The 71295-nt window shown below is 35.2% G+C and overlaps 6 protein-coding genes across 7 annotated transcripts in view; 1 reads left to right on the top strand and 5 right to left on the bottom strand.

The window, feature by feature from the left end:
* Positions 1–1359, bottom strand: part of LOC142621923 (DEAD-box ATP-dependent RNA helicase 39-like) — a 12321-nt gene extending 10962 nt beyond the window's left edge. The window contains exons 1-2 of the mRNA XM_075795298.1: positions 750–1359; positions 1–26 (exon numbers count right to left, since the gene is read on the bottom strand). The exon at positions 1–26 is cut by the window's left edge and continues 70 nt beyond it. Coding sequence (XP_075651413.1) covers positions 1–26; positions 750–1289 — 566 coding nt within the window. The 5' untranslated portion in view covers positions 1290–1359. The remainder of the gene's footprint in view (positions 27–749) is intronic.
* Positions 1360–3431: 2072 nt separating this feature from the next.
* LOC142607751 (DEAD-box ATP-dependent RNA helicase 39-like) lies at positions 3432–5779 on the bottom strand. Its single transcript, XM_075779364.1, has 5 exons — positions 5200–5779; positions 4618–4692; positions 4299–4484; positions 4006–4146; positions 3432–3850 (listed from the first exon to the last, which is right to left on the bottom strand). The coding sequence occupies exons 1-5, from the start codon at positions 5680–5682 to the stop codon at positions 3665–3667; spliced, it is 1071 nt and encodes a 356-aa protein (XP_075635479.1). The 5' UTR covers positions 5683–5779; the 3' UTR covers positions 3432–3664.
* A 1833-nt stretch (positions 5780–7612) lies between these two features.
* On the bottom strand, positions 7613–11020 carry LOC142609386 (uncharacterized). 2 transcript variants are annotated; one of them, XM_075780973.1, is made up of 3 exons: positions 9993–11020; positions 8768–8932; positions 7613–7891 (listed from the first exon to the last, which is right to left on the bottom strand). In XM_075780973.1, exons 1-3 carry the CDS (start codon positions 10311–10313, stop codon positions 7859–7861), a joined length of 519 nt encoding a protein of 172 aa, XP_075637088.1. In that variant the 5' UTR covers positions 10314–11020; the 3' UTR covers positions 7613–7858. The 2 variants fall into 2 exon arrangements, with proteins under 2 accessions (XP_075637088.1, XP_075637081.1); XM_075780966.1 differs by having other exon boundaries at positions 7613–7944; positions 9993–11016.
* An 18776-nt stretch (positions 11021–29796) lies between these two features.
* LOC142606519 (uncharacterized) lies at positions 29797–32392 on the bottom strand. Its single transcript, XM_075777856.1, has 3 exons — positions 31810–32392; positions 30823–30987; positions 29797–29993 (listed from the first exon to the last, which is right to left on the bottom strand). Exons 1-3 carry the CDS (start codon positions 32140–32142, stop codon positions 29895–29897), a joined length of 597 nt encoding a protein of 198 aa, XP_075633971.1. The 5' UTR covers positions 32143–32392; the 3' UTR covers positions 29797–29894.
* Positions 32393–39713: 7321 nt separating this feature from the next.
* On the top strand, positions 39714–41539 carry LOC142622532 (uncharacterized). The gene is made up of 3 exons (XM_075796021.1): positions 39714–39790; positions 39913–40348; positions 41040–41539. Exons 1-3 carry the CDS (start codon positions 39734–39736, stop codon positions 41339–41341), a joined length of 795 nt encoding a protein of 264 aa, XP_075652136.1. The 5' UTR covers positions 39714–39733; the 3' UTR covers positions 41342–41539.
* A 1593-nt stretch (positions 41540–43132) lies between these two features.
* On the bottom strand, positions 43133–48560 carry LOC142643660 (polyadenylate-binding protein 3-like). Its single transcript, XM_075818361.1, has 7 exons — positions 48170–48560; positions 46226–47004; positions 46002–46079; positions 45810–45899; positions 44641–44934; positions 43865–44089; positions 43133–43720 (listed from the first exon to the last, which is right to left on the bottom strand). The coding sequence occupies exons 1-7, from the start codon at positions 48420–48422 to the stop codon at positions 43490–43492; spliced, it is 1950 nt and encodes a 649-aa protein (XP_075674476.1). The 5' UTR covers positions 48423–48560; the 3' UTR covers positions 43133–43489.
* Between the last annotated feature and the right edge of the window lie 22735 nt (positions 48561–71295).

Raw genomic sequence — 71295 nt, 5'->3', positions numbered from 1 at the left:
TACAATGCCTCATCCTGTCTCAGCAACTACAAAAACAAAATATTCGATAGCATTTATCTTATTAATTCTGACAGAACATTGGTTATTGTTGCCGGGATTATATTCAGCATTTTCAAACGTGGTGAACATTTAAGTAAAAAGAGAAGTGGATCGCCTAAAAAAGTTCATTTTGGTTCCAGATTGGAAAATTTTTTATCCACCCAATACATATATTAGATTTTGTGAGGTGGACATCAAAGAAATGGTTTCACATCACTCAGCAATGCACATTTTGGCAATCGAACCGCTCAAATGTATCAAACATGTACTCACAAGATTCCATTTTAACAATGTCGATGCAAAATTACAACACATACAACAAACACCAGCCCCCAAACTTCCATCTACCCACACAAAAATAAACATTATTAATAATAATAGTTTAGACAAACAACAAGCAACATCGTTGTTTGTCTCAAATTCCAAAATGTACTATTATTTTTTTAACAAGGAATAGACCTTTATTCCAAACCAAGAAAGCCCAAACTAAGTCAAATTAGGAATTTGAAACAATTTCTAACAACCTCCACCTTGACTCAAATTGTACAAAGCAAGAGTCACAAATTGAGAGGAAGTCTACAACACAACATAATTGAAAGCAAGCCCAAAGCCAATTTTTAATTGACCCACAAGGCAAAAAGTAAATAAAGATGGAACTTGGTTAAAAAAACATGCAAAAGTTTGAAATTAAAAAGAAAAGGAGTAGGTACCTGAACAAGGGGGAGCATGTAAGCGAAAGTTTTACCAGAGCCAGTGTGAGAACCCAAAACCACACTTTTCCCTTCCAAGACAGCAGGGATACCAATACACTGAATCTCAGTAGGAACTTCAATACCCATCTCCTTCACAACCCCCATAACCTCCTCAGTAAGACCCAAATCCTCAAAACGCTCAACCACTTTCTTCTTCTTGTTCTTGTTCTTAAACCCATCTTCAGTTTCAGTCTGGACAGCATTTAGTGGCCTTGGAGTTGTTGTAGTCAGTGGGGGTTGGGAGGCAGAGTCTTTGAGGTGTCTAGACCTCAGACGCTCCAGAAGCATGGAGTGCTTGATTTGGTCAGGTTCGGTAGCGGTGGTGGCGGTGGCGGTGCATAGAGGCCTAAACCCTAGTAAAACCCCAGAGGGTTTTGAGAGTTTGAGAAGTGGGAAGCGTTTGGCTGAGGAAGAAAGGCGAGAGAGAGTGAAGAGGTTTGGAGAAGATAGTGAAAGAGTGAGAAGGCTTCTTCTCGCTGCTGTTCCACTTCCTCCCATTTTCTATTTTCTTTCTCTTTCTCTTGCAGCACCACCCACGCTGCTTGTTTCTGTTTCTGTATCAACTATCAAATGGATGGATTGACGAGCTGATTTATATACTGACCCACTATTTTGGGTTTTTTTTTTTTTTTTTTTTAAGAACTTGAGCTACAATTTCGAATTATATACTCTATATTAAAAATAAAAAATAAAAAGTTTACTCTAATTTTGTATTTTGTTGCTCAATTGACATATCTTAGTTTGTTGCACATAAATAATAGGGTTCAAGTTCCTTTTTTTACTAGTTCTTAACTTGTTGCATGATTTTTTATTAGGTATTCCGCCTAAAGTTTATAGACCTTTACTTACCTTACATCTCATCTTCTCAAAGAACTCAATTCTTAAAAGTGCAACTTCAAATTTAGAAATGCATGCCTTGAGATTTAAATAGATATTAATCTTTCATCATTTGCACTTAAAAAGAAAAAGTTTGTTGAAGCCTTGATACTTAAACAAATATGCACAATTTCTAATAATCATCATTTGTGCTTATTTTACTTACAATTATTTTATATTGGAAGTAATCTTTTTAAATCTCAATCATTCTTGAAATATCCATCATATATAAAGTATTGAAGACTCCAAATATAACACAAAACTTTCATGTTGAGTTTATGCACACGCACACCCCACTAAAAAAAAAGAAAAAAAAGAAAGAACAGAGCATCATAACCTTAAAAAAAAAAAAGCTTTAGCCAATGTTTTGTCCTATGTAAAATGTTTTCAAGTATTTGGTTGCATTTCAAAAAATTCTCTATAAAACGCTTTTCAAGTGTTTAATTTGTGTTCCTGAAAATACTCTAGAAAACACATTTAACTTTAGAATATATGTAGTATTTAACTTTTATTTGTGAGTATTTTGTTATTTGTTCTCTTATTCACGGTGAAAGGAAGATAAACCATAATATAATATATAAAAAATCATGTGAAAAAATATGGATCAACTTATAACTGGATTGATCCAACCCATTTTTAAACTGAACCGGACAAGTCAAACCCAAACCCAATCGATCTAACCGGTTTGCCCCGTTCTAAAAAACGTGTGTAGTTTTAATCTCCGGCTACTGCAAAATGTATTGCTAAGCAAGCTGCCAGAGCTTTACTCCACAAGGGTCCCTTTGCGCTAAGAATTTTCGACAAAGCAGCCTCAATAGCTCACTATCATTTCGGCATCCTAATGCTGTTTCTGCTACTGCTACCAGGTCTGACGCCTCACCTTATAGTCACATTAAAATTTATCTTGTGCCATCCTAAGATTAAGATTGCCAGCTGCTTTTTTTGGCTAACGTAGGCATGCCAAAATCCACTAACATGCTACATCAGTGACATTTCCTAACGAAGAAGCTGCATGAATAGTGAATACAATAAAAAAGAAAAAGAACACCCTGCAAAGCAGTCACTATTTTCTTTGCAATCAACCAACAACTTGAAATTCTTTCCCTGTGTGCTTAATCCGAAATCTTAGACCGAGTCACATAGGGATGCATGAAAAGTGTAAACGAGGGCTATGTTAGTTTTGTTCCAGTATTCATTCTAAAATCTTAGACCAAGCCACCTAGTGCCATGTATTCAAAAGTGCAATGGCAGCAGATGGTAGTGTTTTCAGGATTCACTCAAAAATTCATCACGGAGACAAAATCTCACCATAATTTCACATTTGCCTTGGGTGCTAAAAAGACCCAATTGCTACCCATTGTCCAGCATCAAACAAGAGGATAAACCTAATGACAAATTTCAGACTACAATTAAGAACTAAGTAGAAAGAAAAACTGAGGTCCAATGAGATTCAACACCAAATCCAGAGACCTTTGCTAGTCATGAATAATGAAACAAAGTTAAAATGGCAAAATTTTAGTTTCACTTTGACTGTAAATCCCTAACAGTAAGAAGCCTAAAAAATGTCAACAATCAGATACACCTCCACAAATGCAACAGGACCAACAAACTTACTACAAGATTTAGCTCCACTCTACGGACGGTGACGCTCATAAAGCCCATCAAAAATGGGCACATAGCAACATATATATAGGAATACCTATCAGATTAAAATCCTCTTCATATGTTGAAATGACAAGGATCCATGTCATGATTAAGATTTAATTTTCAAGTATAAAAGGATGAACAGGTGCTGCATAATTGAAAATTTAATTCAATCAAATAACATGGCACTATATACACCTATAGATTGGTTAACTACAAATTTTTTTAATCATGAAATGGATTCTCTCAATTCTCAATTTCAAATCAAATGTTGAGGACCCTTTTCCATGTCTACTAGTGAGAATTGGGCTAGCTCTATTATCCTGTAGTAGTGAAAAAGAAGAAAAGTAATGTCACGATTCTGATGCGGTTATATTAATGGAATCAATAGCCTCAGCCACTTTCTTCTTCAGAACATCCAGAGACTCAGTGAGATGAAATACTTCTGTTTTGTCCATCTCTAGCAACATCGCAGCAATTTGTCCTGCATGACTATGCTCCAGTCGCTCCACAAAGGGAGATAGCTGTTTGCCTAGTATCTGTCATTTTGAATAACAGAATTTACACAATGCGAAAACAGCAGCCAAAGGTTACAAAATTTTGAAGCCTGAAACTTTCATAAAGAATCCAAGACCCTATAAACAGACAATCTAAATACCAAAATCATTAAGACAAGACTGAGGTTACACCATACCTTCGCTACTGTTGAAGTCACCAAAACAGTTTGAAAACCTTTGTCGTTGGATTTTGATGCATGGTTTTTTAATGGCCTTAGTATCTTTTGGATTTCAGGATCAAGGCCACAACCAAACATGGTGTCCACCTCATCTAAAACCTACAAAGAGATATTTGCCACCATTAAATATTTCAAGGTGACCAATGCAAGGACACAGGTACAAGCTTTACAGACCTGACAGGAATATCCATATCCAAGGTAGCAGGACAATCAAAATCCATATGTGATAATTACTGTCTTAGGATACTAACCAAGTATTTGATTTCATCAGGAACCACATTTCCCTCGTCAATGTGTTGAAGAACCTCTCCAGGGGTTCCAACTATCATGCCAATTGGAGCATTTGACAAATTTTTCTGGATTGTACCATTAACCTTTTCAGACTTTAGCTGTGCTGCCTGTGCAGAATCGCTGATAAACTTTGCCACCTGAAACACCTGTGAAGTCCATACAAATTTAATACTATGGGTGAAAAATCCTTGAGGTTCATTACTCATTAGTGCTGCAAATTCTAATAACTATGCTTCAGGAAGAAAAAAGAAGAGAGGAGGAGAAGAGATGGGTCCTGACCTCATCAGATAGCTCTTCTGTGGTGCATAGTACTACTGCTCGTGGATGCTTGGGCTTTGTCTCCTGACGCAGAAGCTATAAAAAAGAAAAAAATTAATTAGTTTAATTGAGTTACTCATATTTCCACTTAATACAAACATAATAATATTGTCAATTTGCCATATCAACGTAATTATATAGCAACTTAACAGCTTCAATTTTACATGGTTGTTTTGGGAGGGGAGGTAGGCCTTGAATAGTATTAATAATTTGACAGCCTAAACATTGCAGCAAAAACATAAGATGGCCTAAAATGCTAGCAATGAAGTGAAAAAAATATATTTATTTTAATAATCTTTATGAATCTAAGAGGTCAGGTCTTAGGGCAATGAAGTGAAAACCTTATGACCTTTTTAATCTTTATGAAACTAAACGAGCAACTACAACAAAAACAAAAACAAATCCCCAAAACAAAATCAAACATAATATTCCAAAATCCTACTAAACCCACAAAGCTATCATTAATTAAAGTCAGATTTTGAAAAAATGAAGGTAAGGAAATAATAGAAAGAAAGAGGAAGAGGAAATGCATAGAAAAGTTACTTGAACAAGCGGCAACAAGTAGGCTAAAGTCCTGCCAGACTTAGGCTGAGCACTAAACACCACACTCTTCCCTTCCAAAACAGCAGGAATCCCAACACACTGAATCTCAGAAGGAACAAAAACACCCATATGCCCAGCAGCCTCAGTCAACTCCTCACTCAGACCCAACTCAGTAAAGCTGCTCACTTCCTTGGTGGGTCCATCCTCATTTGCAGAATTTGATGATTCTGGTGATGGTATGGGTTTGGCTTTTGGGGTATCATTTGAAGAACCTTTGAGTCTTCTTTGCCTGAACTTCTCAAGAAGGATTGAGTCTCTGTTGTTGTTGTTGTTGTTGTTGTTGGGTTGTTCTGAATTGGATGCTTTGGTGGAAAGAGAGGTAAAACCAAGAAGAGCCCAAGTGGTTATGTGTGATTGTGGTTTGGAGATTGGAGAGAAGAGAGAGTATGAGAGGGTGAGAAGGGCTTTGGTTTTTCCTCTCATGTTGTTTCGCTGTTTTCTACTTACTTTCTGTTTCTGTTTGGCCTTCCGCCGCTTCAATCTGCTGCACCAACGAACGAATCGATTAAGTCGGTGCGCCCTGGTTTTACTTTAAGTTATAGTTTGGACAGTGTACTTTTCTTTTATTATTCCTTAATATATTTAAAACTAATTAGTTTTCAGCTTTATATGAGAAATGATCATATACCCTAATTTGTTAAATTCAATAGAATTTTTTGAGTAACTTGTTAAAGAAAATTTTGAGGATTGCATTATTGTTTTATTAGATTCCATTTGTAATCATTGTGATTTCATTGGATTTAATTGAAAAAATAGAAATTGGGAGAATTTTCTTATTTTTTAAACATAAATGAAGAAATTGGTTGGTTCAAAAAATAAGAGGAGAAATTCAAAATTGTGAACTTCTCCAAATATAAAGGGAAAAGTACTTTTTCTCCAAGTAATAACCTATATCTACAAATTTTGCCATCTTTGGAGGCTTCATAGATTTCCATGTCATAATTATTTTATTTATTAATTTTTTATTCTAAATTAGAACATGCTACTATTGAGAAGTTGAGTCTCTCTTTCCCTCTCTTTGTTTGCAGTCTTTGCTGCTGCAAGTCCGGCCCTTAAATTTATATGATTAGCCAAATTTAATATTGCATTCATATTTATAACATAACTAAAGCAAATAGAGAGCAATATGAAAATGGGGAAGAGAACTCAAAACACATAAAAATAGCAAGACATGTTTTCGAAGAGGTAGGCCCAAGTACTTAGGTGAAAAAAACTCTCAACAAACATCACCATCGAAAAATTTCACTAGATGAATAGTTGCAATATGAAAATGATTATAAATCCTCCAAGCCCATATATTACTAAGAACGTAAGCCTCTAAGTTTCAGCTTTACTGAGTCATTTCTTTAACTAGCTCCTTGGAGTCATCATCGTTAAGCTGCCAACGAAACCCACCAAACTCGTAGAATTTGGATTTCAAGGTCCAATGGTTTACATGCCTTCAATTAATTCTCAACACTCTGTTTTTGGTGATAGAGGTGAATGTTACAAATTTCTCTCAAAGGTGTATGCTATGGCTAGAGAAATGAAGGAGGAGAGTTAAAGATTTTCCCTAAGGCTCTAGCTTGCTTTCTCTACAAAGGGTTGAGATGAAAGTACTAAGTAAAACCAATGATAGACTTAAAAAAAAAAAAAAAAAAAAAAAAAAAAAAAAAAAAGGAAATATTGTTCGATATGTATGACCTTTATTAAAATGAGTGAATTTAGATACCACTTATTTTGCTGAAAACTGTAAACAATAAAAAAATAATTAAAAAATTACTATTCACAAAATTACTATTCATAAGCCTTAGCGCTGGTAAAAAAAAAAAAAAAAAAACTGAAACACATTTTGTGTCCAAAGGTGGACACAATAATCAGTACCCAAACCCAACCAAAAACTAGCAATGATATTAAACTTTATTTCTATTTCACAACTCTTTTCGCACAAATCTATATGTTTAAGGATTGGATGTAAACACGAAAATTTAGTGAATTCAAAACATTTTTTTTGGGTACTTTGAATACGTATAGGTAACATTGAGTTCAATAGAATCTTCTGAGTCAAAGAACTGATGCTATCTACCTCTTCTAGGTAGATATACAAGATTATGCAAAAATTCATACTTGGAAGTTAAATTTACATGCCACTTTAGTAGTTCTTACATAAACAATATCATAATTGAGATGCTCATGATAATTATAATGCGCAACATTACCACTAGGTCCTAGAGGTTTACAATCATGACAGCAATGGTTTTTATTATCCCACTCTTTTTTACTTTCGAATGTTTAGAATGTACAACCCAAAGCCTAATGCTGGGTACAGACGTACCCGGAGAGAGTGAGCAGCCCTGGAAGCAGAGGTGGTTAATTTCACATAGAGGACCATACTGATAAAATTTATGCGCAGAAGTTTGGAATTACAAAGTGAATACAACCGTGTAAGCAGAAAGCACAGTATCCAGTGCATCAATGAATATTTTCAAGAAAATATAGAAAAAAAAAAATACCATCAAAATAACTCCAATTGTATTTGAATACCATCATCTCACAAATGTAAAATCATCATTGATACATCTTATGGAATAAGTCAGAAGTATAAAATCACTTGTAATATTCAGGCTTCAAGACACCAATGTAAGGCAAGTTCCTATATAATTCCGCAAGGTCAAATCCATAACCCACAACAAAATAATCTGGACACTGCAAAAAGAAAATAGAAAATGATAACAACATGTTTATATTTATGACAGTTAATACCAAACAAAAGTCAACATAGTGCAGCAAAAATCAAATATTTTTCAAGAGCCTACAATTACAATTTACTTTATTGGTATGTTACATATACACCTAGAGGGTTTGAACTAACAACCTCACCCTTAATTATCTTGTAAGAGAAGAAATTATCAATTTGAGTATATGATCATCAGCTTCAAGAGGACATCTAAATACAGAAGTTTATTGTTTGATTACTGAAGTTCCACTAGGAAAATTATCAAGTATGCTGGTTAATGCGCACCACACGTTACATTTCATATAAGGCATAGATCATGTATAGATAAAATGCCAGTTTGTACTAAACTTGTAGTATCACTCAACATTCATACAGCATCAATTACAACATCTAAAATGCAACAAATAGCATGGGAGAACAACAGGTATTTTCAAAATACATGTTTTTGTCTTTGATTTGAAGAAGATTTCGACCCCCACTCACTATGTTTCCCTTTCTTTTTTTCTCTCATTTTCTTTGAATTGATTCTATCTTATTAAATGTCAACAGATTAGATTAGAGCCTTACAAGATAGATAGATTAAGTTGGAGAAAAAATGAGTATTAGGAACAAAAGGCATCAGTTGTGCCAAGAGCCTTGTAGCGGGTTGGTGAGTGAGTGAAGTTCTAAAGCAAAACCAAAGAAGTACTTAAAAGAGTCCTGGCAGTGAACCTTTATTGTGTCAAAAGAAATATATTGTTGATTTGAAGTGGCAGACACAAGCAAGCGGAAGTAATAGGATAGAGACGTTACCTCAAACCCCTTGTAAAACTTTCCTTGACCCAGTGGCTGAAAATGGACCTTTCTTCTTGCAGGTTTATCAAGGAAGGCACAAACTGATACAGAGGATGCTCCTTTTGATTCCAAATGAGAAATCAGACACGATACAGTGCTTCCCGTATCAACAATGTCCTCAACCTGACACAACACAACAAACATGTCCATCCAATTAATATTATATACCCTACACCATTACATACACCAGCTTCCATTCATTTGTCATCTTGATTTTGAACAAGGTAGTACCAACAACCTTATCGGCTTTTTATTTTTTAGAAACAAAATTGAATTTTAAAAACATGATTTAACACAACAACCAAAAAAAGAAGAAGAAGAAACTAGATTCCCAAATAATTTAAAAACACTATCAATTTAAACAATTATTGTTAAAATCATATTATTTTCCAAATTTTGCCCAAGGTTAAGATGCTATATTTTTCATAAATAGTTTTTTTTTAATGCCGCATTATTAAGAGTACCAACTATTGCAATAGTTTATAATTTTAATTTGAAAAATGTTTCGTCCATAATATTTTCTTAACAAATTTTAAGTAATCGGTTGTTATTATTAGGGCAAAAAAGTTTAATCTAATATTAAGTTCAAATTTGATCTAATAACAACTAATCACCTATAATTTGTTATTAAAATGTTATTAAAATTTTGTCAACGTAACAATTATCTTTTAATTTTGATCATTCATGTGAGGGTATGTAAGGGGTCCAGGACCCGCTCCACCCGCCGCCACCTGAACCGCGGTCGGTGACGGTTTTGTCCAACTAAACCCAACCCTCGTCGGTTCGAGATTCGATTTCACTTCTCTCAACCCGCCGGCCCTTTCTATGCCAGATCCGGTGGAGATCTCGAGTTATTCACTAGATCCGGTGGAGATCTCAAGATCTCCATCCAGATCGAGTGGAGATCTCGAGTTCTCCGCCCAGATCGGGTGGAGATCTAGAATTCTCCGTCCAGATCCGGTGGTGATCTCGTGATCTCCATCCAAATCCGGTGGTGGTCGATCATTTACAACTAATCTCTCGGTTTTGAGCGAAACAACTCGACCCGGGAAAAATCCGACTCGATCCGACCCGTAGGTAGAATCGGTTGGCGGCGGATCCGCCGATCTGCCACCCGATGGAATCGGGTCGGTTCCGGGGTTGGGCACAAATCCAACCAATGAGAGAGAGAGAAAAGAAGTACCAATATAACGTGCTTTCCCTTGACATCAACCTTCAAGTCAAGTGAGAGCTTGGGGGCCCCAGAGGAGATGGTACCGGAGCCGTAGGATTGGGCGCGAACGAAATCAATGGAGATGGGAAGGTCGATGCCTCTCACGAGGTCAGCCAAGAAGAGAAAAGCTCCGGTGGCCACGCCAACGAGGACAGGTGGTGGTGGTGGGTCTGAATTGGCGGCGCCACCGAAATCGGCGGAGATTTGAGAGGCCAGCTCGCTGACGCAGTGAGAGATTTGTTGTTGGTCCCACAGGACTCTCTCAATGTGAGACTGTAACTTCAAGGCCATTTTGCGTATGAACTGATGTGTTGTTGTCTAGTCTACTCTTGAGTTTTCGCTTCTTCAAAGGGTTTAAGAGTTTTGATATTTTTATAGGCATAATCTAGTATCCGTTTGGATACTCGGCGTTTTGGTTTTCTGTTTCAATTTTTTCTTTTTTTTTCTGTAAATTCTCATTACGTTTCATTGTAAATTTTTTTATTTTTTTATTTTATGGGTAACTGGAAGAAATATCATTCCACGCTGAAATTGGAATACAACATAGCCAAAGAAAGGAAAAATTACAGTAAGTCATCTCTAAAAATCTGCAAAATACAAGGGGGAGACATTCCTTTCCAAAGTTTGGTCTGAGATTTTTGCTTCTCTTGCTAAAGTGTGAGCTGCTCTATTGCCATCCCTTTTAGGTGATGGAAGAAACATTGATTGAGGGAGGTTGATGCCATCCTAATGTCCTCAAGGATGTGGCCCAACTCTCCACCAGCCTCACCAGAAGATAAGGCGAGGATGATAGACAAAGCATTAGACTCAAATATGGCTTGATTTATCTGCATTTCCAACGCAAAAAGGACCCTCCAGTGCAGCACATATGCTTTAGTAACTTCAGCATGAAGGCTCACGGGAAGGACCATGCTAAGAGCGCCAATAGAGGCCCCCGAGGGGTCCCTAATGATAACTCCAATGCAGGAGTTGCCTCCCTTGTCATCTGTTGCGCCATCAACATTGATCTTATGGAAACTTGGTGGTGGTGCAACCCAATGGCAGTGTGTAGTAGGATGAGAAGGGAGAGGGGCAAGACAATAAGCATTATAATCAAATAAGGCTCTTCTCGCTGACTCCCAAACCTGGGATGGTGGGATTGTTGCATCATTATGAATGGCTTGATTTATGTTTCTCCAGATTGAGCACGCAACCATGAAAAATAAGTCCAATTCATGAGCTTGCCTTCACCAATAAATTGGGCTGCAAGGTCCAAAATATCGGCACTAATGGCTGACAAATTCACTGGGTAGTCAAGCCAAGCAGCCCAAGTATGCTTAGTGTGGGAGCAAAGAAGGAGAGCATGTTGGGTGGATTCCATATCCTTGTCACAGAGTGGGCAAAAACTAGATGAGTTAAGCCTCTGCACCGAAGGTTAAGCATTGTTGGAAGGCCATTTCTGCATACACGCCATGCAAAGATCCGAACTTTTGGGGGGACATTGACGTGCCAAATTCTTTTCTAGGAAGGGGCTTGAGTGTGCTCAGTTGTGCTTTCGCTAATTCCATTTACTTCAACTACTCTCATTGCAATATAATAGGCACTCTTCACGGTGAAAGAGCCCTTTTGTTGCCTAACAAAATAAGCTAGTCTTTAGGGAGGTTATAGCTAATGGGAATCTTGAGAATGGACTCAACTTCAAAAGGCAAAAAAGATAGACCTCACCAACTTTGTTTTCCACCATTTAGTGTCCACATCTATGAGTGATAAGACCATTGAGAAGTTGTCAAAATCTTTTTGGGGTGAAATCACCTTATAGGTAGATGGTGTTGGGAGCCACCGATCTTTCCAAATGTGAATCCTTTTGCCATTCCCCACCCTCTATCTAATGCCTTCTTTTAGAACCCGCAAGCTATTATGGATGCTCCTCCAAGCATAACTAGGATTACTAACTATCTTTGAGCTTAGGATGTTGTCATGGGGGAAATATTTGGCTTTATAAACTCAAGCAACTAAGGAGTTAGGATTTGTGAGGATCCGCCACCCTTGTTTTGCTAGTAAGGCTAAGTTGAAGGCTTGGAGGTTCCGGAAGCCCATTCCACCATATAATTTGGACTTACACATCTTCTTCCAACTAACCCAAGCCATTTTTGACTCTTGATTCTTTTGGCCCCACCAAAAGTTCCTCATCATTCTTTCCAAGTCGTCACACATGGTTTTTGGGAGAAGGACATAGTGTACGTGGGCACCGCTTGTGCCACGGCTTTGATGAGAACTTTTCTGCCTCCAATGGAATGAAGCTTCTCCTTCCACCCTACTAGCTTTTTGCTCATTTTTTCCTTAATTTCAGCAAAGACTTGTGTTTTTGATTTCCCAATCAAAGAAGGGAGACTAAGGTACTTCTTATGCCAAGAGTATTGCATCGGGCCGAGGATCTCATCCTTAATGGCAAAGGAGGTGTTTGGGCTGAAGAAAATTGAAGACTTATTGGGGTTAATTTTTTGACCAGATGTAGCTTCATAGTCGCTGAGAATGTGCATAAGCTCCTTGCATTCTTGGGCGTTAGCCTTACAAAATAGAAGGTTGTCATCCGCAAAGAAAAGGTGCGTGATAGGAAGGTAGCCCCTGCAAATGGAGATTCCATTAAGAGCTTGGTTCTTACGGCTTGGTGGATCAGTGCCAAAAGGCCCTCGGCACAAAGTAAGAAAAGGCCCGGGGAGAATGGGTCACCTTGTCGAAGGCCCCTAGTAAAAGTAATGCAGCCATGGGTTTCCCCGTTGATAATGACAGAGTACGAGACTGTTGAAATACATTGCATGATGAGAGAGACCCATTTGCTGTTAAAGCCCAATTTTTCCATGACTCTCTTAATGAAGCCCCACTCAACTCTATCAAATACCTTGCTCATATTTAACTTGACGGACATAAAGCCATCATTTCCCTCTGTTTTGTGATTCAGATAATGCATGAGCTCAAAGGCGACTTGGACATTATCGGTTATAAGTCTATCCGTTGTGTAGGCACTTTGATTTTCGGCTATCATTTAAGGGAGAACAACTTTTAAGTGGTTTGCAAGGACTTTAGAGATGACTTTGTAAACAACGTTACATAAGCTAATGGGTCGAAACTCTGTCATTCTAGTGGGGTGCTTTGTTTTAGGAATTAAAACTATGTTGGTCTTATTAATTTCTGCCATGGACATATTTAAGTTTAGCACATTCAAGACCATGTTAGTGATGTCTCTACCCACTATACTCCAATATCCATGAAAGAAAATTGCAGACATATCTTCGGGGCCGGGGGATTTGGTGGAGGGCTCTCACGACTTCTTCACTGGTGAAAGTTTTTGTGAGCTCGACGTTCATATCATCTGAAACCCAAGATGGGATGGCATTGATGGTGTCCTCGGTTCTCCTTGGGGAGCTGGAGGTGTAGATCTTTGTGAAATAACCCAAAGCTGTATTAGCAATAATGTCTTTGTCATTACACCAACAACCCTCATCGTTCCACAATCCCAAAATAGTGTTTTTCATTCTTCTCTCCGAAGCTCTAGTGTGGAAGAACTTAGTATTTCTATCACCCTCTTTATACCAATGTATTTTGCTTCTCTGATGCCATAATGTCTCCTCACTATCTAGGAGTTCTTTTAGATTTTTCCTTAACTCATTGATTTATGCATTGTGTGAACCATCCTGGTCCTACTCTATGAGGGTGTGCGGCAATTTCCTTTTTTCCTAGATCCTTTTTGGGATGTTTCCAAAGACCTTTTTACTCCAATTGGATAATTCAGAAGCATAGATACTCAGGTTGGCAGCAATACCTTCCGAGGTGTTTGAGAGGCTACCACTGTTCTAGGCTGCCTCCACAATACCATGACAGTCATCACGTTTAGCCCACAAAGCTTCAAAATGAAAATGGCATTTCCGAGATGGGGAAGAAGCCCTTGAGCCAGAGATTCTTATGATGCAATGGTCGGAGGTGGAGTCGACAACATGGTGGACTCTACAATTATAGAACTTGTTAAGCCAATCTAATTTTGCAAAAGCCCGATCAAGGCGGAGGTAAATTCGGTCGCTGCCTTCACGCATGTTGCACCAAGTAAACTGGGGCCCTGAGAATCTGAGGTCTTGAAAACCACAATCATTCACCGCTTCCCGAAAGCCTTCCATTTGACAATCAAATAGTATTTTGTTAAAATCACCACAACAAAATTAAGGCAAAGAAAATTGGTTGTTGAGATAAGAGAGGAGTTTCTAGGATTCTTTTCTTTTATGAAATTCCGAATGGTCGTAAAACCCTGTAAATCTCCAAGTGAAGTTGCTTTCTTGCTCTATGATGGTGGCATCAATGTGGTGCTGGGAGTAGGATTTAATTTTGAGCTTGACATCTTTTGACCAGAGCAGAGCGAATCCCTCACTTTTTCCTTGACTCGAAACAATTAGGTCGTTAGAAAAGCCTATTTTCAAAATTTTCTCCATGCGTTTTTGTTTTACTTTGGTCTCCAATATGAAGACTATATAGGGAGTCCACTGCCGCACGTAGTCTCGCAGTGTATGAACTGTCCGAGGGTTCCCAATTCCCCGACAATTCTAGCATAAGGAATTCATTGTGCCCGGCGGTGCTGCCTAGCAGCCACCGCCAATATTGCAAGAGATGGTTCTGAGTTTTGGAGGTGCGTGTCGCACATCCTTTTTGTGGAGGGGCTCCTTCTATATCTTCAAGAAAGACTAACTTACCAGGCCTTTTTGAACCGGATAGGCTTGCTTTGTGTTGTGTTTGTTCACCTTGGGCTTGCTTTCCTTTTTCACGAGCAATTTTCTTCAAATTTCCTCTACCTTTGGGCTAGGCAGTATTTGGTAGGTTTGGTGGTGAGGTGGGCTTTTGCATAGGAGTAGGATCTTCATTGGTAGTCTTTAGTGGGCTAGTCATTTCTTGGGCTTCAGGAAAAGCATGAGATGGTAAGCCCACTCGTGTTGCTTTGACTCTAACAGCACTGCCTGAGGCTTCAGATACGTCCCTATCGTGTGAAGGGCGAGTTGACTGGGAAAGCTTGACAGGTGTACAAGGCCTGATACAGCCCTAGAATTCCACCGATTATGAGATTCCTTTTTCCTTTCTACTAGGTTCCTTGGGCTCCACAACGTCTCTACTTTGGAGACTTTCTTGAACTTTCGATCGCGCCATTGGTTCAAAGGTTGGGTCAGATGGGTTCCTTGTTGCCAGAGCAGTTCTTTCACTTGAGCGGCCTGATCTTTCATCGTCAAAGCCCTAGCTGTTTGAGGACTTTGGCATATCTATGTCACTTTTCTAGTTGTCATTTGCCCTCAACCATTCTCTGTATTGCTTTGGGGTGTCGGGGTTACAAGGTGGGCTTGGACAATGTTTTTCTTCGTGACCCAAATAGCCACATTGGAAGCAGAAGGAGGGTAGCCTCTCATATTTAAAAGAGACCCAGGTCTTGCCTCCATCAAGATTGACTATGTTGCCGCCATTGCGAAGTGGTTTATTGAGTGGGATGTCGACCTGAATTCTTAAAAATTGGGCTTGCTCCTTTAGCAACATGCGCTTATCTGTTTCTACGTATCTCCCCAATCTATTGCCCAGGTATCTTCCAACATCCTCAAAAAGGTTTTCAAAAGGGAGGCCCCAAATTTGAACCCAAAACAGGGTATGAGTGAATGTGATGTTTGAGACCGAGAGCCCCTTTTTCCACCTGTAGAGGAGAAGCAAGTTATTGTCAAAATTCCAAGGACCATTTTTTTGTACCCATTCCAGTTGGTATTCAGAGGAGAATTTGAATTGGAAGATGTTCTTTCCCACGTCCACAATTCTCAAGTTCGAGCCCATCTTCCAAGTAGATCTAAGAGTGCTTCTATTTGAGAGGAGTTTCCCAAATAAGCTTAGAGCACACTCCTCTATGAGGTCTGAGTTGTTCATTAAGGAGATTTGGATATCTTCTTCTTCGTCTTTTGTGAGGCAAAGTTGTTGTAAATCTTCAATCACGAACAAATCCATGACTAGGTGGGCCAGAGAGACTTGTAATGGTTGTGATGATGTGGGTTTTTGGAGGTGGGTCTCGAGGGAGGGGGGGGGGAGGGAGAGCCTTTAACAAGAGGGGGTGAGCGCGAGTGTGGACTAGAGAAAGGACTCCTACGGAGAGCGAGGACTCCTACGAAGGGAGAATTATCAAGTTTATTTTTCAAACCTAATAAAAGAAGCAGTCAAATTTAAATTTGTTTCCTATTATGATGGTTTGGCTTTGGATGTAATTATTATTTTTTTGGCTTAGGAAAAGCTAAACTCTTCAACTTGTTCGAACAATTATTGTGAGATGAACTTTTTTTAATTTGAATAAAATCGAGTTTGGGAATGTCAAAGATTCTTGTAACTTGTTAATATCTTTTGATATTTGCAAGAGAGGTATTGACCGTCCAGTCTTACACTCAATTGTCGAATTAACAAAAAATATATATTAGTTTAGCAAAAAAAAAAAATATATATATATATATATATTAAATTTGACAATTAGAATATGTTGTGTAGTTCTTTCTCCAAAAAAAGAAGAAGAAGAAAGGAAGAAAGAAAAGAATATGTTGTGTAGTTAATAATATATGGTTTTTATGACGTATATTTATAATAAAATACAACTATAATATATTTTTAAAAGATACTGTAGGGGCATTGGGCCCAGTAATTTATCAAGGATGGTCCAACGAAGTCTTTTGGGCTAGAAACCCAAATCCGAAGACATCAAAATGATCTTGGAGTATCTGAATGTCCAATTATGTTCGAGGAGTAGATTTGTCCTTGGATTGTTAAGCCGAGGACATAGGAAGAGAGGTTTAGTGTCCCCGGGCTATGTTATAAAGAATCCTATGACTACGGGAATACACAGTACACGTGGAGGACAATAGAAAGAGCGGTGAAATATCTAAGGTAAAGCTGCTACCACCGCCCATACATTAAAAGCTCTGTAATTGATATACTGACTGCATAGATGGAAAGATGGGACCGGAGCATGAGGTTTGGAACTTGGTCCCTGACCCTAGCGGACTTTAGGGAAAAATTGATGGGACAAGTATCCTAAACCAGCATTGCAACCATGAGGTGGAAGATGATGAAGAGAAGAAGAGGAAGTATAAATAAAGGGGAAGACCTACGAAGAGAAGAGAGGCATTTTCGGTGAAGTAGAAGGTCAATAGTATATGATAAATTGATATTTGTATCCAACATTAGAAAAATACCATTATAAACCATCCTCGGATTGTGTCCGAGGAGGAGCTTTCAGTTATACTCTTGCAAATAACTCTTTATTTCGTGTCATTGGGCCCGAAGCCCGTTCTTTTCCTTGTTATCTAAAACCATCCTTAGAATCTAGATTCTAAACCCATCCTCTACAAATTTAATTGTAAAAAAGGCCCTTCAAGCCCATTTCCTTTCATTTATAGATTGGGAATTTGAATTGTGTCCTTACAGATACCATTTGTGTCTAGTGCTTTGTTGCACTAGACATGTTATGATATAGACACATGTTCAAATCATATCATGTCCAATGCAAAAAGGTACTAGGGACAAGTTTCAAATAGGGGACAAGTTTCACCCATTTTCAATTCTTATTTATCCTTTCTAAAATAAAAATAACCCTTGTTCATCAAATAAAATTTACAAATTTTAGTATTCCTTAAGATATATATATATATATATATATATATATATATATATTTATTTATTTATTTTAAGAATTTTTAGTACGGAGAAGAAAGATTTAAACCTTGGATGTCTTGAAAACACCATGAGGTGTCAACTAGTTGAGTTGTAAAGCTCTTGGCAAATCATGAAAAAATATTGAGTATAACTTATTAAAAAACTGTATAATCAAAAGATACAGCTATGAAAAAAAATTAGGGGATTAATAGTGTGTTTTGATAATTTAGGGGATAAAATGTATTTGGGCTAATAGTTTATGGTGAAAAAGTGATAATATTGGGGCCTTCCTTTATTGGGGCCTGTTAGGTCATTAGGTTGAGCTGTCCATATAAAAGCGGTGCATTCAAACCCTCAGAACTTCATTATCATTCCACTTTCAAAGAAATTCTAGTAGTCAGGCATGGAATTGAAAAATTCCAGTTTCATCTTCTTGGGCATGATTTTCTGGTAGAAATGGACATGTCCTCCTTTCCAAAAACGCTCCAATTCAAAAGAAAAATGCTTCCACATCCTCAATTACTTAGATGGTCAAATTGGTTTTCACAATAGTCTTTCTAAGTTAAGCACATAAAAGGAAAAGATAACCTTATCACTGATTACCTTTGTAGAAAACCTCCAGTCCTTAACGCTACAATTATTCCTCCACCTTTGTGTGTATATCCAATAACAAATCCATCTTCATCCTCAGGCCTTTCTTCTGTAGCCCCTAATGATATCCTTAATATAATAAAAACCATTCCCCCAGAGATAAAAGACCATATAAAAACCTTGACCCTAGAAGCCCGATCTAAAAGAATCATTAGAATCCTCCATAATTACCTCAAAGACCATCAAAGACACTTTCTTGCTATTTTCCCTAATGTAGACCAACCATGGAAAACCCCTTTTGCCTTTTGGTTAACCAATTGGACAGTTGTAAATTATCTCTACATGTGGTATTTACTCAATGAGTATTACTTGTGTCTTCATTTTGAGCCAGAGTTTTACAAATATATTTTCCCGCATGGAAATAGATATTTTCACAAATTCTGGTTTGAAATTTTGAAAAATGATGCTCGTGATGGTGAATGGATAAAGTATCCCAAAGTAGAACACCCAAGATTTGGAAGCAAGATCACTTCTGCATGTTTAGTTGCCAAACTTAATTCTAAACATAATGTCCATGCAGAAGGAATCCTCCACCTGGCAGAAATGCATTAGGTCACTAATCCAGATGGCGCTCTCCACATACATATGGATGTTTCTTGGGTATCTTGTTACCATACTCTTACAATGGCAGAATCCCTTAATATGGGAATCTTATCTGAAATAGTACTAGCTGATCCAGATGTCTATAGACAACAGTGGCCACATGAAGATCATTGGGAAATTCTCAATCCTCTTTTTGAATATGATGACCCTTACTACCATAACTATGATCCAGACGTCGATGCTGACGTTGATGAAGAATGGTTCCAAGGAAGAGATGGATGGGACTAGACATCTCCAAGACTAAAAAAAAAAGTCCCAAAAACGTCTTCAAATGTCCCACCCTTATCTTCAACAGATATTTCTTCTTTTGTTAGAAGCCTATCCAGATGAAGATCACCACAACCCAGGCCCCTTGACTCAGTTTGACATTTGTCAACCTAATTTCAGGACCCCTACTTTCCTGGACATTTGTCAACAGAGAGCCCGCCCCTACCATCTTTTGTAGAAACTCCTTATGCTCTAAATGTAAATTATTTATGTAAGATATTGCCTATAAATAGGCCTCTTGTATCTTTGGAACGGGCAGAGTGAAAAAAGCCCTTGTAAGATGTTTCCCATTGTCTCTTATGTTTGATGTAAAAAAGCTGTTAAATCTAGTAATATCTCTTAGCTTGTTGTATCTTATTCTGTGTTCCATTCCCTATGTTCGTGTTTTCTTTTATATGTTCTTAACAATATACATCATTAACTAATTTCCATAATCTTCTTACACCCTCTTATTCTCAGCCTTTATTTCTCTTATTCTCTTGCTCCATCTATCAGTTGGTATCAGAGCCCTGTGACTAGTTTCTCCTTCCTTTGATTAGTATACTTTGATTATTGTTCTGATTAGTATGCTCTATGATTTATAGTTGCCACAATATGTGGATCCTCTGTATTAATTACATCAGAACACTGGATTTGATAATCAAGTAGAACACTAAGGGGTTTATCCTCAAAGCTTTTAAAGAATCTTGTTTTCCCGAGTCACCTTGTGGACATCTGAGCCTAGAGTTGGCGTTTTAGTCCTGTTAGGTCTTAGGTAAACAATTCTTTCTTGAAGAAACTATCATGGCCAGTTCATCCTTAGCAATTACTGATACGACTAAACCTACCTTTGATCTTTCTCTTTGTATATCCACTGCAAATAGGTTAGATTACTTATATGAAATCTCCCACGTACCTAAAGATAGTAAAATTCATATTACTGATTTCCCTATTGTAAATCCCTACACTGTGTTTGATAAACCCCAAACTTCTTTCAAAAAATCCATAAAAAAAGTTTTTAGGTCCTTCTCAGCCTTCTACTATAAAAGAATATGTTCAAGCCTCCAAGTTTGATCAGTTTTATATTCAAAGCATGTGAGAATGAAACCTTCATTACCCTTGCTCTTCCCAGAGAATTTATAATTCCATGGCAAAAATAAGGGTATACACACCTTCATTTTGGAGCAATAAGGTTGGCATTAACTTTCCACGGAAGAAAGCGACTCTCCGTAGTCTCTAGAATTTCACTCCTTGATTCTAGATTCCTAGAATATCAAAATGCAGTCATAGGAACTGTTCAGACCACTTTAAATGAGAGAATAGTTTTTGTTACACTTTTCCCCAACTTCAATATGTCTTTTAAAGATCATCACCTTTGTGATGCTCTCAAAGTACAAGTCCAGATTACAGGAGCTTCTCAAGTGCAAGACACTTTTGCGGTTACACTTCATTACCAGCTTGCCAATAGACTTCAAAATCATGCTTTTGACATGGCAGTTCCGGACATAGCCCGATCCAATGATGCTTTATTAATCCAAGTTGGTCTAGGAATGACACCCATGTGTACATTTGTTCCAAGACAACTCAACAGAGTCCAGATGACTTCTCTTGTTCCGAAATCATGGATTACGAAATATGAAATGCTTCATCTGACGGCTAAGCCAATACAATCAAATAATCATTTCTTTATCAAAAAAGCAAATGGTGAGGTTGAGACTAGGTTCTTGGCAGCTACACCAGAGAAGAAAAAGGTAACAGTCTTTCCCACTCAAATTTCTATGCTCCAGCCGGTGCCATATGTCGGTGAAAAGAGCCTCAAAATCAAAGCATTTCGAGAAGATGGAAAGCCTTGCTATGAAGGAAAATCACCTTCTGGTCACATATGGTGGGATTTTTGTGATTGTGTTGATTGTCAAGAAGAAGAAGCTTCTGAAGAAGATCATTCAAGAAGAAAGAAAAAATCTTCCCAGCAAATACTCCAAGAAAGGTATGAAGTAGGAGATCCAGAAGTTGACCTCCTTAGAGAACCCTCTAGAAAATTTGATTATTATGTTCTTTATCCTAGAACCAGAAAGCAAAAACTTCCCTCTCCCCCTCCATGCAAAGAAAATCATGATCAAAACCAAAAACCTCCATTAATCCCATACTACCAGAAAGTCTTACCCTAAATACCGAAATGTCAACCCCTTCCTACCAGTCAAACCCATATACAGAAGCCCTTACCTTGCTACATGTTTGACCAGGCCTTAACTTCCTATTCATAGAATTTTCCTTCATTAGAGAGTTTTGATCATCCCCAAACCAACACCAAACATGTTTGGAAAATCAAAAATCCTGTTGGAACTAATCTAGATGGAACTGCAAGACGGGTTTCTTTAACTGAAGCAACTTAAATTGGCAAGTAGAAAATACTGTGGCACAAAACCAAGTTCTTTACAAGGTTCTTGATAATCAACAAAAGATGGTTGAAGCAGTTACTCATATCTTCTCGTCCTTAAATTCTCTTATTGGAGACTTGAAAAAGAAAATCCAGACAGCTGAACAAGAGTTGGCAACCATTGCTTCCACAGTTAAAGACTTGTCTGTTTCTTTCCCTCTCATTGGGCAAAAAGAAAAAGAAAGAAAACAGTTGTTAACACAACTTCAATCTATGGAAGAATCACAGCAGAAGGTCACTCAAAACTTTCCCGATGAAGGTTTATATTCTCTACCAACCTCGCCAATTCCTATATAAAGATCTGTCCATGCCTTTAACCTCACCATTCTCACCAACTTCTCCCTACCAAAACCTCCAACAATTAGCCATGACACATCTTGATCATAATCCTTTTAAACCAAGTAGAATCTTCCCTGGCATAACATATTCAGCATCACTTCAATTAGAACCTTAAACCAAACCACAAAATGAACCTTCTCTTAAGCAAAAAGACAAAGAGCCATTATACCAACCCCCAGATACAATTGTTGGTACTTCTTTAAGACCTCCAGATATGAACATGTTGGCTACAGATCCTGACCCACCAAACCCAATTTCATCATTTCTCAGAACCCTTACCCTTGAAGACCCAAAAAAACCTTTTGTACTCCTAGTAATTGATGACATAGATCTAGATTTGTCTAATCTTGATCTCGAAGGAGTATTAATGGTAGAACCAAAAGTAATAGAAGATGATGTCTTTCGCCCTAAACAGCCTCCTCCTCCTCACCTCCACCTCCAATTTTTCCTCCACCACCTTTTATTCCTGACAATCGAACAAGATTGACCTACTCATCAACCACAGATTCAAAACATTTGTTCACCATTGATAATACCCCTCCTTCTAAATGGCATGATGAGATCTTTAACATGTATTCATAGTGCATAGCTGAATTCCAAGCCCCAAATGCCACTATTGCTTAGACCATTGCCAAATTTGTTGCAAGAATCACAGGAAGACTAAGACAATGGTGGATCAATCTAGGAGAATACAGGCAGCTCAGTGCAACACTCTAGAAGACTTTTTCACAATCATTCATAATGTATTTCTTGGCTCTGTGACTCATTATACAGAAGGGGCAAGAGAAGAATTTTACTGATGAAGTGTTGCTTCTTTAAAAGGAAATATTTGGAGAAACATTTTGACAGAATATCAAGCTAATAATACTCTTTTAATGGCATGAATGATGTTAATTCCAAACACACTTTTTTGAACTCCCTTCCAGAACCATTATGAGATGAAACTCTCTTCATGATGAACCTCCAAAAGATAACTTTACCCCAAGCTTCTTTTGGAGAAATTTACCAACATGTGCTTATTGCTCTTGAAAAACTCTGCAACTAGAGAAAGTTTCTTTTAGAAATTGACAAGCTTCATAGCAAGCTTGTCCAACAAAGGATAGATCATTTCAAGAAGTATTCTTGGAAGAAAAAACACCATGCAAGCCAGAAGAAAAAATCCTTTAAGCAGAAAAAATGGAAGTTTTTTCAGAAGGAAGCAGTTTAAAGGAAAAACTTCAAAAGTATGTTTTGTATGTAGAAGACCAGGTCATTTTGCAAAAAATTGTCCAAAAAAGGAGAAAGCAGCAAAACTTCTTGAACAAGCCCAAATCCATGTAGATGATACTCCCTTCTTGGATGTAGAATCACTCTTCTCACTGGATGATGATTACTCTCCCCAAGCTTTGGTAGTCATGGCCTATTCTACTTCTGAAGATGATTCAGACCCAGATAATGAAGATGATTCAGACCAAAAAATCCAAACAATTTACACATCCCAGCCTATTATAGCCCCTCTAACTAGTCCCACACCCATAGCCCAAGTACATATCCTTTTTGACACTTATTCTAGACCCATTCCAGTAATAGCATTGTTTGATACAGGAGCAGCAGCAACAATTCTCCATCCTAAGATTTTACCTGATGAATTTTGGTTACCACATAATCAGATGTTCCGAGTGGTAAATGGAGAAACATTTCTAATCACCCAAAAAATAAGCCTATTTTCATTAGAATCTTTCCAACCCTTACCATCAAACACCAAGTCCTTGGATCCCCTTTTACAGGCAGAGACCTTCTTATAGGATTTGATCTCCTTCATCAAATACCTAGCCTCAGATGGTCTTCAAAAGGACTTTTGCATAAACAACATCTTCTCACCTGGACCCAAGTACCTCATTTATTTACAGTAGACTCCTTTGACTCTTTGAGACTCCAGATTATCAATGACTATTGTGCTAACAGCCACTCTGAATTCCTCCTTAAAAATTTAAATCCTTTGTGGAAAATCCCAAATTTTTTCATACACCTACCCTTTAAAAAGTATGAAGATGTTAATCCCACAAAAGCCAGTCACAGAAGAATGAATCCTAAATATTTAGCCTTGGCTGAGCAAGAATTATCTACTCTTCTTTTAGAAGGCCTTATTGAACCCACAACTTCTCCATGGGTATGTGAAGCTTTCTATGTCAACATGCATGCTGAGCAAGTTCGAGGAAAACTTAGATTGGTAATCAATTACCAGGATCTTAATTATTTCCTTGCATATGATAAGTTCCCTTTGTCAAACAAAAGTGCTCTCTTCCAGCATCTTTCAAATGCTAAAGTGTTCTCAAAGTTTGATCTTAAAGCAGGATTTTGGCAATTGAATCTGGCCCATTTTCTCATTGAGTTAAATGTACAAAATAAATAAGATTTCTTTTTTGGATAAGATAGCATTCACCATTTAAACTCCATTGCATTTTACTAGTAAATGTATCTAACAGGAATTATGTCTTCACATGGAATTGAGATCTTTACATATTGATTCCTCTAGGCAATGAGGAGGGGAAGGAATCTAACAAACTCACAAGCTAAAATATTCCAGGTGGTTTGCTGATGATGAGAGATTGAATATTGTCTTCATTCTACTTATTTAATTAGCTAACTGAATCCTGGCTTTTAGAAATTTATAACTAAGAATAGAAATAGAAAATGGGAAAAAAAAATATGATGAACTCTAGTGGCTGGGTCATGTATCCAATTGGTCTTTCCTTTTCCCCACTTCTTAGAATGAAGTTTGGTGCAAGTTGGACCATAGCCAAGGCCATAGTCTCTAGCTTCTTTCCTTAGGGTGGGTTTGGATTGCACTGAACGCGTCCGCGTTCAGCGCTTTCTTTTTTTTTTTTCTTTGCGTGTTTCAGACCTTTAGGGGACAACACATTGTGCGCGCACTTTTTAGAAACTTTTTATTAAAAATGGGTCCCGCAATACTATTCACACATTTAAAAATTATTTTGCTACAGTATTTTTAGTTTTCAGTTTTCAGCTGTATCCAAACGGACCCTTAATTGATTAAGGTGGACTCCTCGAAGTTACTGCGAAAAATATTTCAACTTTCAATGCTATCTTCCTGTATATAATTGAAGATTGATATGGGATTCAATTTTGGCATTACAAAATGGTGAAATGACTTTAGTCATGAATTATATAGTTAGGAAAGATAAATTCAATTGTGTTTGATTCCCATGAGATCCTCCAAGAGGGTACAGGGCAGACTGAGTTATGTTTTAATTTGCTTTGCTTTGCTTTATCATACTCATTTTTTATTAAATTTTTTTTACCCCATAACTGAATCCATACATGGTGTTATGCCTTCTATTTATCTGATAATTATTGTTTTGATGTCTTCTAATAATGAGAGAGAGAGAGAGAGAGCCTAACTACTAACTTGTACGTTTGCAAGTCATGTTGTTTATGAAGATTTGAACTTTCTGTCTTTGAATTGTATAGTGAGACTTGTAACCAAGGAAGTCAATACCGTACCGGAGGCTGTACTGGTTTGGACAGCTGTACGATATATTTCGGGTACAGGTCAATACCGATGTACAGTTTCGGGTTTACCGCGCTATATGTATTTAATGTAATGATAGTTATTTTTATCAACATATAAGAATAATAATTTTAATAGCACGTACCAGACATCTTTGAAAAATATTTTCTTTGCAAGTCTAAATGTCTAATTTTTGAATTATTATTGGAGGTATTAATATAATTCCATGTTTATTTCTTCCCATACCATTCATAATATTAGCCCAAGCCAATTCTTGGCCTTTAATAGAAAAGAAAGAAAAAAGCCCAGGCGGAGTAGTAGCTGTGTCCCACTTTACCAAAAAAAAAAAACAAGGCCAACACTTTACTTATTCTCATACTGTGTCCCACATTTATTTTATTCTTCCATTTATTTTTTTCTACTGTTGCACGCTTGAAGCTAGTTGCCTACTGCCTGCCAACCTATCATTCCTATTTCCAAGTTCCAACACATCATAGCTTCACAGCTCACACGCTATCTCTTTACAACCACACCTTACCTCTTCTTCTTTCAAATTAATTTCGTCTACACTCGTCACTTTTTACTTCATTTCTTTCCCATTAGTTACAGATCTCTCTCTCTCTCTCTCTCACACAATGTCACACGATTCACACCAGTCTAAGTCTTTAAGCATCAGTCTAGTATATTTTTTTTCTTCACTTCAACCCAATTTTCAGTGCATAAATCCCTCTCCTCACCACCAATTGGTATTTCATCGTCACCGGTGTGATAAAGAGGAGGCAAAGAGAGACAGAAGTTTAGTTTGGCGTGAGAAAAGGCACCGGTCCGGTATCCACTAACCTGCCGAAATCCAGTATTTACCCCAGAATGGACGAAACGGACCCGGTATGCCTGGTATTTGAACCAGTACGAAATGTCAGTGTTTCTACACTGGCCAAGGCACCGGAATGGCAAATACCGGCCGTACTGGCCGGTACGGTATGAGATTGTCTTCTTTGCTTGCAACTGTTTGTTAACATGAAAGTCATGCATTTCATGTAGACTCATGAACTTCTATACTCTTGTAAATTGCATGTTGCTCAACCACTGGGGCAGTCTATAAATACCAGCTTGTACAGTCAATAAAGCAATTAAATCAATTCTTACTAGCTATCTAGTTCATTTGCTTTACTAGTTTCCTTTCATCTCTTAGAAGGAGTAAACAATTGTTAGTGTCAGTGTTGTATGTGAGAATTGGAGGTAACTAAATGGATTGGCATTTTTCATTGCATTCCATTTGGTTTCCTCCAATATCTCATGTCCAACATTACATTAGTATGTATCAATTTTCCAAGTGTCATTGAAGGAATGAATATGCATATTAATAATGTCAAAGTCGTATGTGAGGATTGGAGATTACTAAATAGATTAGCATCATTTGGGGCATTTTGTTTAGTTTTCTCCAATGTCTTATATACGTCATTACTTATATGTCTCTTATGAAATCTCAACAGATCTCTCTTCATAAAGTAGAACTGACACGTAATGCCACCTTGCTATGTGTCTCTTGGCAACGTTGGACTTTAAGTATTAAACATTGAATTTTAGTGATTAATTTGTCTAGAAAACTATAAATTCTGATTTTCAATTTGTCTCCTTTATTTTCCTTTTAATATTGATTTTTTTTTTTTTTACCACCGCACACCCTTGGTGCGATGGTTACTTCACAAGTATAAGTGCTTGTGGGGTGTGGGGGCAAGGGCCGGGGTTTAAGTCTCTAGGAGAGAGCTTCACACACATATACACTTAGATTAGGCTAGAGCAGAATTCTATCTTGTATAAAATATATATATATATATATATATATTGATTTTTTTGTCATATATAAGTCCTTAATTTTAGGAGCATTTAAAGCATAAGTTTATAAAAATATATAAGTAAATCTCTTTAGCAAAAGAATGTTTTATTGTTTTCCAAAAATAAAGTCATTTGAATTTATATTGATTATTGAGAGAGTTAAAGCTATTGGAATATAATGATACATTTGACTTGACCTCCCTTGAGAAAAGTTTCTAACTCCACCACTAACTATATAATATATAAAGCAATCTCATGCATTAACGGTTCAGATTAGATATGTATGTTACATTAAAAAAACCAAAAGTGTACCTTAACATTCTCCTTTTGATATATCTTTAACATAAAGAGCTCAACAGTTTTTTTAACAAAATATTTTAATGATCATTATAAAAAAAATGTAATGATTAAATCCTTAATTCGTAGTATAAAAATATATAGAGTCAATTTTCAAAAAAATGTCGCCTAAAAAAATTCAAACAAAATATCTAGATGATGAATCATAAAAGAATATTGAGTATAGCTTATTAAGGAAATATATTATTAAAAGATACAAGAATGAATTAAAATTTATATATATATATATATATATATATATTAAGAAGGTTAACACAATATAATTAAAAATAATTCATTTAAGGAAAAATTGAATGAAAAAGTCAACAAATTGAAATGAAAATAAATTAAAACATTTGAAATTGTTATAATTTTCTTCATAATAACTTTATATAATTTAAGAGATATAATTAATAATAATTGCAAAGTAGAAATCATGGAAGACATTATAGTCATTTATTTCTTTTCTTAATATAATAGTAGCATTTTTAGTGAATCGTAGGAGATTGTGATATACCACTTTATGTTGATTGATTTGGATAAGTGTTTTGTGTGTGAACGCGTATGTTTGATGGATCCAAATAAACTGTAATTTTTTTTTTTAGTAATGCTACATATACAAACTTTTTTATAAATTGTTGATGTGGTTTTAGTAATTTTCAAATAATTATTAGTAAACATAAATGTGATGTTAGTAATGGACCCATATTAGAAATAATAAGAATTTGTCACATCAATAGTTTGTAAAAATATTGTAATTTTTGTTACGAGAAAGATTTTAAATTGTAATTTGATCAATACAGTGCAACTGTGATTCATACTTTACATGTATAGTGCTAATTAAGTTTAAATTCCAACTTTTATTTCCTATTAATATAATATTCTAATTTTATGTAGAAAGTATCTGTGGTTATCAGCGGATTCAAATCCAGTAAGGCAGCAAGTTCTTCTACCCACGTGAGATGTGGCAAACAGGACAAGATAGAAAAAAGAAAAGAAAAAGAATAATGAATTTAAAATGATTATTGTGTGGAATGATTTTTTTATTATATTGAAATAATGAATTTAAAATGTTTATTGTGTGGAATTTATGTAAAATCCATTACCATGGATCGGCCTTCGCATACAAAACCAATATGCATGCATGGATAATTCACATTTCATGCTGATTCAATTCAGAGAAATGTAATGATCCCATAAAGATTAATTTCGATATTAAAAGAATAAAAAATAAAATAGCACAAACTTAAAATAACCCTTTTTTTTTAGTATTTATGGGAGCTGTGCCACAATTTTGACGTGGCCAAATTATATGTAGTTGTCTATCAGTTTCACCAGTTTTTTTTCACCGTTCGCAATTATACATAGTTTTGTTTTTAAATTATCTCACTTTCTTTTGAAAGTAACGTAAGTCCATTTGTGGTGGTTCAAGTTAGCTATAAAAAAAAATGCTCAATTGATAAAATCTTTGTTGTCAAATAAGAGATCTAAAGTTTGAATCACTCTTAAAAAAAAATTATATATATTAAACTTTGTTTCTATTTCACAACTCTTTTAGCACAAATCTATATGTGTCAAGGATTGGATGTAAACACGAAATTTCAGTGAATTCAAAACATTTTTTTTTTTGGGTACTTTAAATACGTATAGGTAACATTGAGTTCAATAGAATCTTCTGGGTCAAAGAAATTCTGATGCTATCTACCTCCACTAGGTAAATATACAAGATTATGCAAAAATTCATACTTGGAAGTTAAATTTACATGCCACTTTAGTAGTTCTTACATAAACAATATCAGAATTGAGATGCTCATGATAATTGTAATGCGCAATATCACCTCTAGGTCCTAGAGGTTCACAATCATAACAGCGATGGTTTTTATTATCCCCCTTTTTTAACTTTCGAATGTTTAGAATGTACAACCCAAAGCCTAATGCTGGGTACAGACATACCCGGAGAGAGTGAGCAGCCCTGGAAGCAGAGGTGGTTAATTTCACATAGAGGACCATACTGATAAAATTTATGCGCAGAAGTTTGGAATTACAAAGTGAATACAACCGTGTAAGCAGAAAGCACAGTATCTAGTGCATCAATGAATATTTTCAAGAAAATATAGAAAAAAAAAAAAAAATACCATCAAAATAACTCCAATTGTATTTGAATATCATCATCTCACAAATGTAAAATCATTATTGATACATCTTACGGAATAAGATCAGAAGTATAAAATCACTTGTAATATTCAGGCTTCAAGACACCAACGTAAGGCAAGTTCCTATATAATTCCGCAAAGTCCATTCCATAGCCCACAACAAAATCATCTGGACACTGCAAAAAGAAAATAGAAAATGATAACAACATATTTATATTTATGACAGTTCATACCAAACAAAAGTCATCATAGTGCAGCAAAAATCAAATATTTTTCAAGAGCCTACGATTTACTTTATTGGTATGTTACATATACACCTAGAGGGTTTGAACCAACAATCTCACCCTTAATTATCTTGTAAGAGAAGAAATTATCAATTTGATTAAATGATCATCAGCTTCAAGAGTACATCTAAATACAAAAGTTCATTGTTTGATTACTGAAGTTCCACTAGGAAAATTATCAAGTATGTTGGTTAATGCAAGAAGTGCGCACCACATGTAACATTTCATTTAAAGCATATAGATAATGTGGCGCCATAATAGATAAAATGCCAGTTTGTACTAAACTTGTAGTATCACTCAACATTCATACAGCATCACTTACAACATCTAAAATGCAACAAATAGCATGGGAGAACAACAGGTATTTACAAAATACATGTTTTTGTCTTTGATTTGAAGAAGCTTTCGACCCCCACTCACTATGTTTCCCTTTCTTTTTTTCTCTCATTTTCTTTGAATTGATTCTATCTTATTAAATGTCAACAGATTAGATTAGAGCCTTACAAGATAGATTAGGTTGGAAAAAAAAATGCGTATTAGGAACAAAAGGCATCAATTGTGCCAAGAGCCTTGTAGCGGGTTGGTGAGTGAATTTCTAAAGCAAAACCAAGAAGTACTTAAAAGAGTCCTGGCAGTGAACCTTTGTTGTGTCAAAAGAAATATATTGTTGATTTGAAGTGGCAGACACGCACAAGCGGAAGTAATAGGATAGAGATTTTACCTCAAACCCCTTGTAAAACTTTCCTTGACCCAGTGGCTGAAAATGAACCTTTCTTCTTGTAGGTTTATCAAGGAAGGCACAAACTGATACAGAGGATGCTCCTTTTGATTCCAAATAAGCAATCAGACACGATAGAGTGCTTCCCGTATCAACAATGTCCTCAACCTGACACAACACAACAAATTTGTCCATCCAATTAATATTATATACCCTACACCATTACATACACCAGCTTCCATTCATTTGTCATTTTGATTTTGAACAAGCTAGTACCAACAACCTTATCAGCTTTTTATTTTTTAGAAACAAATTTGAATTTTAAAAACATGATTTAACACAATTAAAAAAAAAAAAGCTAGATTCCCAAATAATTTAAAAACACTATCAATTTAGACAATTATTGTTAAAATCATATTATTTTCCAAATTTTGCCCAATGTGAGACGCTATATTTTTCACAACTAGTAATTTATTTATTTATTTAAATAAGATTACTAGACTAAAGTAATTTTTTTTTTTTGGGTGAAAAAAAGTAAAGTAAATTTTTTATTTTTAGCTTTTGAGGTTGTTTTCATTTAGTCCCTTAAGATTTCATAATTTTAATTTTGATCATTCATGTTGGATTCCGTTTTGATCTAGGTTTATTTAGTTCATGAAATACCAACTCTAAATTCTAAAATGCGTGAAATGAACACAAAGTTTATTGATGTAAGTAGAAAAACATGTCAGAAATACTCAGTATTAATGGATACAGACGGCATAGTTAATATAAAAATCAAACATGAATACATGATGGACCAAAATGAAAATTAAAAAACGTAAAGGACCAAAATAAAAACATCCGATAACTTTTAAGAACCAAAACAACAGGAGTACAAACAAGAGAACAAAACATTGAAGCAAAAAAAACCTTTTTTTGGTATGTTATTGAAAAGTCACAGACAAGACAACCAATGAGAGAGAGAGAGAGAGAGAAGAGAAGAATTACCAATATAACGTGCTTTCCCTTGACATCAACCTTCAAGTCAAGTGAGAGTTTGGGGGCCCCAGAGGAGATGGTACCGGAGCCGTAGGATTCAGCGCGAACGAAATCAACGGAGATGGGAAGGTCGATGTTTCTTACGAGGTCAGCCAAGAAGAGAAAAGCTCCGGTGGCCACGCCAACGAGGACAGGTGGTGGTGGTGGTGGTGGTGGTGAGTCTGAATTGGCGGCGCCACCGAAATCGGCGGAGATTTGAGAGGCCAGCTCGGTGACGCGGCGAGAGATTTGTTGTTGGTCCCACAGGACTCTCTCAATGTGAGACTGTAACTTCAAGGCCATTTTGCGTATGAACTGATGTGTTGTTGTCTACTCTTGGGTTTTCGCTTCTTCAAAGGCTTTAATCTAATATAAATTCCAGACAGACACAAATGGTTTTCTTTTTTCAGTGGTCTTTTAAATAAATAAATGAAGTCGTTTTCACTTGTATGCTAGGGAATCCATCAAAGTCTCTTTTTTTTTTTCTTTTTTTCTTTTTCTATAAATTCTCATAACTTTTCATTGTAAATTTGTTTCCTATTATGAGAATGATGGTTTGGCCTTGGATGCTTTTTCTTTTTCTTTTTTTCTTTTTTCTTTTTTTGTGGCTTAGGAAAAGCTAAAAACTCTTCAACTTGTTGGAAAAGTTTGTAAGGTGAACTTTTATTAATTTGAATAAAATCAAGTTTGGGAATGCCAAAGATTCTTGTAACCTTTTTTGAGAATAAGATTCTTGTAATTTGTTAATATCTTTCGACATTTGCAAGAGAGGTATTGATCGTCCGGTCTTACACTCAATTGTCGAATTAACAAAAAATATATATTAGTTTAGCAAAAAAAAACAAAAAAATATATATTAAATTTGACAATTAGAATATGTTGTGCAGTTCTTTCTCCAAAAAAAGAAAAAAAAAAAGAAAAGAATATGCTGTGTAGTTAATAGTATATGGTTTTTATGAGGTATATTGTTAATAAAATAAACTATAATATATTTTTAAATGATACAATTTGTGTACAGTATTTTTTGTATTAGACCTATTACGATATAGACATGTATTCAAATCACATTATGTCCAATGCAAAAAAGTACTAGAGACAAGTTTCACCCATAATTCTTATTTATCCTTATTAAAATAAAAATAATCCTTGTTCATCAAATAATATTTACAAACTTTAAACATATTACTTAAGATATATATTTATTTTAATAATTTTTACTTTGGAGAAGAGAGATTTAAACTCTGGATGTCTTGAAAATACCATGAGGTGTCAACAAGTTGAGTTGCAAAGCTCTTGGCAAATCATATAAAAATATTGAGTATAACTTATTAAAGAAATGTATAATCAAAATATACAACTATGAAAAAAAAATTAGGAAATTAATAGTGTGTTTCGATAATTTAGAGAATAAAATGTAATTGGGCTAATAGTTTAGGATGAAAAAGTGAAAGTATTGGGGCCTTCGTCTCTTGGGGTCTATTAGGCCAATGGGTTGAGCTGTCCATCTAGAGTTCAAATCATTCCTCTTTATCGTAACCATTGAATTTATAAAAAAATGTTGGAGTTTCTATATGTGTGTAATGGTTATGGTTTGAAGCTGCCAATCGTGGAGTGCACTTTGGAGATCCTCTCTGTAATCAATACGACAGTGCAACACTTGATTCACTTGAGTGTTTTCTACAGTGATGACCAATGGTTTAAAAGGCATTAGAGCATCAGCATTGAATGGGCTAAACCTCTTCTCAATGCCAAATTCTAAAGTAATATATCACTGATGCCCAAAAGTGAGCTCCATTGAATGTTGGGTTCTGGAACGATTGGAAAAAAAATACCATGGAGCTACAGTGCAGTTCTAAACATAGAATTGCACTGTAGCTCAATGGTATTTTTTTTATATTAATATTTTATTGTAAATATCTGTCATTTCTCTCTCTCCACGGTCTCTTATCTCTGCAGCTCACCCATTCACCGATTCACCTCACCCATTTGTCAAAAATTGGCAGAAACACACCGATTCACCTCACCCATCTCCGCAGCTCTTTCACATCAAGCCTCTCTCTTTTATCATTACCCTCTCTCACTCTCTTGACTCGCTGTTGGCCGAAGCAAGGTCCGACGAAGGCGTGGCGGTGATGGCATGGGTTTCAAATCGGCGGCGTGGATTTCAAATCGGTGATAGCGTAATTTCGACGGCCTGGGTTGAATCGCTGTTGGCCGAAGCAAGGTCCGACAAAGGCGTGGCGGTGATGGCGTGGGTTTCAAATCGGCGGCGTGGATTTCAAATCGGTGATAGCGTATTTTCGACGGCGTGGGTTTCAAATCGGCGGCGTGGGTTTCTGATCGGTGGCTTGGGTTTGCTAATTGGTGGCTTGGGGTTGCTGATCGGTGGCTTATGGAGATCGGCGAGTCGGCGTGGTGGGTTTGAAGTGATTTCCTCGTGGGTTTGAAGTGGTTTTTTCTCTTGGTGTGTTTCTGGCAATTTCTTGTGTTTCTTGGCAATTTTCTCAATCGGTGGTGGTGGTTTTTGGCATTTTTTTTGTATTTCTTTCCCTCTTGGTGGTTGTTTCTTGTGATTGTTGTTGGTGGTGCGTTTGGTTGTGGCGGTGGTTACTGGCCGGTGGCGTGGTGGTGGCAATGTGAATTTCTGGGTTTTTCTTTTTTGGAACAGAGTTTCTTTGAGAGGAAATTTTGTTGGGTATATATTTTAATGCGTAAATATATTATTTTAATGAGTAGAATAGTAAAATAGAAATTTTGATGTTGGGTGTAATGGAGAATGGTATTGTATAATTGATAAAGTAGCTTTTTGGATGGTAAAATATGATAGAATTAGGAAAAATGAATGTGGATGCTCTTATGGGTATATAAGAAGATGAATCCCTGACAACAATAATTGGAGTGGAATCTGACCCATTTTCTCATTGAGTTAAATGTACAAAATAAGATTTCTTTTTTGGATCAGATAGCACTCACCATTTAAACTCTATTGCATTTTACTAGTAAATGTATCTGACAGGAATTATGCCTTCACATGGAATTGAGATCTTTACATATTGATTCCTCTAGGCAATGAGGAGGGGAAGGAATCTAACAAACTCACAAGCTCAAATTTTCCAGGTGGTTTGCTGATGATGAGAGATTGAATACTGTCTTCATTCTACTTATTTAAATAGCTAACTGAACCCTGGCTATTAGAAATTTATAACTAAGAATAGAAATAGAAAATGGGGAAAAAAAAAGCAACATATGATGAACTCTACTGGCTGGGGGGTCATGTATCCAATTGTTCTTTCCTTTTCCCCACTTCTCAGAATGAAGTTTGGTGCAAGTTGGACCATAACCAAGGCCATAGTTTGTAGCTTCTTTCCTTAATTGATTAAGGTGGACTCCTGGAAGTTGCTGAGAAAAATATTTCAACTTTCAAGGTTATCTTCCTGTATATAATTGAAGATTGATATTGGATTCAATTTTGGCATTACAAAATGGTAAATTGACTGTAGTCATGAATTATATAGTTAGGAAAGATAAATTCAATTGTGCATGAGATCCTCCAAGAGGACAGGGCAGACTGAATTATGTTTTAATTTGCTCTGCTTTATCATACTCATTCATGGGGCCTAAAAGGATGAGGTGCCTTTCCCATACTCCTTTGTATTACCTTTTTTGTGAAAATAATATTTTTGATTAAATTTTTTTTACCCCATAACTGAATCTTCAATTCATGGTGTTATGCCTTCTATTTTTCAGATAATTATTGTTTTGATGTTTCCTAATAATGAGAGAAAGAGAGGGAGAGAGAGAGCCTAACTACTAACTTGTACGTTTGCAAGTCATGTTGTTTATGAAGATTTGAACTTCCTGTCTTTGAATTGTATAGTGAGACTTGTAACTGTTTGTTAACATGAAAGTCATGCATTTCATGAAGACTGCATGAACTTCTTTACGCATGTTGCTCAACCACTGGGACAGTCTATAAATACCAGCTTGTACAGTCAATAAAGCAAATAAATCAATTCCTACTAGCTATCTAGTACATTTGCTCTACTAGTTTCCTTTCATCCCTTAGGAGGAGTAAACAATTGTTAGTGACAGTGTTGTATGTGAGAATTGGAGGTAACTAAATGGATTGGCATTTTTCATTGCATTCCATTTGGTTTCCTCCAATATCTCATGTCCAACATTACATTAGTATGTATCAATTTCCCAAGTCTCATTCAATGAATGAATATGCATATTGATAATGTCAAAGTCGTATGTGAGGATTGGAGAAAACTAAATAGATTAGCATCATTTGGGGCATTTTGTTTAGTTTTCTCCAATATCTTATATACGTCATTACTTACATGTGTCTCTTATGGAATCTCAACAGATTAGTAAATTAAGATTATATATTTGAGGGTTTGTATAGGACAAAATTTAGTTACAAAATTAGTTGTTGCTTTAGGTTACAAACTTATTTAATATTTTTTTATTGGAGGTGAATTTTGACAAATCCACCATTGAATTACACCTTCTACTTATATTCTTCATACTTGCAAAATTTCAAGAAAACTAAAGATCAATAGATGTGTCATCAATAAATTTTTAAATTGCAAGTTTTTGTAATTTAAAATTATGCACAAAATATAATCTTATAGATCATATAGTAAATAATATCCAATTAACACAAAATTGAACATGTGTGTTAAGCATAAAGAACATGCAATTTAACGGTTAGATTTTCAAAATATGTTGTAATATTTATTTTATTGAATGAATTTATAGCCTTAAGCTACAATCAATTTTGTAGTTAAACTTTGTCTGTTTGTATATTTGATATTTACAAAAATGGGGGAGGGGATTAGAATCCTAATTCTCTTCATAAAGTAGAGCAGACATGCAATGCCACCTGGCTATGTGGCTCTTGTCAACGTTGGACTATAAATATTAAACATTGAATTTTAATAATTAATTGGTCTAGAAAACTATAAATTCTGATTTTCAATTTGTCCCCTTTATTTTCTTTTTAATATTTTTTTTGTCATATATAAGTCCTTCATTTTAGGAGCATTTAAAGTATAATTTTATAAAATATATAATTTTATTGTTTTCCAAAAATAAAGTCATTTGAATTTATATTGAGAGAGTTAAAACTATTGGAATGTAATGATACATTTGACTTGGCCTCCTTAGAGAAATTTTTTTGGCTCCACCACTAGCTATATAGGTATGTTACATTAAAAAAAAACAAATAGTGTACCTTAACATTCTCCTTTTGATATATGGTAAACATAAAGAGTGTAAGTGCATAATTGCGCCTGGACCCAAAAACACACGTGAGCTCAGACCCAATGAGCCTTAAACAATAAAATTTGTAGAGTGTAGATTCGCAATCTAGTTTAGTGGTGTTCGAAGCTTGATAAACAGGCTAGAATGTTACAGTATTTACAAACAATGGACAGATAGGACAAATGAACCTCCTCGGACGTAAGCTGATGACGATTTATATATATATATATATATATATTATTTCTTTTTTTTTTTCTTTCAAATGTTACAGTTCTTAGTCTTTGTCTAGTCACCCCCCCTTTTTCTTTACTCTCTTCCCTCTTTATTCACGTATAACGCAAATTACCCTATTAGACACCTGTCCCATCCACCACCCTCTGGAAGTCTTCAAATGATAGCAAGAAGACTGACTTCTACTATTCAAGGGTCATTTCCCCATTAATGCGGCCAGGGAGGTAGGTGTAGGGTCTTTAATGTGGAGGTAGCAGCCTTTTTCTGAGATATTTCTCTCACACCGTTGCGTCTAGAGGGTACTTGAATCCCCCTCTTAATCAACGTTTTTTCCAGAATTTTGCCTTGATCTTTTTGGCGAATCCTAGGGTCTTCGCGGGTCTGTCCGAGGAGAGATTCGTCCTCGGATGAATCCTCGGACTCTCGACCTATAGGCCGACCTGCAGCTCTAGAGGCTTTTAGTCTAAAACGAACTAGCGCCCATTAATAAAGCCCAAGACCCAAATACTTACTTAGGTCCTTTTATTCCCCACAAAGAGCTCAGTAGTTTTTTTAACAAAATATTTTAATGAACATTATAAAAAAAAATGTAATGATTAAATCCTTAATTTGTAGTATAAAAATATATAGAGTGAATTTTCAAAAAAATGTTGCCTTAAAAAAATTCAAACAAAATATCTAGATGATGAATCATAAAAGAATATTAAGTATAGCTTATTAAGGAAATACATTATTAAAAGATACAATAATGAATTAAAAAATTATATATATATATATATATATATATATATATATATATATATATATTAAGAAGGTTAACACAATCTAATTAAAAATAATTCATTTAAGGAAAAATTGAATGAAAAAGTTAACAAATTTAATGCAAATAAATTAAAACATTTGAAATTTTTATAATTTTCTTCATAATAACTTTATATAATTTAAGAGATATAATTAATAATAATTGCAAAGTAGAAATCATGGAAGACATTATATTCATTTATTTCTTTTCTTAATATAATAGTATTTTTAGTGAATCATAGGAGATTGTGACATACCACTTTATGTTGATTGAATTGGATAAGTGTTTTGTGTGCGAACATGTATGTTTGTTGGATTGAAATAAACTGTAATTTTTTTTTTTTTTGAGAAGATCTTAAATTGTAATTTGATCAATACAGTGCAACTGTGATTCATACTTTGCATGTATAGTGCTATTTAAGTTTAAATTCCAACTTTTATTTCCTATCAATATAATATTCTATTTTATGTAGAAAGTTTCTGTGGTTACCAGCGGATTCAAATCCAGTAAAGCAGCATTCTCTCAAAAAAAAAAAAAAAAAATCCAGTAAGGCAGCAAGTTCTTACCCACGTGAGATGTGGCAAACAGGACAAGATAGGAATAAAAAATAGAATAATATCGCCTAAAATGATTTTTTTTAATATTGAAATATATAAATTTAAAATGTTTATTAAATTATCGTGTGGAATTTATGTAAAATCCAATACCATGGATCGGCCTTCGCATACAAAACCAATATACATGCATGGATAATTCACATTTCATGCTGATTCAATTCAGAGAAATGTAATGATCCCATAAAGATTAATTTCGATATGAAAAGAATAAAAAACAAAAATAGCACAAACATAAAATAACCCTTATTTTTTTTTTTTTTTTGGAGTATTTATAGGAGCACATCTTTTGTGCAACAATTTTGATGTGGTCAATTATATGTAGTTGTCTATCACTTCCACCATTTTTTCTTCACCGTTCACCATTTTTATATTTTCTTTTGAAATTTCTACCTCTTAAGGTTGACCATATCAGAATTATGACATAAAAAGTTTTGTTTTTAAACTATCTCAATTTCTTTTGAAAGTAATATAAGTCCATTTGTGGCGGTTCAAGTTAGCTATCCAAAAAAAAAAAAATTCAATTGATAAAATTTTTGTTGTCGAATAAAAAATCTGAAGTTTGAATTTTGCTTAAAAAAAACTAATTGATATCGTGACTTGATGATAAAGAATAGTAATTACTATAGAGCGAATACTATAAATTTGACATTAAAAATTTAAATTCTATATACACAAAAAATTAATTGATATTTTGGCATAATGAGGAATAGCATTCATCACAAGTTAAATATATAAAAATAAAATTTTACAAGTCCATTTATTTTCGGAGTCCCGATGGAAACTTTAGGAATAGAGGAAGAGCATATGATAGGCCCAGCTAAATGCAGCTACAAGCCCATTTCAATTATAGGCCCAAACTCAAGAGCCTCAAATTTCCAAAATTTTGGCGCCAAAGTCTCAGAATCAAAATTTCCCCCCAAAATGTAAAAACCTCCAAAATAAAAGAAAAAAGAAACAGAGAGAGAGAGCAACAGCAATGTCGTCGTCGACTATGTTCATCGCGGTTCAATGCTGCCAATGCTCTACCATGCAGGCAAAATTTAACTATCGATTCTATTATCTTTATCTATACTATACATAAATAAATTACTAGTATATGCAATGATATTATAATATGTGTGATTTTGATTGATGGAAGTCGAGATTTTGTGTCAGGTGAAGCAGCAGCAACAGAAGAAGAAGACGAAGAAAATCAGCAAGTGGAGGTGCGTGGTGTGCAACCAAATGCAGTCTGTTTGCAAAGTGTTCGCGCAGGGATTCGTTGCCAAGGACCTCCGCGGCTTCGTCCAGTCCTTCAACATGTCCCGCTCCATTACTGAACCATCCCCACTTCCACTTCCACAATTCCAAGAGCAAGAAGAAGATATTGTCCACGATAATCGCGTCCATAATAACAAGAGACGAAGCGATTGGAGTCAATTCCTTGATCCTGTGGAAGAGCAGCAGGTTGAGGAAGAAAGTGATTTTGAACCTAAGATTGTGACAGAGTTGCCAGAGGATTTGTTCAAGAAACAAAAACTCAATGCGGACCTTCTTTACAAGCCGCTTTTCTCCAACAGAAATTCCACCGCCAAAAATCTCATCTCTCCAAGTAATTCTCTCTTCTTTTTTTTTTTTTTTTTGGTGATGTGATTCATTTATATGCACAGAACAACCAAAAAAATATTGAAGAAAAGTTTCATTTCTCTTTTTATCTTTCTGAAAAAATATACATAAGCCTGAATCTGATCGCTAGATATAAACAATAAGTAGATTTCATTTTATCCTTCTGCGAGTGCATCATTTCTTGTGTTACCATAGGGCTGTTCATCCACATCCAACCTCGCTTAACAAACCCGACTCGACTTGACTTAACACAACACCTCCATTGGTTTTACATGTGTTGATGGGTTGACTTTAATCTTATTTTGTTTCATTGAAGCTTGGGTTGGATTTGGCTTTGGTATTGGTATTGGTATTGGTTTCAACCCAATCTATTGATAATTTGAAGTAACAAAAAAAAAAAAAAATTATTGTTTATTTGATTAGTTTTGATGAAATTGAAATTTTAGACTCAGCTGTGTAAATTGTGATCATTTATTGAATAATATGTATAAATAATAATTAGAATAAAAATCCAATATATTTGTTAGGCTCTAATTTGGGTTGGATTTTAGAGTTATCACAGGTTGGGATAGATTGCAGATTTCTCAACCTGAAAAAGTCAGGTTGAAGCCGAACCTATGCTAGTTCATGTGTTGTGAATGTTGATTGAGTTGGGTCATGACTGTTTTGCATTGCAGACAAGGACCCAAGGAGGAGGTATCAGCCTTTCGCCAGGGGCTCTTCACAAAGGAATGACCAGATGAAACAAGATGATGAAGGCCAGGAGCCAAGAAGGAAACCTCAGCTTCCAACTGCCAAAGCCAAAGGGGTTTCCAAATGGAATGATTACATTGCGCAAGATGATAACGAGAACTTGCAACTTGGAAGTGGCAGGAATTTTGAACACCAGCTGCATTACCATACCTTGGACTTGGAGTTGGAGGCCATAAACAATGATCAAAGGGTTGAAGATGATGATGTCCACCCTGATTTCTTATGAAGCTTGTTCCACATTGTGCTGTGCATCCTCCCTTCTCTCATACTATGTTTGGAAGTTTAGATGGAAAGAAGAGGAAATACTTCTCTTTTTTGTTTAGATGTTTCGAAAAATGAAAGAGAAGAGAGGAATAGATACCTTAGCCTTTGATATACTTCAACATTTTGTAATGTATAAAAAAAAGGGGGACATATAACATTCTTTCCAAAATGATTCCTCTTCTTTAAAAATAAATTAAAAAAAAATCAAACAAGGGGAATTAAATATAATGCTCTGTTTGTTTCAATAATGATGTTTTCTAGAAAATGAATCATTTTCTAAAAAGCATTTTCTATAAAACTATCTCATTTTTCAATGTTTGGTAGCAACTTTAAATAAGTTGAAAAACAACCTCTTAACTTTCCTTAATTAGTTTGCTGTGAGATAGAATTGTTTTTCAAAAAAATTTAATGGAAAACAATCTCTAAAAATAAGTCATACTTTTTATCATTGTTATTGATTCCGTTTTGTTCCGGCCGAAACGGCTGGAATTTTTCGTTCCGGTATGCAAACCGGTACCAAGATACCCAACGTTCCACCTCGGGCTAGATTTCGGGCCATTCCGGTCCATTCCGGCCATTCCGGTCCATTCTGGCCGAGATGTGAATTCCAGCCGGTACATGATTTGGCCTATGGAAAAAAAAAAAAAAAAAAATTTTGATGGCTAATATTATGTTATAAATTTTGTTGGCTTATTAGTTATTAATTATTATGGGCTTATATAATGAGTAATGACTTGTTATAAATCTTTTTATTGTTTGATGTTGTATTGAGGTTTAAGACATAAAAGTTAAGACTAAATGTTTTATATTATTTGATGTTTAGTTATTGTCTTGTAAATCTTCTTATTGTGTGATGTTAAATAGATGTTATATTGATGTTTAAGACTTAAGGGTTAAGACTAAATGATTTGTATTATTTGAAATTTAGTTATTTATTTATTAGAATTGACAATTTTATGTTTTACAAGAATATATATAATTTAATTTTTAGGAACCCGAAACACCTTAAAACGGTACGCCGAAATCGGCCGGTACCGAAATATTTCATTCCACTGGACAAACCGAAACGGGGTCCGAAACGGTATTAATAACAATGCTTTTTATATTGATCAAAGATAGTTTTCCTTTGACTTATATTTTTTTATGCTACCAAACGTTGGAAAATAAGGAAAACTATCTTTACATAAGGTTTTCCATTGAAATAAACGGAGCGTAAATCACAGCCCTCTTCGCTCTCATCTCCTTTTCTTTCATCCAAACATGAATGCAAATGAGTATCTTTCTTAAATTAAAGATGTGAGAGAGAGAGAGACCCCCAAATAAAAATTAAAAAGAACAGAGAAGGGGAGGGGTAATAACTACATGAAGCAGTTATTTTTTGATAATTTACAGGAGGCGGTTTTATTCTTCCCCAATATTTTTGTACAAAAGAGAACAAAACCAGAATGAGGTTGTATTAATTGGGGGAGGAGGTTATGACTATAAGGTATTCCAAGTTGATTACCATTTCATCAATGAACAGTGAAAACAGAATTTCCATTCCCGCTTTGCACCAACTTCCAATGGAAATTAATATATGAATAATACTCTACACACAGGCAACATCCAAAGGGAAGTCTTAGGTAAATTCATGAATCAACTTTTCAAATAGACCTTATTGGTGTTACACATCAAGCATGGGGTGGCGAGATAAACTTCCCACTACAGCCACAACTCTCATGGATTGAACATAAAAGAAGAATCATGCCTCATGTTAGAATTCCTAAAACAATTAAAATTAAAAAAAAAAAAAAAACAGAGAGAGATACTGTAAAAAATTCTACAAAAATCCCCACTTAATTCCTATGATATCCATGATAGTAATAATGATAGTCTAAAGGAGAAAGAAACTGAAAAAAATCCCTAATAATCTCAGGTCTTTGAATACCCTCCTCCATACCAATTTAAAGCCCAAAAATGGCAGCAATCAAATTGCCACATAGTCATAGAAAAAAAAAAAAAAAACAGTAATTTTAGTGAAAACCCCAGAAACAAAGTCAGCTCATCAGGCCCTGTAAAAAATGGGCACCCAAACAAATTAAATGTATTTACCCGCAACAATCCACTTCAATCATTCAGTGCCAAGTGCCAACGAGCCAAGCTGATCACTAACACCGGATTCTGTTGCAGCAGCTTTCCGTAGCACTTCCATTGCCTCGCCCACCTTCTGCTTCAGGGCATCTGGAGACTCAAGGAGGTGGATTACCTCTGATTGATCCATCTCCAGCAACATCCCAGTCACCTTTGATGCATTGTGGGGTTCAAGATTCTCCACATGGGGATATAGGTGTTCACCCAGCATCTGTAATTTTATGAAACAAGTACAACAATTACTTTCCAAAGACTATGTTTATCATATTCTCTACAGGTCATTTCAGTCAAACAATGATTCCCAAAAAATCATATATCATAATCAATATATAAAAAGATAAGAAGAATAGCATACCACACGTTGATTCTCTGGGGTAGCAGAAGCTAAAGCTGATGAAAGTGTTGAGATATGTACTGGCCCAGGTCTCTGGGTATCAACAGGAGCTGCTGGCATCGCTGAACCATCAAAAGGCAATGGCATCACTGGACCTACTACACCTTGAGGAACCCCAGATGCATCAACGCCATTTCGAGAATTTCCCATATATCTAAAGCCTTGGTTGGAGTTACGATGCAGTAACTAAATTTGAGGAGTGGATAAAACAATATTAGAGGTAAACAAAATTTCTATTATCTTGGACTACAAAGTCATCATGATATGATTAGCAAGTTATAAAACTATAATTCAAAAAATAGGAAACAGCAAAATTGGGCAATGAAATATATAAAAAGAAAACAAATAAAAAAAGGCCAAATGAGCTTCCGGAATAAATCAGTAAGTAATTAAAATAACTCGATAGTTACAATGGGGTGGTGGGGGGATTTGAATCTTGGATGTCTCCATTGGAAACATTAGGAGGTGCAAAATAACATTCAAAAGAGACTTCAATCTATCAAGTTTTTGGTCGGTGTCCATCACATGACTATAAAGTAGAGAGGAAACATTAAAAATGGAGATATCATTGAGTTCCCCGTTGCATGAAGATTCATCATTTAGTTACATTTTATTCTACTAAGCAGGTTCCTAGTATTATACAGCCTCATTAAGGAAGTCATGCAATCTTAAAGCCCAATGTTATGAACCCAGATAATGAGGGAAGAATGAGAAGAAAGAAGGTTTGGTTACATCACCTGCTGCTGCTGTGGCACCTGTTGAAAGTTTCCTCCTCGCCGCCCGCCCATTCGATGCCCTGACTGTCCTTGCCTCTGAAGATGGTATGGCATGATATAGTTTGGAGCAACACCTGGGCGCATGCCAGGCAAGAGTTGCTGCTGGAAGCCGTAACCCGCAGGCTGAGGGGGCATCAGGCCAGGAGTACCTTGACCAAAATACAACTGTTGTGAGGCAAATCTGGGTGCCCCAGGATGATATCCCGAAGGCAATGGTGCCATCCCGCCAGGTGTTCGCATTTGAGCAAAACGTGCCTAGAAGGAAGAAAGTTTAGGTAATTGTCCATCAAGTTTGATACATTTATCAGAGAATACAAGTAATGACACCAACTTCCAACCATCATGAAAAACAATTGAGAGGCATTTTGTTTTAATTACACGTGCACGGTGCACCCATCAACTTTTAAACCCATGATCTCACCCTCCACCCCTTAAGAATGGGAAAGAGGCGATAAAGTGCTATCCCTAGCCGAATTTAAGATTTAAAGAATATCACCAATTTTGTACCATTCACTTTTCAACATGAAGCTCAAGAGACAAATTCATAAGGTGAAAAAATTTATATTCAGGTATAAACCTGTACAAATGGATGGAAAAGATTGGCTAGTTGGATAGTTTGACAGCAACGCCACAAACAACGTTGATTTGAATATAAAATTCTTTAATAGTACAAGTATCTGTCATTGACAAAAAAAAATGCAACAAAATTTGATCACTTCTGAGATATCTCCTGCACTAACAGCTTGGCATTTTCCAGTTACAGAGAGACACATTTGGGACATAACAAGACCATCTAAATTACAGTCTTGCCATTGTTCATTTTCTTGTTTCTTTCTCTTTTTCACAAGGAAATGCTCTAGAGATTCAAAATCAAAATTCCACACAAGTGCTCAGATATTCCAGTATGTCCAGCATTTGTGTGATAATGAAAATAAAAGGCAACAAGACATTGACTGCATATTCAAAAAGTAGGCACTTGTTTTATTAACTAATAACTAGGATTACATCAGTTAAGACCACCCTTATAACATCCGTATCAAATGTCCACAAAATTAAGCAAGCCCCAACTGCACATCAAAGTGAACTATGTTTCCTAAATAACCATTCAAATATGTATGAAGAAAAATCACCTGAAGCTGAGCCTTCCTATCTTCTTTGCGCTGGGCCACAGCAACAAAAAGAGGTTTCCGTCCAATCATCTTTCCACTCATCTCATTCAACTGAGCAGAAATAAGAAAGAAAATTCATACATTCATGAGGGAAAGCAATGGTTCAAAAGTAGCATCTGTCAAGTGGTCCTAGAAAATGAATTAGTAACTTACAGCTTTAGTAGCTTCCTCTGGAGTAGAAAAGGCCACAAAACCAGATCCCTTGCTGTGACCTTGTGGATCAAGCATTACCTAATTATATTTAATAAAAAGGTGCCAAACAAAAAGTTACTACTAGAAAACAATTATTATAATTGACTCACAGATAAAACGACCAAGAACCAATTGGGATTCAGGAGAGAAGGGAAAAAATCACTTCACTTAAGAACAATATATACCTTGCTTGAAGTTATTGTTCCAAACTCAGAGAATAACTCCTTCAGCTTATCATCATTAATGTTGTCATCAAGATTTTTTAGATACAAATTAGCACCTTGCAATTTTTCATATCTGCTAATTCTTTCCTGCTGAAATTTGGCCTTCAACTCGGCCTCCCTTTCTGCTTTCCTTTGAGCCCTCCCCACATATAAAACCTTGTCATCACTGGTAGAGGACCCATTCAACTTCTCAACTGCAGCAGCAGCTTCATCTGGGCTCTGGAAGTTTACAAAACCAAAACATCTGGACTTCCCATTTGCATCTCTCATAACTACTGCACTTGTGATTGTACCATAGGTGCCAAAAAGTTTCTTAAGGTCCTCATCAGTAGTTGCTTCAGCCAAATTTTTCACATAAACATTAGTAAACTTTGGTGAGCCATTTTGTTGATTCCTTTCTTGACGTCGAACAAAAAGTCCAACATAGACCTTTTTATCATTTATCAGCATACCATTCAATCGCGCAATTGCATTTTGTGCTGATTCCTCATTTTCAAACTGTACAAACCCATAGCCTCTAGACTGACCATTGCTATCGACGGCCACCTTGCAAGAAAGTACAGTCCCAAAGGCAGCAAAAGTTTCATTCAATGCCTTGTTATCTATTGATGTGTCAAGGTTCTTAATAAAAACATTAGCATATCCGCTTTTCCGAATACTAGGATCTCGATGAGAATACATAATCCTGATAGGTTTCCCATTGATAGGAGTAAAATTCAAGAGCCCCATAGCATGAGCAGCTGCAATTAAGAAAACAGATCAGGGTCAATGCTAAGCTTGGCAACAAAACAAACATTAGTTTGGAAACCAATAAAGAGAAACAAAACAGGTAAATACTCACTAATTTGATGTTTAAGAGCATAATTGGAATATAATTTTTGAAAAAAAAAGGGGGGGAAATCCTACGAATTTGATTGGAAAAAAAAAAGCATAGTTGAATTCAAACTACCATATATCTTGGTAACTAAGCGCAAATCTACAATTATTTTCTGTATAATGGCAAGCACATAATATAAAAAAAAAAATATATGTAAGTATTATATGTTGAAAACAAATTAATTTTCTATCATTTGATAGTAGGAAAAAAGATAATTTCTACTAGTTTAAGAAAAATATATTGTTGGTAAAAACTAAAATTCAGAAAGAAATTAATTACAAACAGTGAAAATTCATATCAAACAAACCACCAATCCCCAAAAAAAGTTCAGAATATTCCCCAAAAGAAAAGGAACATTTTTTTATAAGCCTAAAATGACATTCTCCGAATAAATAAATAAAAATGAAAACAAAAACATATAATCTACCTTAAAAAGGAAACCTTTCATTCCAAAAAGGTCCAAAACTATGAAGCCAAAAGATACATTGTTTTCAATTCCAAAAATGATACTCTCAGAATTCACCAAAAAAGTAGATTTTTTTTAATAAAATAAAATAAAAACATTCTAACCAACAAAAAAAAAAAACACGTGAACAAATTCTATAGATAATTGAACAATATACGATAGAACAACCCAATAAATATAACCATAAACAGAGAAAGTACGGACACAGATACAGAGTATGAGTACGGCACCAAACAAAATTGATCAAACCCAAAGCTCAATATATCCAGATAATTACAATAAAAAAAATACCCAAAACACAAAAATTAAAATAAAATAAAGCAACACAATAATTCACTGAAAACCAAAAATCATTTTTAAAAAAAAAATACAGAATTAACAAACCGCAGCTTTTCGCACAGAAACAGAGACACACAGAAATACCAAAAATCCACGTGCACATATGTTATACACATACGTATCTATAACAATGTGATCGTGTCTCACATATAATCAAATATAGATGATGATGAAGAAGAAGAAGAAGAGAAGAGAGAAGAGAAATGGGATGAATAGAGCGGACCTTCCTGAGCGTTGGCGTAATTGACATAAGCGTAGCCAAGAGAGGACCTGCGGTTCTGATCCCTGCAAACCCTGATGGAGACCACCTGAGACACCTGGCTAAACAGGTCGTACAGTTGTGTCTCGTCCACCGTCGCATCCAGATCCCCCACGTACAGCGATGGGTTCCCAATCATGTTCTGGCTCAACTGGGCCCCACTCCCCACCAATGCCTCCCCACTCCCTCCACCTGTCGCCGCCCCCGCCGCCGCCATTGCTGTCTCCCAACAACAACCACCACCACCACCACCACCACCAAACAAACAAAAAATATACAAAATTCTGAAAAATACAAAAGTTTTTAGAGATTTTTTTTTTTTTTCCAGAGTCTGTGATCAGATATATTAATTTATTTATATAGGACAACGAAAAGCTAGGGTTTTGTTCTCCTAACCTAATATGGTAATCAAAATTTATTTATTTTTTTGGGTTTTTAATTTTAATTTTTCTCTTCTTCTTTTTTTTTTTTTTGGTTTTTATTTTAGCTCTGAAAGAGAGAGAGAGAGAGTGGAAGGGAAGAAAGAGAGAGAGAATAAAACAGAAGAGAGGCTTCCTAAATATAAACTTTCGTAGCGTTACAGGACGAGCACGTGTAGGTTATGACGTGGCATTCGTCTATTGTACCTTTTTTTTTTTACTATTTATTTATGAGAAATGACCCTCCCTCCCTCCGGTGTTCTCGCGCTTTTTTTTTTACGTTTCGTTGTCTGGTTTTTCCACCTCGGACGGACCTCTCTGTTCTTTTCCTTTTTTTTTTTAAAAAAATCAATAAATAAATAAAAATCACTATTTTTTTTTGTTTTTGTTTTTTTGATTATTAAGCAGGGGCTTCGTGTTTAAGGAAAAAAATCCAAACCATGTTCTGGTCAACGTTTGCTCATCTTCTCCGTTTTTTTCTTTCAACTACAACAACTAGACTGGGCAAACAGGTAATGCTCGACTAGATATTAATAATTTTAGGGACACGTTGAATCGCTCACTCAATTTCACTATTTACTAAATTCTTAACTGTAAAGCAGTCAATTTACCCATTTTTTTTATTATCCACTCACAATTATAAAAGTTAGCAAATCATAAATTTTGCTGTGGAATTGATGTATTTGTAGATGGATTGAGTAGGTACTTAGGTACAAGTTTTACCCGAATTTTGATGTTTTGGACCAATCTAGCATGATCCGTACTTTTTGAATTTTTTGGCAAACTAATACTATTTTATTATTAGTTATTATAAATTACTACATTGTTTGGAAAACTATTTGTGGGAATAACTTTTTTGTAAAATTGTGTTTTTAAAATATGATTTTTAGTGGTGAAAAAAAACTTGTTGGCCTGTTAAGAGTTGATGTGGCATAATGTACACCTGGATATCATGTTTTAGAAACACAATTTTTAGTTATATCACATTGTGCATTAAATGAGTTCAATGTAAACCCAATTTTTGTATACAAAATTTCTAATTTGTGTGCGTGTATTGAAAATACTTAGTATTCTAAAAAATAAATTTCGAATTTGTGAAGATAATTTTCCAAGGCCAAATGCGTAATCATCTTATTAAGGAATCCTATATGAGTTACTCGTTTACATAGAGGGTATGTGCAATTTATTTGTAAAAATTACATTTTTTTATATAAGATAGAATTTTTAGTTTAGTCTAATCTAAGTGTATATGTGTGTGAAGTTCCTTCTTGAAGACTTGAACCCTGTTCCTTACCTCCCACACTTTACAAGCTCTTATACTAATTATGAAGTGACCATCACACTAAGGGTGTGCAGTAGTAAAAAAAAAAAAAAAATTACATTGAAGTTGTGTTGAAATGATGTATTTCAACATGATTTCAAGGCAAAATGTAATATAATTGAAACTATGTTTTTAAAACACGATTTGTAGATATTTATTATGCCCCATCAATAGAATTTAAGTAAAAATATTTTTTTTCACACGATTTAAAACTTGAAATCATGTTTTAAAATTCAATTTTTAAAGAAAAACTATTCTCCTAAATTATTTCAAAAAGGTGTCATTTTTTTAATTATAACAATAACAATAATAATAATAATAATAATAACTGATGATGCAAAGAAGATCAGTAGGCTGAATGCTTCGGACTTGAAAGGACTACTGGTTCTCTCTGCGGCCTGAAAAAAGAAAGAAAAGCGAATCAAAGGCGACCGGGGCTGCCGGCCAAAAACCCTCCGATGGCAAAGTTAGTTTTTTTCTCTATGTTATCTGAGTTCCAACTTTTTTGGAGTAAAAAATGAACATACCTTGGCCTTGTCTGAAACAGCCTTTATATAGTGTTCTTATAGGCGGTTATCAAAATTGGAACTTCTCCTGGATTCAAGGAGAGGTAGAAATCAAACGTAACTTGCATAACCGTTTAGGAGTTATGCTTCTGTTCCACAACGGATACCTGACAGTTATGCGTGGGATAAGGAATTACCGCATTATATTCGGAGATTTTCCTAAGTATGATACTCTCGTCCTAGAATTCCTTAGTCGAGTATGTTTTGGCACTTGCGCAGAGGCTGCCTCGTCTGACAGACACTTCTTCAGGACGAGGTTATCCGCGCTCTGGACGAGTGCCTATTTTCTGGTGGTGCCTACCTCGTCCAGAGCTCTTTTTGCTTGGACGAGGTAGCTGCAGGTAGGTTCCGAAGGGTGTTTACAATTCCAGACGGGCTACGGACGACCTTTATGGACGACTTGGAGATAGGCAAAATCAATACCCCATCAATAACTATTATTATTATTATTATTATTATTATTATTATTATGCCAAAAAACCATATTTTTTCATATGAAACAAATAAATAAGATCTTGAGTGTTTTTTTTCTTAACCTTTCTTTCAGAAAGAAAAAAAAGAATAAAGAAAGTTAAAATTTATTTTGTATAAAAACAAGTTCAAAAATTCTAAGGAGATGGAAAGGAGTGAAATTTAAGCCCTCTAATCCATCTAACTCTATAAATAGCACCTACCTTCATCAAAGGAGGGGATTTTCACTTTTAGGTGAAATTCTAGCCTAGTGAAGTGCTACAAATTTTTTTATAAAAATCTTAGGAGATACATTAGATTGCTTCATGCAACATCACTTCCCTTAAGCTAAAAAAATCCCAACAATCTTGGTCTATATCCACCCATCAAATCCACTATCATCAATCTCTACAATCACCTACATACATCAATATGCACAACTCTCTTAGAGAATAAATCAGAAGATCTGTAGATTAAGGTGTTTTTTTTTTTTTTTTGCTGGATAAAAGACTTGTAAAACCACACTAGATACAACAGTATGGGATGCCTAAGCTAAGATAACATTAACAAAATTTGGTGGGTCAAATCCCAAATCAAAAGAACCAAACAAAGACTGGTTAAGGGACCCATTGGCTAGCACATAAGCAGCCTGATTAGCATCCCTATGAACCCAGTTAAAAAATACATCGTCAAAGTCACTAATTACATCCTTAACTAAGTCAACAAAATTCAAAAGTCTCCATGGAATTGAGTTCCCACCAGCTTTGATGTTATCTATACAAACTTTACAATCGCTCTCTATAACACATCTACAAAAAGAGAAATTAAGAGCAATATGGACTGCCAATAGGATGGCATTAGCCTTTGCTTAAACAGGGATATTGGTACTAACTTTCTTAGAAATTGCAAACACCGACTTCCATCTCCAATCTCTGGCAACAATTGCTATACATGAAGACATATCTCTTACTACTGCATCACAGTTCAATTTTAGCATACCTTGGTTTGGACAACACCACCTCACATTACTTCTAGTTGGGAATCTTGTCAACACTGGAAATTTGGGCCGCCAATGCTCCAAAAACAGCTTCCGAAGGCTTCTGTTAACTTGACTCTCCACTAGAAGAGATCTCTCATGAATTACCTTGTTTCTCCACATCCAGATCATGTCTGAAGTTAGACCTCCAAATAGCAAGAATTCATCTCTTTGCTCCTTATCCAACTGGAGAGATGAAGGGGGATCAATAAACAACTCAATCAAATGGGAAGGAGATTGAACTTGCCATTTGTCAATTCTAAGATTCCAATGACTGCCAAACCAAATAACTCTAGCAAGGTAGCATTGAGTAAAGAGGTGCAGAGCTGACTCTTTCTCAAAATTAAAAAGAGGGCATCTAGTGTCAGAGAAGAGTGAAAGCCTGCTTAACTAATCCTTAGTGGGAAGAAGATTGAATGCAATTCTCCAAAGGTGCATTTTTAGCCTCTCATGTATGTTGGTCTTCCAAAATTTTCTTGTAAGAGAAATACTGCTAGATATATTGTTACCTTTAGTAATGGGACGATAACAAGATTTCACCGAGAACTACCCATTTTTAGATTTGGTCGAAGTCCATCTATCCTCTTGACCAAAAGACCAAACTGGGATGTTTTTAATAGTAACAATAGACTCTTGGTCAAATATCTCATTCAACATATTATCATTCCAACCTGAACCCGAAGGATTTAGAAGCTAGGAAACCACCAAACAAGAATTCATTGCTTGAGACCTTGGTGTTGGGATAAAACTTGGCTTGTTAGGTAACCAAAAATCGTCCCAAACTAAAATTGAATTCCTAGAGCCTACTAATTTACACGCTCCCAACTTGATTATATCCTTCACCCTTTCAATACATTTCTATAACCATGATGCATTAGACACTTTTAGAGCTCTAAGCCAATCAGCTCTAACCTTGTACTTGGTAGCTAATTGCTCCACACAAAAACAGTTTTTCCTTGACAGAATCCACCATCCCAATTTGGACACTAAGGCTTGTTTCAAATCTTCAAACTTTTTGAATCCAAGACCATCTTTAGCTTTCGGCTGGCATAAATCTTCCCATGCCATAGGAGTGAAAAACTTATTAGAATCATCTTTTGGCTTTTACCAAAAACATCTCATAGCAGCATCTAACCTATCATTGATTTTTTTTGGGGAGCATAAAAGTGGACATTGTATAGTTGGGGATGGCTTAGGTAATAGATTTAATCAAAGTAGCTCTTCCAGCCCAAAATAGACTTTTACTCTTCCAGTTAGCCAATCTTACATCCATATTCTCCTTAACATAGGCAAAATCTCTGGCCTTTTTATTTGATAAAAATAATGGCAACCCTAGGTATTTAGTTCCATGCCGAAGCTTTTTAATTCCCAAATGGTCTTTAACTTGTCTAAGAAAATCAAGATGGACTCCTTTCGAGCCAAAAATGTTGGACTTCTTAACACTTATAATTTGCCCAGTCCATTTACTATAGACATCCAGGCAATTCAACAAAGTTATAATTTTTGACAATTTGGCATTGCAAAATAGCATTACTTCATCAGCATAGAAAAGCTTTGTGATAGTTGGAGCTCCATTCGTTAACTGCACCCCTCTAATAGTACCCTTATTCTCCTCTCTACTGATGAGTCTTGCCAAGACCTTGCTTCCAAAGATGAAGAGGTAGGAAGATAGGGAGTCTCACTGTCTCGTACCCCTAGATGGGTTGATTTTTGCTTCATGACTCTCATTAATTAATAAAGTATAGCTGAATTAAGGAGATAAATTTCTCACAAAACTCAAAGGCCTTAAGAGTAGTCAACAAGAAGCTCCACTCTATTCTATCATATGCTTTTTGAAAATCAATTTTCAAAACAATGCAGCCTTTTTTTTTTCTTTCTCTGAATTCTAAAACTATGAACAATTTCCTGCACAAGAATCATATTTTCAGCAATATTTCTATTCAGAATAAAAGTTACTTGAGTTGGATCAATCATTTTATTTAGTAGGGGTCTCAGTCTAGAGATGAGAAGTCTGAATTGATTAAAATTGTGAGCACCTTGAACTTTGAGGATAAGTGTGATTCAACTCATGGAGCAACCATACGTCTCTGGAAAAAAACTTTGAATAGAAGCTACAAGTTGATCTCTAAACTATCGACCAATAATGTCTATAAAATAATCTAGGCATTCCGTCTGGCCCGGGAGCTTTGAAGGGGTGCATTTCAAACACAACTCTTTTGATATCATTAGTAGATGGCACATCAATCAACATTACATTCTCCTAAGCTGATATACAAGGTTCGATTAGGCCATCTAAATTTGGAGGAACATTGGGAGAGGAGGATTGGAAAACTTCTGAGAATTTGGTTGAAAAATACTCTCCAATATCTTTCCTGTTTATCAGTCGAAGCCCATTCTCTTCTCTTATCTCTGTAATAATATTTCTTCTTCTTCTCACTAGAGTACATAGATGAAAAAATCTTGTATTTTGATCTCCTTCTTTGATCCATAACTCTCTGGATTTTTGTTTCCATTTAAGATCCTCTCTTTCCAGCCATTTATCTAGCTCTAAACACAAAGCTGCTTCCAAAGCCAGATTCTCTTTAGTAGGAGCTCTGTCTTGCACTTCTTTTATTCTTACTTGTATTTCTTTAATTTTGGTCTTAACATAGCCAAACTGATTTCTGTTCCAAACCTTTAAGTCTTCTCTAGTTTGTCAAATTTTCCTAGCCAACTTGAAACATCGAGAACCTTCTCCATTACCTTGCCAAGCTTTTTCTATAATCCTAGAGCTTGATTCATCTCTAGTCCACATTGCTTCAAATCTGACGTGCTTTGCCCTCACCAACAGATCCAAATGAGTGTCCAATATAATTGGAGCGTGATCCAAAGTAGAGGCAATTAAATGTTTAACTCTAGCTTTTGGAAATAGACATTGCCACTCTTGGTTACACACAACTTTATCTAGCCATTCTTTAATGTTAGCAAGGCCTTCACGTTTGTTGGACCAAGTGAACTGAGAAACGATAAAACCAAGATCAGTTGCACTAGTGCCATGAACAAAATTACTAAAGCTTTTAGCTAAACCTTCACCGAGATGTTTGCCACCTTTTCTATCAAAATTACTGTATAAACAGTTAAAATCCCCCATTACCAACCAAGGGCCTGTTGGTAAATCTGGAGGTCTAGCCCTCATTTGGAAAGCTGGTGTGGGTTTAGAGATTGTTTACTTTGACAAAAATGTTATTGCATAGTTGGTCTACTGTGGATTAAGGAGTTGTGCTTATCAAAGTAATCCATTTTCATAGAATAAATCATCTTCCATGCCATTTGAAAGATGTTGTGCATGTAAGTAAAAATTTATAATCACTTTCCATAGTTAAATATGCATAATTTGATGATTTACGATTAATATGGGTTGATTAGTATTGTAATGCATTAGATTAGTTTTTAATCTCTATTAATATCACATGATAAGCCTATTTAAATTCAAGCATTGCATGCATAATGAAATGTTGGATGAAAAAGAGGAGCCATCAATTTCCCGAATAACAGTCTACGGAACAGGCAATACGAGTGTCTTTTAACTTCTCATCTCCATAACCTGGACTCTGGATTCAAATCCTGAGTTCAAAGACCAAGTCCTTATCATTTTTTTTATTTTCTCCTAGATTGCAACTAGGAAAAATGCAATGCATTTTAAAAAAATAAAAACTTTTTTTTTTAGAATGTATTTAGTATCAAAACCATGTAATTTTTAATTTCTTAGACCCTGCCTATTATTTAGGACCAAAACCATGCAATTACACATACACATACCACATCATTCCCTCCCCCCATCCCCACCTCGGGTCAAATTTCCAAACCAAGCCAAAAAATGGGATCCTTAGACATCGAGGAAATAATATACTTCCTCCTACGCAATCGAAACATTAGATGGTAGCCTTATCATATAGAAGTCATTTCCTTTCAGTAGATTCTACAAGAAAAGCATCAACATTTTGTATTATAGAATGCAAATCATACTCGACCTAATTTATGCTCAAGCTAAAACTACCAGCTAAGTAGAGAGTAGTTGAAGGGCTTTTAGGTTTTTTGTTGCTTGGCCTCATCTCTCTACCTTTTTTGTTGCCTCATGTCTCTTTTGTTCGTACCCCAAAAGGGTCCATTGAAATGCCTGACAGTTTTTGTGATGTCCGATAATGGGCATTCTTTATTTTACTTCAACTGTCTGATGCTTGAGCTTTTGTATTATTGGAAACCCTAGAAAGGTCAAATTTCCAATGGGTAATTTTTCAGGATGTGTTCATTATAATATTATTGATTACTTGAGTTATGCTTACTTCAATTTCTAGATTTAATGCAAATTTAAGTAATGGGTATGCTTTCAAGTTCGATGTTAATTATGTTGTTTTATTAAGTGGGATGAAATTGTTGGATTGGTTGTGATTTATAAATTTTGTGGTAAACAATAAAAAATGATTGATTTATGTAAACAAAAGTTAGGTTTGTTGAAAATTTGCAATGTTAATGACGTAATATCAATAATTGATTCTAAGGTTATTTTAAGGGGTATGCACAATTTAAAAAAGGTAGAGGACCTTGGTGCAATAAGTGCTTTCTCTCAAAAGTGATGCATTTAGGGTTCATGTTTGGGAGCCAGGTGTCGGGACATTTTGCATCATGGGCCAAAGATATGAGAGCAGCCTAAATCTCCCTTTGGGTTCTTTAGAAGTGATTATTTGTGGAGAGTCAAGCTCAAAATTCACAATTTATAGCAAACAAAGGCTAATGGTGCTTTAACAAAAGAGAAATCAAAATGCTAAAAAGTAAACTACAGAGAAATGCATAAAAACATAACAGGTCTGAAACTTCGGCTCACAGTCCGCAAGAAGAGGAAATTGAGAGAGGTTGTGAGGAAGAGAGAGAATGTTCCCCTGTACCCATATTTCCACCCCTAGGCTTCAGAATTGTGAGATGTCTCCTGGCTGAATGGGCTTTTACTCTAAAGTTTTATCTCTTTGGGTAAAACGTGGTTGGTCTATTTTGAATCTGATTGTGGGCTTTTATACTGAATTTTGAGTGCTTTTAGTGACTGGTTTTTAGGCTAAAGATGAGGCTATAGACCTCCAAGTTGCTAAATTGATATTTGGTTTAGTTTGCCTTTTAATTGGATAAGATGGTCGGCTTGCTTTTATCATCATTAAGGGAACTGCTTGACTAAACCCCCCATTGGCTCCCCCTTTTCAGTTGTCTCAAACTGCTAGGGGGCTCATCTAAGTGAGGGCTAGCAGTTAGAGTTGGCTATTGAGAGCCAACTATGTTTAAAGGCAAAATGGGTTAGGGTAGAAACTCTAGGCTACAATCAGCTAGAGCATAAAAGCTCTTTTAAGGTGAAAATTTCGAGTACAAGACTTCCTCCATGAGCTTAAGGTGCTACTTGTGTCCATTGCCCACTTGGTAGCATAATTGGGTTGGGGCTCATGCAAAATGTTTAAAAGGAAACCGACCCATACCCTTCAAATCACACTTCTTCAATTTCCCCAATAAGACGCATGGGCTTGGACCATGCTTAAAGAATAAAATAAAAATATAGGTTGTGAATTGAGCTTGAAGAACAATTGTGACCCAAAAATGGGTATCAACACCAGGTTTTACAAAAAAAAAAGAAAAAAAAAAGACCAAAGTGGAAGTTTTATATACTAAGTACACATTTTTGTAAAAATATTGTCGTTACTTTCTATTGATATTTTGAGTGTATGTATGTGCGTGTGTACATATATATTGGGCTGCAATCACTTGAGGCACATTTTATTGTTTTTGTACCAATGGATTTTTTTCTATTATTGTTTTGGTATCAATGGATTGATAGCTCATGTATATGTCTAACTTGAAATTATTTTAATTTTTTTTTTGCGTAGCTATCTTTATACCATATTAACCATATTTGGCAACAAAATCTAGCAAGGAAAACATATTTCATCTCCAAATATAACATTACATGACAAAATATAAAATTGGTACCATATTAACTTTACTTTTATTTAATTGAGTCCTCTAAGTTTCAATTCAATTTAAGAACTTCTTCCTATTCAATTAAAAAATTTTTGTAAAGCATACAATAAATTAATGCAAAAAGATTTTTTTTTTGAAAAAAAATTCTCACATAAAAAAATCTAGAAAATATTTTTATTAATTTTATAGATTTTTTTCTTGTGAGAAAATATTTTTAAATGACAATTTTTCTTTTCACAAAATTAGATAGAATATTTGAATTAAATAAATTTTAAACTTAAATAACTCAATTAAATGAAAGTAAAATTAGATAACTAGAATGAATTTCAAATGGTGGAATATACGTTTTAGCCACAAATTTATTATCAGTTTTTTGACTGTATGGGTAATTGGGTATGGGGCCGAGAAAGAAGTAATTGGGGTGTATGGGGACGAAAGTTTTCGTGGCCTACAGCTTTTATGGCCTGTTTGGATGTTTAAAAAAGGAGGGGGAGTAGAGTAGAGGGAAGGGGAGTAATTCAATTACCTTGTTTGGGAGTTTTTTAAGGAAGGAGGGGGAGGGGTTTGGAGGGGTTTCAACTACTTCCAACCCCCTCATTTTTAATTCCCCCAAATTGGAGAGATTTGGAGGGAGAGTAGAGCACATAAAATTATTGATAAAGTAAATTACCTAATTTACCCTTATTATATTTATAAAATTACAATGTTAAAAACAAGGGGAATGACTAATTACTCCCTTCCCCCTTACTAATTATAAAAACATCCAAACAAGGTGGAGGGTAATCATTCTCCTCTACTCTCCTCCCCACTACTCCCCTCCCCTCTACTCTCCTCCTTCTCTAAAACTCCCAAACAGGCCATTAAGGTTCAAACTTGAAAGAAGGGATGGACCGGGTTGGACTAGCTATGGCCCAAATCACTTCTTTCGGAGAAAAACAGGGTAGGGCTGACGCGGCCCATCTCCCCTTTTCCATCCTAGTCAGTAGTCAGACACATCCCTTTTAAAAAAATTAGTCTCGTCACATGCTTATCATACGCTCTTTTCACACGTGTAATTAGACTTTTTTTTAAGTGGTCTTATTTATTTTGATAGGAAGTGGTCTTATTTTGTAAAAAAAAATTTGTATTTTTTTATTTTATATATATAATTTTTATTTTGAAAATTAATTTATAAGTGAATTAATGAATTTAAAAATTAATAGGAGAATGTTACTATTTTTAGACAATATTTTAGTGGGAGTTAAAGTTAAATTTTTGTCGAATTTTCTTTTAATTTTGTCTCTACTTAAACAGAGAAGTGTAGGAGCATTTTTGAATTAAAAAAATAAAGAATCCAAACAGGAGAGTTCTTTAAATAATAGTATAGAAAAAGACGTGCCAGTAGAGTGCCTGTACAAACTTGAAACCACAAAGTACAAACATCACACACAATGGGAGTTCCTACTTCTTGAACACTCTCTATGTCTCAACTTTCCAAAACCTCATTGTCATTTTCTCTCTCTTTCTCTCCATTCTACATTTTACCTGTGCGTTTTGTTTGAACCACTGGCCACAGGCCCACAAGAAATGTGCGCCGTCTTTTTTTAGTTTTTGGGTCTTTATATCTTATTTTTTTTTTATGATCTGGGCATTTCTCATTTTTCACAGTGCTTGACTTGTGTGTGTGTTTGATTGTTTGGTTGCTGAGAAACCCTGGGAAGATAAAAGAATTTTTATTTTTATTTTTTAGTTTAATGTATCTTGTTTTGATTCTTATGAAATGAAACTATCATGCCAATCTGGAAACTACTACGTTGAATTTGGTTGAGTCATAAGTGTATGGTTTTAGTTTATTTGGGTTCTGCTTCTAGCATAGATATGGTGGTTAAACTGGGATACTGAGACAGGTTTGTTTGTTTGTTTTTACCAGAGATCCAGAAAGGGTTTGAAAGGGACTGAGCTTATATCCTATTTAATTTTTTTACTTAGCAGTAAAAGAAAAAGAATTAGAAATGTGGCAAAATTTTCAGCCATGTAATTGGGTCGATGTGATTTTTCATTTTTCTTAGAATTAGATGTCATGTGGTTTAATTTATGCAAAATCTGGTTTGCATTTGCGGTTTCCGTTGTGCAGGCTGATCATATCATATGTTGTTGGATAGGTTATCATGGAAGAAAACTTTAACTAATTATAAATATCTTTTATCTTGCTTTAAAATAAATAAAGAGTCCGGTTAATGTGTTTTTAAGGTACACATTAAGCCATCCATTTTTTAAGAAAGTTTATTGGGAATTGAAAAAGTTTTCCCGATAAATTTTTTTTATAAAAAATGGTATACTATTATGTGCCCTTAGGGCACACATTAGTAAAATCCATAAATAAATATATAAATAAATAAATTTTTTGTTTCTTTTCTTTTCTTTTAGTTCTGTTTCCTTTGGTTTTCTTCCAGTGCACCTGTAAATTTGGCAGTACATTGGGTTGTGTGCTCTTGTTTATAGATTTTTGTTTTTAATTAATCTTTGAATTTACTTTGACAATTGGTGATTGGAAAAACCAAAGATCAGAAGGGCATATCCTACCATCAGTATCTGGAAGATAGTAGCCTAAAGTTTAGACGGATTACCTTCAATTATCTGTCTCCACTACTGCAGCTTGTATCATTGTCTCAATCTCCATCTTTCCAAGAGGCTTCTCCATGGGGACCACAGAGCTATGAGAGTATTTTCATTAGAAATCTTTGGGGAAATTACACTTTACCACCCTAAACTATGTACCGGATTACACTTTGCACCATAAACTATCCAAATGCACACTTTGCACCCTAAACTATTACACTTATCACACTTTGCACACCGGTGTAAATTTTGCTGTTATGTTTAACGGAATCTTGTTGTTTTAATTAATTTTGAAGAAGGGCATTTCAATCTTTTAAGTTTGTTCCACCTAAGTAAGAAGTATGTGCTTGTCACATGCAGCAAGATTCCGTTAAACATAACAGCAAAAGTAACACCGGGGTGCAAAGTGTGATAAGTGTAATAGTTTAGGGTGTGTTGAGGTACAAATTTTCGGGCCCTAACTTCTTTAGCCCACGCACAAAAAAATACCCACACAAGCCCAATAATTATTTCGAAACCCACGTAAATATTTCCCACATATTACTTATATATTCTCCATGTTATTGGGCTTCCACAAATATTTCCTACATATATAAGCCCCACGAATTACCTTGGGCCATCTCACAAATATTACCCACTACATTCCACATATTATCCAATATGAGTTTTCGCAAAAATACCCATCTATCAACATTGAGCCACAAAATTATACTCCCTCCATACAAAGCCCAAATCATTCAACTCATTGACAAGACTCAAAAAGCCCAACAAAACCCTAAGCCCATTGCTACACGGCACCTTACAAAACCCGTTGCTACACAGTACCTTTAAGCCCATTGCTACACGGCACCTCTAAGCCCGTTGCTACACGACACCTTACAAAGCCCGTTGCTACACAGTACCTTTAAGCCCATTGCTACACGGCACCTTACAAAGCCTACACGGTACCTTTAAGACCGTTGCTATTACAAAGTCCGTTGCTACACGGTACCTTTAAACCCATTGCTACACGGCACCTTACAAAACCCGTTGCTACACGGCACCTCTAGCCCGATGTAATACGACACCTTTAAGCCCGTTGCTACATGGCACCTTACAAAGCCCGTTGCTACACGGCACCTCTAAGCCTGTTGCTACACGGCACCTTACAAAGCCCGTTACTACACGGTACCTCTAAGCCCGTTGCTACACGGCACCTCTAAGCCCGTTGCTACACAGCACCTTACAAAACTCGTTGCAACACGGCACCTTACAAAGCCCGTTGCTACACCGCACCTCAAAGCCCGTTGCTACACAGTGATATTTTCTACAAAATGACAAACTATTTTACGAAACCCAAATACCAATTTGGAAAACTATTTTACGAAGCCCAAATACCAATTTGGCAAACTATTTTACGAAGTCCAAATACTAATTTGGCAAATTATTTTACAAAGCCCAAATATTAATTTGGCAAACTATTTCCAAAGCCCAAATGCTAATTTGGCAACTATTTTCCAAAACCCAAATATTAATTTGGCACTATTTTGCAAAGCCCAAATATTAATTTGGCAAACTATTTCCAAAGCCCAATATTATTTTGGCAACTATTTCATAAAGCCCAATATTGTTTTGGGCACTATTTCATAAAGCCCAATATCATTTTGGCCGCTATTTCCTAAAGCCCAATATCATTTTGGCACTATTTCGTAAAGCCCAACGTTATATTGACAACTATTTCCTAAAACCCAATATTATTTTGGCAACTATTTCATAAAGCCCAATATTGTTTTGGGCACTATTTCCTAAAGCCCAATATTATTTTGGCAACTATTTCCTAAAACCCAACGTTATCTTGGCAATTATTTCTAAAAACCCAATATTATTTTTGGCACTATTTCCAAAAGCCCAAATACTATTTTTGGCACGTATTTACAAAGTCTAAATATTATCTCAACAATTATTTCACATATACAAAATTCCTTACTCATGTGAAATATAAGTATTTATCCTCCAAGAAAATACCTCTCTTGCAAAGTTTATAAAAGCCCATGAGTGTCATGGCAAAATTCTTCATTTTAAGGGAACAATTAGGCCCAAAGCAGCCCAAACGTGAGGCCCAACTGGACTAGCTCAGCCCAAAACCCAGGCACCATTAGCAGAAACTCACGTGAGCTAATCAGCCAAAAATCCAGCACAAGTCAGTAGCTAGAGCCCACTGCTGTCAGGCATCAGCTTGTCCCATCAAGTCAGAACAAGACACATGTCCATCAAGGGTCAAACCTTTTTGAAATATCATCAGTCATTGGGTGACAAAAAGTTGAAATGGACTTAACAAAAGGTTGATAAGACCTAATAGGGGGTTGAAAGCACTTCAGCCAACGACCCCCTCTTTCTTCTCCAACATATTCAGTCAAGCATCCAAGGCAGCCATTAATGCCCTAAAGCAAGCTCAAATCAGCTCGTTTTCATGCTTAAAAATACGTATTTTTTGGTTCATGGACCAAGCACATGAACCCCTAATGGGAAAACTTAGGGAAATGTGGTTTGGAGCACACCAAGGAGAGCCCAGCAAAGGCTCCAAGGTTGACACCTGGCTTGAGGTGATTTAACTTGCCTTGGGAGCTCTGAATTTAGTAAGCAACACAACTACTGTCATTAGCTTAATGCATGCTCTAACCCCAACAGTCAGGACCAATCAGCATTAATGCAAGGTCAGAAACCCAGCTAATATTGCATAAAAAACAACAAGAGTCTTCAAATGGTCAAGCTTACCATTCTTAGCTAACATTCCAAAAAATGAATCCCTAAGGATTTTCTGAAGATTGGGGGAGATTTAGCAAGAGTTATTTGCCAATTGCCCCCTAAATCTCAACTATAAATAGAACCCTCTGTTAATGCCTTAGGAGGGAAAAAAAGGAAGATACCAAGAAACACACTCATAGAGAAAAACCCTTACAAAAACCATTCCATATCAGCTTCTCAAAATCCCAGCAAGATTCTAAGTCATAAAGCTCTCATTCTTATGCATGGAAACTGAATTCCCCCACTCCTAGTTTAAAAACACATCTCACACCTCAATTTTAAAACATTCAGCTCCTCCCCAGCAGTGAGTTCCAACAGCCCACTATACACTTTTGCCCACTGCCCAACATCTCTCTCTCTACCCATTATATGTACTACGCTCAAGAGCATGCTTTGGCACCATAATGACCTTGCTGCACTAGCTGGGATCTCTCTCTCTCCCTTCATCTCACGCTAAGTCTTCTCCATTGTTTGTTATCATGGAACCCATGCCATTTACTTACTCATTTATTATTGATGGTTATGATGTAACTGTTACAATAGAATTTTTCCCTCATATTGTCATATTAGAAGTTCTTCTTCAGAGATAACGGATGATGAGTCCTAAAATATGAACGTTTCTCTCGATTTGTGAAAAACTTTATTGCTGAGTTATTGTTCTGCAGAAATCTTTTACGGCTGGGTCGTCTTCTACGAAAAGATTTTTACGGCTTGGTGACCCTTTTCTATAGAAGTACTTTACAGCTGGGTTACTTTTTCCATAGAAGTATTTTACAGCTGGGTTACTTTCTTCTCCAGAAACATTTTACGGCTGGGTTATTTTCTGTAGATACACTTTATCGCTGGATTATTTTCTGCAGAAACACTTTACCGCTGGGCCATTTCTTACAGTAGACTTTTTTAACCACGATGACGTGTTCGCTGCAGGGATTGTTTAAGGGCCGTTCCTGCAAGTCTCAATCTAGGCCCGAGGCATGAAAACACGGTGAATTATTTGGATCTTCGCCAATAGCCTTTGGGCCGTGCATTGAGCCCATTGTTGAGTTTTGGTTTAGAGCCCCGACCCAATATAAATCTCATTTGTCGGAAAGGAAACTTTTTCGCCCCCGACAGGGTGCAAAGTGTAATTTGGTGCATAGTTTAGGGTGGTAAAGTGTAATTTTTCCGAAATCTTTACTATAAGGAACATGTATCATTATCGTATTTTTGAGCAATTAAGAAACATGTTTAATGGAAACGAAGATTTGTTTATTGGATTAGTACATAAATTGAAGTAAACCACTTAAGCTTGAGGGTGTGCTATTTATGAGAATGATGTTTGGGGGGAGGATTGCACTATAGCCTATATAGTAATAGTAGAAAGCTAATTGGATTTTTATCATATTTTAATTTGTTGACTTGAAACTTTGTAGAGGAAACTTCGTTGGTTTGCTCAACATCGTTGATTTTTATCATAATGTTGTGATAAGCCAAACAGCATTTTGCATTGAACTAATGCAAATGCTCTATTTGTTTTTGTGTCTGCACTCTAATGTTACTTGTTAGTAAGTTTCTGTATTTTGCTTCCTTCTATTACATTTTTTTTTCCTTTGGGCTGATAAGGCTAGGAAGAATAATGTAATATTGTCCTTAGCTAATGGTGAACTTGTGCTGTACCCCTAGTGTCTCCCAAGTCCCAATGCCCGATATATATATATATATATATATATATATATATATATATATATATATATATATATATATATGAACATAGAAGAAAAGAATATAACATTGGAAGGTTTACATGTTTGTAGCCTTCCTAAACTCAGGTTTATTGGTCATAAACAATGTAGAAGTTTGCACTAGCTTCTCATATTTTTAGAGAATTACAATGGGTGAGGGGGAATTTTCATCCTAAATGTTTCCCTTGGAAACATGTGGAGGTGCCTATCAGATGAGTTACAAGACTATTGACTATTTTTTTATTTCATTTTTGTTTCTTTTGAAAATTCACTGTAAGCTAGGCTGGAGAATGTTGTTTTAATGTTTTGTTTTGGCTAGAGGTTGTTTTAACATAAGACATAAGAGGAGAGAAAATTGTTAAGATCCTTGCAGCTCAATTGGTTTCCATCTCCTAGTATTTTTAATGGATACATTCAGGGTTCAAATTCCCCTTACCCAACTATTGAATTAAAAAAAATAAATAAAAAATGAGAGAAACCTAAAAGCCATAAGCAAGCACTCTGCCTCCACATGCACACACAAAAAACCGCCTTAGCTTCAATTTTGATTTTAGGAGAAAAAAACAATGATGTGTATTTAGTTGGAAGGAGATTCCTTGATTGTTTCTAATGCTCTCAAGCAGGTTTCACAGCCTCCTACTTCGGTTGCAGCTATTGTGGAAGGAATTCATGTTTTGTGTTCAGATGTTGGGGTTTTTGGTTATTCTCATGTGCGAAGGACTGGTAATAAACCAGCCTATATTCTAGCACGACAAGCTCAACGCCTTGTCAATGATGTAATTTGGATTGAAGAGATTCCTTGTTGTATTCAGCGAGCTCTTATCCATGATGTACTTGGTTCTTGATGTTTTAATAATATTGATGTGTTTATCAACAAAAAAAAAAAACTCACATTTATATATACATACATACATATATGTGTGTGTGTATACAAATATTGTGTAGGCAATTTACTTAGTAAATATCTTCACTGAAACTGGCATTGCAGGTTGAAACTAATTTGACAAGTTCAACTATGGCCTTCTTCAATCTAGTAAGTGTTGTAATTTACTAAGGTTTGTCAATTTTTTTGGTCAAGAGTAATAGTATAATCACAAATACTTTGTGATATATGTATGGTATGATGAACATGGGTTGAGAATTGCTTGTGGTGTAGTTTGAATTGGAGCAAGTGGGTGGCTTGCATGTAGTATCAGGGTGGTTTATTATAACATTGGGAGTGTTTTTTGATCGTTCATTGCTTGATGTGTAGGCTGTGTTATATCATATTTGTATGTTATGTTATATTATAATAATATATCTTTTTATTTGATTTGAGATATGATTGTGGGGTTGTTTGAATTGGAGCAAGGGGTTGATGTGTATGTTGTTTTATATCATATTTGTATGTTGTGTTATATCAATTTTGTTTGTTCTTTTAGACCCCTTAAAAGCAGATTATTTAACCTAATGAGTTAGCCAAGTAGTTATTTAAGTTAATTATGAGATCTAGGTTAAACAGTAATAAATCAAATCATGCAATGTGAAAAAATAAGACAACAATATGATTACCTAAGAAAACTAATGAAACTAACAATTTCAAAGTAAAAATTTGGAGAGGATTTGCCCTAAGTATCCTCAAGGTAAACAAATCCACTATGATAGAATGGAAGATTATAATAGACTTAACCCTAAATCTAAAGCTACCTCAAGTAGAACTTACTAACACGACCACATGCAGCTTTGACTCCACGAACTTTTCTATCTTGGATTTGCTGAACACAAACTCCCTTTTTTGTGACTTCAAGATCCCACTTAAATGTTTCAGATCATCGTTAGTAGTTGATATTTTGCAGCAACTTGGTTCCACCGGTTCTTGATTGTAGATCTCTTGATCTGGTATATGCTTGTTGAGTTAGAAGGTACAAAACCTCTCAGATCTCACATGATTTATTCACAAGACTTCCAAGAACCTCTAAAATGGAGTTAGGGTTATCATTTTATACCAAGAAGTGTTTCACTTAAAATCCTAAACGTTTTTGTAGTGTTTAGACTGAAATAGAATTTGCAGAAAAAATCCTGACTGTGATTTTCGATCAGTCAAAGCTTAATTTCGATTGGTTGAACCTCACAGAAATTAACTTCTCCTTTCTACAACTTGTAATTTCTTGAATCCTGTTTTGTACTATCATGAGCAATGTCTAATACATAATCTAGACATGTTTTAATCTTGGTTTGCCAACATACATAACAATATAAATTTAAATATTTAATCTTAAACATTTAGAACTTAACAAATCTTTTTGTTTGATTTGAGATATGACTGTGGTGGTTGTTTGAATTGGAGCAAGTGGTTGGGTTGCATGGAGTATAAGATGGTCTTTACAATATTTGGAGACTTGTTTATTTATTTATTTTTGATTCCTTAATTTACACGATGTCATATATCATACCACTTAACAGGAAAGATTCATATGGTTTTGAAGTTAAAAGAAAGTAATAATGAAAATAGCAATGCTAGTTTTAACTAAATTTCATTATTACAATTGCATGTTGTAAATTAAGGCAAAAATACAAATTACACCCTTTATGTTTGATCAATTGTCATTTTGGTCTTGTAAGTTTTATTTTTGTCTTATAAGTTAACATTTGTTGTTTCCATTAGTCCTTCCTACATTTTGTTAAAAGAGTTGCCGTTAAGGAGGACTAATGGTGACAGTAAATGTGAACTTATACAACTAAAATGACATGCCATTATCTTGACAACTTGATCTTCACCTTACATATGTGATCAAACATGGATAAGAGTTGGATGTCACTAGGCAAGACACCTTATGATAGGCTAAGTCAACAATATATTGATGGGGTGAAGCCGTTTGGCAATATTTGGTGCTGAACTAACAAACTTCTCTTATGTGGCATTTGGTATGGGGGAATCCACATTACTCTTGGCATCTAGATTCCTAGGAATGTAGTTATTCCTATATTTGGTTTTATTGGGTATCTCTTAAGATTCCTAGGAATGTGAGATGATAATGTTTGGTTTATTCCAAGAATTTTAAATGAATTATTTATTTTTCTCATTCTATCCTTAGATTTGAATATGAACTACCAAGTCATTTTCAAAAAAAATCTTCCTCTAAATAAATAATGAAAAACCAAATATAAACTATTAATTATGATAAATTCATTAAAATTATAGTTTAACATTTCAAAATGATAGGTACGATACAAAAATAACTATTTAAATTCTTAAATACTTTTATTCTTAATAATAATTTTTAAAAGAGTTTAATCCATAATAATTTGTTTTATATTTTATCTTAATTGCTTAAATGATAAGGAAAAATGGTTAAAATTGTCAATTTATAAAAAAATACAATTTCCTTTAAGCTTGGGAATTCGGATTCCCACCTGTTTTAAAGGGAATCCACATTCCTACTGAGAGGGGAATCCAGATTCCCCTGGCATCTGATTCCTTAGCATGATTTGCAATCAAACATGAGAATCTTTAAACATTCCTAGGAATCCTAAAACATTACCCCGTTCCAAACGCCACATTATTGTGCATATTCATTTGCTTCTGTGTGGGATTATGCAATCATACAACAAATGGTACGAACATGGAGAACCTTGTGTATTGGACAATACTCATGATCATGAAATCTCAAACACTGATCGTTTGGGTGGTATTGATGCCTTCGTGGAAGGTAGATTGAGAGGTGAATCCATTGATATGGCACAAGATGAGGAAGTGCATAGTTTTGACAAATGGTTGGATGATGCCAAGCCTAGGGTCTTTCCTTTAAAGAAAAAAAAAGCATATCAGTGCATGTTTATGTTTAAATTGTATGATACCTTTATCTAATTTTTCTCCAAAAAAAAAAAAAAAAAACACCCCTACCAAGAGCATTCTAATTCAAATGTTGTTGTTGTTTTATTTTTATTTTTATCATGTTGTTCATTTTTGGGGTTTGTTATAGATTACTAATTCTTGCTTATTTTCTTCAAAAAAAAAAAAAATATCTTGCTTATTTCCTCTTTTAGGACTTTATACAATTTATTTGCAAAAGTAGCTTAAGCTACCTAGATTTTAAGAACTTTAAAGACAACATTCATTAGTTTTATTTTATTTATTTATTTAACTCTGGGAAAATTTTCTGTCTAATACTATCCACAATTGGTATATAAGTTTTTTAGATCTAGCATTTTGGCATTTCCTTAACTGTTCCTAAGGATGTCTTTAATGAAGTCATCTAATGGGGCCTGTTTGGTAAGAGACTTCTAGTAAAGTTGTTTAAGTTTTGTGAAAATATGTGTGGGTGAAAAAATATGTAAAAATACGTGTTGTGGTGATTAAACAACAGTTTTCGTTGTTTAAACACCGTTACCAAACAAGCCCAATTCTCGTTAAATGCAGTGACTTCAAGGCCCATGGAGTAATTATTAATTAATAAAGTATTCCAAAAACAAATAGGTTTCAAAACAAAAAACACAATGAACATTAACGACTTCAAAAGTGATTGCGATCAGCCATCAGGCAGGTTGGGTTGTATGCCTACTATTACTGCATGTTTCATTTCAAATGGGGATCACCTATTTACCTCCTCAATATCTATTAAAAGGAAAATTATTGCGTACTTTTGGAGTACCATAAATGCGTATTCCCTCCTCTCACATGAATGGTGGGTCTCACTAATTAAATTCTTGGTAGAACCCACCATTCATGTGAGAGGAGGGAGCACGCATTTATGGTACTCCGGGAGTACCTAATAATTTTTCCTGTTAAAAAAGAATATATAGAAAACATAAAAAGTAGGTGTGTTTTGGATTGAAACTATTTTTGAAGGTTTTCTTTGGTGGTAATTAAACTAGTAATGTATTGGTATAATGTTCCACTTAATCAAGAATTATATATAAATTAAAAGTAATATTTTAACAATATAATTAAAATTGAATAATAAAATAAATAATAATGTGTAATATTCCGATTTTATCATCACTATTTGATGAGTAGGAAAATGTTTCGTCAAAATGATAATAAATGGACATTAATGCTGATTCAAAACCTTCCGCAGGTTCTGTAAGAAAAATCTCTCTTTTATTTTGCAAGCATCCAAAGAAGACGTTGGCTCTGTTGGACGAATAACATACTGACGATTACAGACATCATCACTATTAATTATTATTTAGCTTTGAGAGGTGATGTGGATAAGCACGTAGTGTCATGATGGGATTATTTATATAGTTAGTTTTTGGATATTCTACATGTGAGATGTAATTTTGTGGCCAAACAAAGAATTCTACCCAAAGTAAGAGATAAACAATAACCTGACAATTAGGAAATGTGTAGTCCTCATTTATTTTTGTTTCAGTTACAGAAAGATAAGGGAATTAAAACTATTAGTCTTTTTATCAGTTAAGGAAAAAGTTAAGAGAATAAAAAGAGAAATGATATGTCCACAACATTTTTGGATAAAAAGTCTAAGATTTATTGGAATTCCTTGGAGTTCAAACTTATCTAAACAAGTCAATAGTTAATAACACCTTAAATTGAGGCTAATTAGAAGCTATAAAATCTTGAAAGGCTGTAAAGTGTCTTCATTATATGCATTAACCAGCCGAAGAAGAAAAAGAAAAAGAAAAGTGCAGGGACGGTTGGAGGCATCGTCTATAGGTTGTAGCTAGTGTTAATCACTCCCTAGTTTTGAAAATGGCGGATCTATTATTTTATTAGAACTATTGTCATATAAATATTGGCATGTAATTGCATTAAAGATTAATAGAATTTTTTTTAAGTGTATCATTGCTATGATTTGGTTTGGTTATTAGATTTTGGAGCATGAAAGATTTTGGTTTGAAGGACTAGACTAGACTTTGAATACTTTGATTAAATTACTAGTTTAAGATTGACCCTAAAGAGAACCTTCACAAGGTGGCGTTCAATAATAATAACATGGTCTTGTAGTTGGTTTAATTTGATATTTGATATATGGTCGGTTACTTTAGAATAACTATTAGGTATATTCGGATTTGATGTTTCTACGTATGGGAAATAGTTCTAACTATATAATATATTATGACTGTAGGAAAAAGAGAAGGTTGTGGAGGATTATAGTGTTTTTAGAAAATAGTTTAGAGCATATGGAAAACTAAAGTGGAGGTAAGTAATTATGCATAATATGCACAAGTTTTGTTCTTTAGGCTCTTAGAAGTCAAAGG

This window comes from Castanea sativa, chromosome 1, assembly GCF_040712315.1.
Source record: "Castanea sativa cultivar Marrone di Chiusa Pesio chromosome 1, ASM4071231v1".
In the NCBI taxonomy this organism is placed as follows: domain Eukaryota; kingdom Viridiplantae; phylum Streptophyta; class Magnoliopsida; order Fagales; family Fagaceae; genus Castanea; species Castanea sativa.
Note: the sequence above shows the minus strand (reverse complement) of the source record. Positions and strands in the feature narration are given on the sequence as shown.

Coding starts and splice junctions, on each gene's coding strand:
- LOC142606519 (XM_075777856.1), bottom strand. CDS start 32,142: ATGGCCTTGAAGTTACAGTCTCACATTGAGAGAGTCCTGTGGGACCAA. Junction 30,988..31,809: donor AGGGAAAGCACGTTATATTG/GTAATTCTTCTC, acceptor GTGTTGTGTCAG/GTTGAGGACATTGTTGATAC. Junction 29,994..30,822: donor AGTTTTACAAGGGGTTTGAG/GTAAAATCTCTA, acceptor TTCTTTTTGCAG/TGTCCAGATGATTTTGTTGT.
- LOC142609386 (XM_075780966.1), bottom strand. CDS start 10,313: ATGGCCTTGAAGTTACAGTCTCACATTGAGAGAGTCCTGTGGGACCAA. Junction 8,933..9,992: donor AGGGAAAGCACGTTATATTG/GTACTTCTTTTC, acceptor GTGTTGTGTCAG/GTTGAGGACATTGTTGATAC. Junction 7,945..8,767: donor AGTTTTACAAGGGGTTTGAG/GTAACGTCTCTA, acceptor TTCTTTTTGCAG/TGTCCAGATTATTTTGTTGT.
- LOC142643660 (XM_075818361.1), bottom strand. CDS start 48,422: ATGGCGGCGGCGGGGGCGGCGACAGGTGGAGGGAGTGGGGAGGCATTG. Junction 46,080..46,225: donor GAACAATAACTTCAAGCAAG/GTATATATTGTT, acceptor AAATATAATTAG/GTAATGCTTGATCCACAAGG. Junction 44,090..44,640: donor AGGTGCCACAGCAGCAGCAG/GTGATGTAACCA, acceptor CCTCAAATTTAG/TTACTGCATCGTAACTCCAA.
- LOC142622532 (XM_075796021.1), top strand. CDS start 39,734: ATGTCGTCGTCGACTATGTTCATCGCGGTTCAATGCTGCCAATGCTCT. Junction 39,791..39,912: donor GCCAATGCTCTACCATGCAG/GCAAAATTTAAC, acceptor ATTTTGTGTCAG/GTGAAGCAGCAGCAACAGAA. Junction 40,349..41,039: donor CAAAAATCTCATCTCTCCAA/GTAATTCTCTCT, acceptor TTTGCATTGCAG/ACAAGGACCCAAGGAGGAGG.
- LOC142607751 (XM_075779364.1), bottom strand. CDS start 5,682: ATGAGAGGAAAAACCAAAGCCCTTCTCACCCTCTCATACTCTCTCTTC. Junction 4,147..4,298: donor CTGATGAAATCAAATACTTG/GTTAGTATCCTA, acceptor ATCTCTTTGTAG/GTTTTAGATGAGGTGGACAC. Junction 3,851..4,005: donor TGACTTCAACAGTAGCGAAG/GTATGGTGTAAC, acceptor TCAAAATGACAG/ATACTAGGCAAACAGCTATC.